General features: G+C 42.3%; 1 protein-coding gene across 1 annotated transcript; it reads right to left on the minus strand.

Annotated features, from left to right (window-relative positions):
- Positions 1-20,002: 20,002 nt before the first annotated feature.
- LOC119720857 (coiled-coil alpha-helical rod protein 1-like) lies at positions 20,003-44,314 on the minus strand. The gene is made up of 20 exons (XM_038190722.1): positions 44,205-44,314; positions 40,397-40,520; positions 39,651-39,705; positions 38,783-39,070; positions 36,717-36,904; positions 33,989-34,124; positions 32,181-32,288; positions 31,046-31,098; positions 30,575-30,662; positions 28,860-28,970; positions 28,262-28,368; positions 27,429-27,541; positions 26,625-26,736; positions 25,829-25,953; positions 23,833-23,903; positions 23,505-23,622; positions 22,650-22,751; positions 22,093-22,244; positions 20,589-20,754; positions 20,003-20,305 (listed from the first exon to the last, which is right to left on the minus strand). The coding sequence occupies exons 1-20, from the start codon at positions 44,266-44,268 to the stop codon at positions 20,202-20,204; spliced, it is 2,385 nt and encodes a 794-aa protein (XP_038046650.1). The 5' UTR covers positions 44,269-44,314; the 3' UTR covers positions 20,003-20,201.
- Between the last annotated feature and the right edge of the window lie 27,775 nt (positions 44,315-72,089).

Here is a 72,089-nt window from a genome sequence, read left to right on the forward strand (position 1 = left end):
TTAAGTCTCCAAAAACAAAGCAAACAAATAAGATGTTAAATGAACTTGGAAAAAACTTGTTGTTTTCCTACATACAAATCCAAGATCTGAATACATTACAAACACAAACAATTTAGGTACACAATAATTGAATAATATACATTGATGTTTCTGAAGTTATTAGCTTTGAAATCAACATCTAGTCCCACACCCAAAAAATTACAATGTGGAAAGTTGGGGTTAATAAAGAATTCGATTATCCAAGGTGAGTCAAAAAGGAAACCCAAATGGCAGGACCAGTTATTTAATGAAGTTCTGCATGTAGCACGTTCAAAATCAAGGATATAAAAGCCCAATTAATAAGCTTACTTTTAGCACAAGAATAATTCAAATTTAAACACGAACACCGTTTTAAAGTTCTTTCCACGGATCACAAAAAAGTAAATGTTCTTGCAGCAAAACGAAAAAAAATATCATAAGGATGATTGCGGAAGATACAAATGTCGGTAAACAAAAAAAATATGGAAAAGCAAGTAAACTGTCATAGCCCATGCCATGAACAAAGACTAGCAAACAATTGATTTTCTAGTCATGGCATTACAATGACTGAGTTTACTAACTTGCAGCACTTGGAATGTGGCACTAAATACAATCTGTAAGACGCCCTCCTGTCATGATTTCGAAATTTGTCAATGGTAAAATCCACTTTGTACCAAGACGTTTCATTAACAGTGGCATTGGCAAATGTTGTGCTCACATAAGTGAGCTGCTGTCAAAAGTTGTCTTTTACCAATGCACAAGTTTCTAGAACAATCATTATATTATACAATTTCTCCTTCAGTACCGGTATAAAAACACTCATCACATTTGTGGATTTTTTGCTTCACAGACACACTGCTACTTTGTATAATTGGCTGAAATGCACAATTCAAATTATATCCAACCTCATAATATCTTGTAAATGCAACCAATCCAACCTCGTATCTTGTACAAATTTTGGTTTCTTAAAGAATCATGTCTTCCTGATAATCTGTGTTTTTACATTACTGTTGATAATTTGTACAGCATATTAAAAATATCGATAAACCTTTTATTTACACAATTAAATGCCACTTGCATTTTTCATCTGCGTTGATGTATAGAAACACAATCGGGCACGCATATTAAACTATGTACACTATTTAATTAGGCTGCCTGTTTTAGATTTACGAGTCTCAACCTCACGAAATAGGTTTGAGAATATAACAAAATAGCGTCAGGAAATCGTGGACAAATATCTATGCACACACGTAAGTCATGGAAGTTCATGGCTGCTGCAATAATTTAGTCGTAATTTAACCGACGAAGCATCGGCCAGGAATACTGTGCTGGGTGTTTTGGATCCCAATTTCTAACAACGGTTGAAGGTGAAAATGCTTAAAAGAAGAGGCAGAGATTCACAAGCTTCCAAGAAAGCTTGATGTCATCAAACGTGTAAGTTTTATTCCACAATTCTTGCAAATACGGGTGTCCAAAAACTTGTGCTAGCATATCCCTTAATTTACACTGTTAGATATATCAGTGCATCCGACTGTCATGGGCATTTTCACTGCGATGTAAATTAAGTTAACCATTGTGTTAATTGTGTGAATCCCATCCCATTGCAATGGGTGAAAACTCCATAGCTTTTTACAATATGTTAGATCTCTGGTTTACCTGAGTGGATTTCCATGGAATTTTTACTGAATAAACACAAGTGTATAATTAATATGCTCCATCAAGATGAGATACTCATGATTAGTAGTTTTGAGAAATTAAAGGATATGAGCTTGCACAACTGTTTTGAGACACCCTGCATCAGCCGACGTGATAGCATATGTTGCAACGCTTAACATCTGAATTCGACATCAATTTATGAACTTTAACTTGCCACGTGGTTTCTTAACGTCGGATGCAGGGTCAACAACTCAGGTAAATCACCTATGGCTGAGTTGCTGGCAAGGATCAAGTCAGTCAGTGCGGTCATGTCATCAACAGCCGAGACAATGTGCTCAATATCTACAACTTGCAGTGAGCAATTGCTCAGGTTTAGGGTCCGTATAACACGCATTTGCGACAAGTGGCGGGACCAAACATAAGCTGAACCGCCCAATGCCGCGTTGTCCGCTAGAATCAAGGCAGTCAGATTGGGCATGTGACATACACACAAGGCAATATGTTTGACATCGGTATGCTGAAGTGAGCAATTGCTCAGGTTTAGCGTCCTCACGTGCTGCATTCGTGAGATGTCCGGGGCCCAAAGCTCAGCCGATCCGCCTAATGCTGAGTTCCCACCAAGGATCAAGTTAGTCAGTGCGGGAATGGCTCCCACCGTATGGCCAATGGATTTCACGTCTGTCCATAGCAATGAGCAATTGCTCAGGTTCAGAGTGTTAATGTGCATTGTTCGCCGCAACGGACGGGATCCCAGCTCAGCCGAACCCCCTAATACTGTGTTGTCAGCAAGAATCAAGTTAACTAGACTGGGCATTTCACCTACGGACGAGGTAATGTGAAAAACATCTTTACCTTTTAGTGAGCAATTTCCCAGGTTTAATATCTTTATATAAATCATTCTTGGCAATCTGGTGGACCACAAAAAAGCCCACCCGCCTAATGCTGTGTTGCCAGAAAAGTTTAAGTCAGTCAAGATCGGCATTTTCCCCAGAGACAATGCAATGTGATCTACATCTTTATACTGCATGGAACAATTGCTCAGGTCCAACGTTCGTAACTCAGCCATTAGCGGCAAGAAGTGGGACCACAGCTCGGCTGATCCTCCCAGTGCTGCGTTACCTGCAAGTATCAAATCAGTCAGTCTAGACATGTTACCAACAGCCGAGCAAATGTGTTCAACATCTTTGAATTGCAACGAACAGTTGCTCAAATCCAGCGTCTGGATGCCCGTCATTCGTGGCAGGTACCGGTACCACATCACAGCTGATCCGCCCAATGCTGCGTTACCGGCAAGTATCATATCAGTCAGTCTGGGCATGTTAGCTACGGATGGGACAATGTGTTCAACGTCTGTCCACTGCAATGAGCACTGGCTGAGGTTCAGCGTCAGGATATGTTGCATACGTGTTAAATGGGAAGCCCACAAGTCGGCCGATCTGCCCAATGCTGTGTTGCAAGCAAGGATCAGCTCTTTCACAGTTGGCATCTCACCAACAAATGAGGCAATGTGTTCAACATCTTTACATTGCAATGAGCAATTGGTCAGGTTAAGCGTGTGCTTGTGCTTCGCTTGTAGCATGTAGCACTTCCACTTCCAAGCAAAGTCGCCCAGTGACGAGTTGTCTGTAATGATCAAATTATTCAGTGCGGGCATGTCACATACACACTGGGCAATGTCTTCGAAATCTGTCAACTGCAATGAGCAATTGCTCAAGTTAAGCGTCCTTATGTGTCTCATGCGTAGTAATTGTTGGCACCACAACTCGGTCGAACCACCCAATGCTGTGTTTCCAGCAAATATCAAGTCAGTCAGTCTTGGCATGTTCCCAACAGAAGAGGCAATGTGTTCGACATCTGTGCATTGCAGTGAACAGCTTTTCAGGTTAAGCGTCTCTATGTGTTGCATTCTGGTCACGTTTTGTGACCACAAGTCAGCCGATCCGCCCAAAGCTGTGTTGTCAGCCACGATCAGTTCAGTCAGTCTATGCATGTTACCTATCGACGAAGCAATGTGTTCTACATCTGTGCATTGCAGTGAACAATTACTCAAGTTTAATGTCCGTACATAGTCCATTTGTGGCAAGTAGCGGGACCACAACACAGCCGACCCTCCCAATGTGGTGTTGTCAGCAAGGATCAAGTCGGTCAGTCTAGGCATGTCGCCAACAGAGGAGGCAATGTGTCTTACGTCCTTCTTCTGCAACGAACAGTTGGTCAGATCCAGCTTTCGGAGGAACGTCATTTGCCGCAAAAAGGGAGACCACCACTCCGCCGATCCGCCCAATTCAGAGTTGTCGGCAAGGATTAATGTAGTAAGTCTTGGCATTTCATGTACAGACGAGGCAATGTGTTCAATATCTTCCCACTCCAAGGAGCTATTTCTCAGGTTCAAAGTCTGTATTGCCACCATTTCAAGTAAACTGCTTGACCAAAACTCAGCCGATCCGCCCATTGATGCGTTGCCAGCAAGGATCAGTTCAGTTAGTCTGGGCATACAATATACAGCCGATGCAATGTGCTCCACGTCAGTCCAATGCGGTGAAAAACTGCTCAGATTTAGCATCCGTATGTGGTTCATTTGGGGCAGGAAGCGGGACCAGCACACAACCGATCCGCCCATACCCAATGCTGCGTTTCTAGAGAGATTCAAGCCAGTAAGTCTGGGCATGTCGTGAATGGAAGTAGCGAGAGATTTAACATCCATCCACTGCAACGAGCAATCGCTCAGGTTGAGCAACTGTATGTTCGTCAGCCATGGCAAGTACGGGGACCACACATCAGCCGATCCGCCTAAGTTTGTGTTACCAGAAAGGATCAACTGAGACACTTTGGGCATGTGAAATAGAACAATGGCGATTGCATCAAAGTCTTCACATTTCAAAGAGCAATTGCTCAGATCGAGCGTATGTGTGTGCTTAACTCGTAACAAGAAACGGGACCACTTCGAAACCCATCCACCTAATGCAATGTTGTCAGTAAGGGTCAAACCGGTGAGTATGGGCATGCCACTTACAGACAAGGCAATGTGTTCAACATCTGTCCATTTTAATGAACAATTGTTGAGGTTCAGCACCTGTAGGTTGTCCATACGAGGCAAAAACTTGGACCATGAGCTGGCCGACCCGCCAAGAGCCGTATTGTCGGCAAGGATCAACGAAGACAGTTTGGGCATGTCACCTACAAACGTGGTAATGTGTTCAACATCATCACATTGCAGTGAGCAATTGCTTAGGTTCAACGACTGTATGTTCGTCATATCTAGTATGCATTGGGACCATGCATCAGCTGATCCGCCCAATGCTCTGTTGCCGGTAAGTAGGAGGTCAGTCAGTCCGGGCATTTCATGCAAAAAACACAGCAATGGTATTGACATCTTGACATTTCAATTCAAAGTTGCTCAGGTTCAGCGTGTGATTATTTTTTACTCGTAATAAGTAGCTCGACCACTCCTGAGTCAATCCACCCAAAGCTGAGTTGCCCGTAAGGTTCAAGTCATTCAAAGCGGGCATGTCACTCATGCACGCCGCAATGTGTTGAACATCCGTCCACTGCAATGAACAATTGCTCAAGTTTAGTGCACGTAATTGCTTCATACGTTTCACATTTGGGGACCAACCCAATTTCCACAACGCCGTGTTCCCAGCAAGGCTTATGTCAGTCAGTCTGGGCATGTCACATACAGACAAGGCAATATGCTCATTATCTCTCCCTTGCAACGAACAATTGCTCAGGTTCAGCGCTTGTACAGTATGCATTCGCAGCAAGTAGCGGGACCACAACCCACCCAACCCGCCCAATGCCGCGTTGCCGGCGAGATTCAATTCAGTTAGTGTGGGCATGTCACCAACAGACGTGGCAAGATGTTTGATATCCTTCCATTGCAATGAGCAATCGCTCACGTTCAGCTTCTCTAGGTGTGTCAGTCTCGGCAAGTACAGGGACCATGTCTCAGCCGATCCGCCCAATGTTGTGTTACCAGATAGGATCAACTGAGTCAGTCTGGGCACATGAGATAGAAAAATTGTCATGACGTCGAAATCTAGCTCACATTTCAGGGAGCGATTGCTGAGGTTCAGCGTGTGTTTTTCATCTACTCGTAGCAGGTAGCAGGACCACTTCGCGACATGTTTGCCCAATGCCGGATTGTCAGTAAGGATCAAGTCGGCAAGATTTGGCATGTCACTCACACACGGGGTAATGTGTTGAATATCTGCCCATTGCAAAGAACAGTTGCTCAAGTCAAGTGTCTTCACGCGTTTCATGCGAGTTAAATGTTGAGACCACACCTCAGCCATTCCGCCCAACGCTGTGTTGCTAGCAAGGACTATGTCTGTAAGTCTGGGCATGTCGCATACAGACAAGGCAATTTGTTCAACATCTGTACACTGCAAAGAGCAATTGCTCAAGTTGAGCGTCTGTACATGCTTCAAGCATGCTACATGTTTACACCACAACTCACCCGATCCACCCAAATCTGAGTTGCCAGAGAGGGTCAGTTCAGTCAGTTTAGGCATGTCAACAACAGACGAGGCCACGTCTTCTATGTCTTTGTACCTCAGACAGCATTTCTTTAGTTCAAGCGTCTTAAGGTTTGTCAAGTGTTTGATGTGAGGGGCCCATTCTACTGCTCCGCTTCCTGATATATTGGTCCCATCTATGCATAGATTTCTCAATACTTCGTTGCACTTCAGTGACAACAGGATTTTCTCGAGATCACCGTCCATTAAAGGGCATTCAGTTAGCCGAAGATCCCTGAGGTTTTTCATGAAACCTAACGCGATAGCTAAACCACTGACCGAGGACACCTCGGAGACAGAAATTGTTTCAACGTGTGCCAGTTGCGCCGTGCGGCTTTCTGACCTGCAGATGATTTCAAGAAGGTACATGAGACTGCGGAAATCATTGTTGTTACTCACATCGATACTTTTTGGCAGTTGTGAGTCGCTTGTGAGACACAGTGGGACATTACTTGACTGGCTTTCAAGAAAGCAATTTCGAATGATAGCTTGAATAACACTTGACTGATACTTGGGTTGGTTTCGGTTCTTAGTGAAAGAAAGGTCAAGCTGTTTTACGATGTCAGTCATGCAGATCTCATTGTCACCACAGCAAAGACGAAGGAGAAATTCGTTCAGAACAACGCTCTCGATTGTTGAAGAGAGACAAGTCAAATAATCATGGAATTCTCCAAGTATATTAAATATATAAAGTACATAATACGAGACACGCTTCCGCACTCCCTGGTTCGACATGTGTAAACTCTGCCAGTATTTTGCAGCACAGTATTCCAGTATTGCCTTATGCGTGAACTGAATGGTTTTGTGGGATTTGAAGTTTTTGATAACCCTCTGTCTGCTCAGGATGCCTGCTTTGAGTGCCAAGTCCAGTGCATTTGTTTCGAACTCTTCTTCTTGAAATGAGAGTTTCAAGTCGGCATCCATAAGTCCACGCAGCGCAGGTTTTCCTATTTCAATCAATGTTTTTAATACATCTTCCCTAGACACATCTTCTTTTCTGATGAAAATGTAAACAATCGCCTCATTAAAGAGGCGTGACATTGTTTCTGGGAGTTTGGCATTCTCCCTCCACAATAGGCACATGAAGAGCAGAAACATAGGAATTGTTGCCAAATCCCGCAGCGTATTTGAATTTTCGATGGTTTGGATTAGTGCCTCACCGCTATCTGGCTCTTTTTGGTGAAATTTTCTGATGTAGTCACGGACATCTTCATCGGTAAACCCCAGAACCTCTATGTGTGTGCAAGGATTTTGAACCAATGATTTTGTCATCAGTCTCTCAAGATGGGAGAGGCGGGTTGTGACGCCAATGAAACACTCCCGGTATCGTGTTTTATTCAGTGATTTCAGGATGGAACCAAATTGGGCTTCATCGAGGACTCTGGTCCTCAATTCATCAAAACCATCCAAGAGAATCAAGATCTCATTTGAGTTTTCTTGAATGAATGCTTCAAGTGCGTCTTTTGAGACTCCCGAATCTTCACCAAGCAGTTGATCAAAAATCATCCACAAGATTAGAATGTTGGGACAGGGCACACATCTTCAAAGCAATGACAAGTTTGAATCTTTTGAGCACTTCATTTTTCCCTTCAGCCCAGTCGTATGCAATTTTATCAAAAATGGTTGACTTTCCGACACCGCCCGTGCCAAAGAAAAGGAGACGTTTTATGAGATCTCCACTCTTCGTCTCTGCTCCAAATATTTTGTCATACTGAGTTGAATTTATGATTTCCACCCCCTCCTGACCTCTGTTTGCTACAACGGTGAAACCCTCTTGTGTTCTCACTTGCAACTTTGTGTATATACCAGTTAAATGAACCTGATCATCATCAACCCCTGGTGTTAGTTGTACAAAACTGCCTGTCGTCTTGTACCATTTTACCAAAATTTTCCTGGTTTTGTTACCAGCTTTTTGGTAGGAATCCCGTAATCGTGGTTCTTGGTCTGGTCCCATGCCCGTTTGTTGCCGAGGTTCCAGTAGGTGTGCTCCTGATGGGTTAAACAAGTCCACAAGAAGTGCTTAGTTTAGTGATGCTGAGTTTGTTTTCCTTCACGAAGTCTAAGACTAAGTTGACGCCGTAACAGAATGGCCATTTGTGCGTTTTGTTTCCAATAAATTTGAAATAGGTATCTCGCTTTGTCTTGGGAATATTTGAGTGATGTGCTGGACGTTTAGAAACCAATTTCGTCTTGTCATGTGGCCTGCCAAATTTAGTGTTCCGTCGAACGCATTTTGTTCAACTCATCTTCTTAAGTTTTTCGTTGCATTCAACTACACAGCGTTTCTTATGGTATCACAGCGTGCCTTATGGGTGTTTTATTAACGTTTGGCGTCTTATTTTTTTATTGTTATTTAATCGGCTGCTTTGGTATAAAGGTGCGACACCACTTCTGAAATTGTTCAGTTTTCCGCCACAATAGAATAGACTTCGTACACACAACAGAGACCCTTGACAATCAATCGTCCATGAAAACAATCCAACAGTACTAAAGCATTTGCTACCTGTTGTCTAGTAAATGCTGAAAAGTAAAGGAAAAGTTGTATTCATACAAAATCAAGCATTTTCCTTTCCTTAATGCTGGTACTCCAAAATAAATGCTTTTGCTTTTTTGCTTAAACTTCCTAGTATTTGCTGTAGTATTTTATACATACGACCCATTCCTCATCACTGGGTACTTCGGTCGTCATTTGAAAATGTTTTTTAAAGTACACCGGTGGAAACGCTTTCTTATAGAATGGTAGTTGTAGGTGGCGGAACAGTCCGGATTCTTACGACACTTGGTCATTTGTTGTTTTTTTTTCTTAAGTACATTATAGGACCAGCACTGCACTACCGGTAAAAAAGGTAGTACTTAACCCCGCCCCTTTAACACGTTTTAACCACGAAGCACTTAAATCGAGGCTACTGTTTCGGGTAAAATGACTCGTTTACCCCCACTAATGACCATCACCACTACTGCTAATATTTACTACGGATGCCATAAACAATGGCTTTTAATCTACAAGCAAAAATGGACTAAAGAATTGATAAATACAAACGTGTTTATCTGTACAAAACAAAATTCAGGTTAAAAAAAAGGAAAAATGTAATAAGGAGATCTCATTTTAATATAGGAAGGATTTTAAATTACAGGGCCTACGTTTTTGAACAATCAATCGTTGGGATGTAATTAAATGCTGTGACAATTTGTTACTTTAAAGCATTTTCCTTTCCTTAATGCTGGTACTCCAAAATAAATGCTTTTGCTTTTTTGCTTAAACTTCCTAGTATTTGCTGTAGTATTATATACATACGACCCATTCCCTATCACTGGGTACTTCGGTCGTCATTTGAAAATATTTTTTAAAGTACACCGGTGGAAACGCTTTCCTATAGAATGGTAGTTGTAGGTGGCGGAACAGTCCGGATTCTTACGACACTTGGTCATTTTTTTTTTTTTTTCTTAAGTACATTTTAGGACCAGCACTGCACTACCGGTAAAAAAGGTAGTACTTAACCCCGCCCCTTTAACACGTTTTAACCACGAAGCACTTAAATCGAGGCTACTGTTTCGGGTAAAATGACTCGTTTACCCCCACTAATGACCATCACCACTACCGCTAATATTTACAACGGATGCCATAAACAATGGCTTTTAATCTACAAGCAAAAATGGACTAAAGAATTGATAAATACAAACGTGTTTATCTGTACAAATCAAAATTCAGCTTTAAAAAAAAGGAAAAATGTAAAAAGTAGATCTCATTTTAATATAGGACGGATTTTAAATTACAGGGCCTACGTTTTGAACAATCAATCGTTGGGATGTAATTAAATGCTGTGACAATTTGTTACTTAAAGAATACCTGAAGTGGGATTTCCAGACTGAGGATTTTGTGAAGCTGCATCTGCATCAAGAAAAAAGAACAAGTATAAACACTATAATGAATACCATCAGCTAATGTCTATCTTATATACCGCCCTCTATTAACTGGGCCAAGTTCACAACCATCTTAGAAACACTAGACTGTACATATTGCAAACCAGTAAATAAATTTCCGTACATTAGAGACACACTCTTGGAAAAACATGGTCCGGTTAACTTATTCTTTATGATGGGACTTGCGGTATTGCCTAAGTCAATTGAGCGTGATCGGCTGACTGCTAAGGTTTACGCACAAAACCCTCGGCCATGTGAGGAGTTGCATAGAAGTGTGTCCATAATGTAGACCCAAATGATAAATTTTCCCACTTCAGAATTTCAGGAAGAATACAACTCTCTTAGGTGTTCAAGGCGTACATTAAATTAAAGCTTAGTTTATCATCTTTCAATTTCTGTTCAATTTTCTGGAGGTAAGCCTAACCAATGACTTTTGGGACAAAATTCCATCCAAAGATGATAACCCCTAACATCAGTCGTAAAGCCCATCGCCATTTTGAAAATGGACGCCTACGCTACATTGCAAAATAGAGCCATTTTATGGTCTAATTTCATGCGCATTTCACAGAAATACGAGCTCACATGCCGTCTGCACGGATTCCAACCTTCTTGTTTACAAATCACGGTTTTCAAAATGCTCCAATACTGAAGAATTTAATGGTCTGCATCCATAGGATGCAACATTGCAGGTAAATTCCAATAGAGACCAGTGTCCAATCTCCATTCTTCCAATTTTTTTGAAAAATATTCAAAACTCTCACAGGTGTTTAGACTTCACAATAAATATGGTAATCAACATGTCGTCTTTTACACATTCCTTTCACTTTTTGGTGGGCTGACAGATGACTTTTTTTTTAGAAATTCTCAACCAAAAAAGATCACCCCTTAAACGAATGACATTTCACAAACTGGAAATGTATCAATTGAAAAAAGGATCCCTCCCCCACTACCAAATAGCGCAGCTTTCGGACCCAATTGCATCCAAAATTCTCGAGATTGAAAGCCCCAAGTCCAGGCCAAAGGTGTGTCCTATGTATTCAATCCTCAAATTCCATGTCTCTCAAACCTCTATAATATTAGTGGTAAAGCACAGGGACAGAATTGTGCAAATAAAACTTTGTAGTAAAGCCCAAAAAAAAAAAAAATCGGTCTCTGGTCAGACCGAAGTTCCGGAATTGATGCAGCGACGCGGTTTTTTTTTTTTTTTTTTTGGGGGGGGGTTGGTTGTTGGTTTTTTTTGGGTGGTTTTTTTTTTTTTTTTTCAAGCCTGAATTGTACAGACAAGGTGGGTACTATTTTGCTTTTTTGTGTCCTCATTATACATTGGTGTCCTCCATAATTTGCCTTGGTGCCCTTTATCATTTGCCTTGGTGCAATTTCCCCATTCCTTGGTGCTCCTTGGTACACAAATTTGAGGCGGTGCGGCAATAGAGGGCGCTGTTGTAGCTTCCGTGTTAATTTGAAGAAAAAAAGGTTGACGCGCATGATTTAAATCGACGCGCGCGCTGACCAGAGACCGAGTTTGTTTTTGTGTGGCCTTATACAATAAAACTCTGTCACAGACAATAGATAACGCTGATATTGCCCTAGTTACCAAACGAAGATTAGTATTTACCTGCCCTCTCTGGCGGCGCAGCGTTAGTGATACTAAAGGTAACTTGACTTGAACCAACAAAGGTAGGGTTGAAGCTACCGCCAACATTCCCCATGGATCCGATGTGTGCACCCCGTTGTTGGGAATCTAAAAACAACATATAATCAATATAACAATTAGCACGGCTTAATATCGCCTCAAATTAAAAGCACTAATTATAATGAGAAAATGGCCTCTAGGGCGATATAATGCTTAAGAAAATCTATAAAACTTATCCGACAGGAAAACACACAAATTTTGAAGTGCATCATGAACACAGTTAGGGCACCCAGTTGTGTTTTACATAACTCCCGAGGACAAGCCATTGTCATTTCCTTTGTCCCTGTAATATAACACTCTCCCATAGACTTAGCGCACAAACGCACAGTCGAGGACCGTTTTCAACAAAAGATGAACGATCGAGGTCCACAAAGAATATGTTGTTCTCCCTTTTGTCTGTCTGTCATCGGGGTGTATAATGAAGTGTACGCCCAAAGTTGCGGTAAGGATGTTGGATGAAAATGTGGATGATAATATAGGTTTATATATTTGCTTTTTAGTTGGGAAGTCCTAAAAGAGGTCGTTATTAGATTTCTTTTTTGAATCCTCGGCATTACTCACCTGCTGGTGCGGATGGTGCCTGGGTCTCTTGTTGCATCTTGGTCTTGGCATCGTCCGTTTGACCCTTTTCACAATGTCCACTCATGGTTCTTGTGATCTCTCCTTAAAAAGCCCTGTGCGTAAATGTGAATAAAAAAGTTTCACAAGTTCTTGGTATACATTGTGAACGACTTTACTTTGCCAAAGAACACTGAGAGGCAAAACTTCCTAAAATCTTAACTCAAAGTCACGGTCGTGGAAAATACCTTTATCACAAATAATGAGCTGCTGGATTCCCAAAACATTTTTGTCAAGTATACAGACGAGTCTTTTGAGTGCATTTAGAGTCAACTGCTTCCGAAGTGCCATCTGAGCACTCATGATCACTTACGGAACTACATGACATGACATGACATGACTTGACTTGATTTGATATGATTTGATTTGATTTGATTTGATTTGATTTGATTTGATTTGATTTGATTTGATTTGATCCCCATGCTAATGTGGTAAACAAGGTTTACAGAATATGAACTAACCCTAACCCTCACTTCGAATTAGTCTTTGAAAGTCGTTTATACCTTCTCGGCTCTTTTACTTTTACTTTTACGAAAATCTAACTGCAATCGGATCGACATTTTGTTTCTGAATAAAAGGGGATACGACTAAAAGTTACAGATTGTTTTCATAATTTACGAAACGCACTTCGCTTTGAAGTCAGTTGGTAATATTTGAAGGGTATATGAATTGTATGTGTAAATTATAATATTTTTTTGAATACGGGTGAGGGTGATAATATGAGGCTTGAAATTGTATAGAATCGATTGTAACCAGATAGAGTTTATTAGATATTGTACACAAAATTGAAGAAGCTCAAATTATGTTGATCCTTACGAGCCGCGCATCGATATAAAAAAAAACAGCAAACAATCAGTCCTGGTACACAAATACATTTGGAATTTTCCGACATGTCCAAAGTCACAACTAGAAATGTAAACAATGATCCACCTGACCCAGGTCAGATATTTATTAGTAACAATCTTTGAGGTTTGAATGGTTTGTGCTAATTAAGTGTCATGTTTGGTCGTGTACCTGATAATTTGCAAGCACGATTCACCTTTGGTGAGTTGGCCCAGTTTGGTATGATGTTCGATGATCTTTCGCCTTTTAATGTTTTATTACAAGCTAGGAATCACGAGGTGAAACGTACATTGGTGTACACACATGTTTAACAAACACTGCCGACTATACAAAACTGTGTAAGCACAGCAAAATGTACACACCCAACTCGGATATACATGTAAAAAGCTTGAACGTTAAAATCTCTATTTTAAATCAGCAAAAGAACAATGCCTGACAAAAGTCATTTCATGCTTCCATTTGTTTTTCCTCTTTCTGACAGGCGCTTAAAAACCACACTATTTTAAACGACAGTTGTATCACTATACGAATATACATGAATAAATCATCACAAATTAAACCACGACAGATATTGTGAAACTCTCGAATGCGCCTGATTTCATTAACTTTAGTATTAATGTTCTCATTGTACAGCAAATGGTTTCAAAAAGGCTGAAGACACGGAAGCATAAGCGTCCATTCAGAGGACAAGTTTTAAGTGAATGATTCCATGTGTATACTGTGTTCCTTGGTGACCCGTCAGCAGTGCCTCAAAGGTTGTTCTCACGCCTTCAGGTGCTTGAAATATTTTATTGGTAGAGTGAACTAATTACATTCCAATAAATGCCACACTTGAATTGAGTGATGGGGGCAGCGGCGGCGGAACGGGTTTGAAACGGGGGGGGGGGGGGGGGGGGGGAGGGGGCATCACCAAAAATTGGCACTTGCAAACCCGTGCTGAAATGTCGACGTTTTTTTCACCGGACACTTGGCCTCCGTAAAATCAAATAGTGTGGGGGGGGGGGGGGGGGCGTATACCATATTCCAACATAGGGGGCGCTATTCATTCAATTCCAATGATTATATGCTAAATATGCATTATGTCCCCATTATCAGGCCGTATTGTATGGGTTTTGGGACTTGGTTTTCATATTCCTCGTTTATATAAAAAAGATCTATACCATTATTGGGATATGGTTACTTCTAAGAAATAGTAAGATACTTTAAGGGCATTTTTGTTGTATCTTGAGGGGGCACTTTACTGTTCGAGGGGGGCACATTTATGGCCGCAAAAGGGGCACTTGGGGAAATCTAGGGGGGGGGGGCAAATGCCTGGATGGGGGAACCCCATCACCCTTCGTTTTGTTGTGGTTTTGTCGTGCTCGTGTTGGGGGGGGTCCAAATGGACAATAATTCTCCGCCGCTTTTCTTTCAAACGGAACATTAAACGCATGAATTTCAAAATTGGAATGAACATCAGTCCCAAAACAGAGCTGTGCATACAAGTGTGATGTCATCGTCACGTCATCAGGTATATATCGGCAGATCCATTAAAATTATAGAAACATATAAACAAGGCAGTGTCCTGAAAATTATTTCTTGCGAATCATGTCGAGCTAGTCAGGCTAATATAAATAATATGATAATAATAATGCTACAATGTTGGATGGCTTTTTCGGGGGATACTATACAAATAATGAATGTTGTGAGTGCAATGGCAAGAATAATTTCATGAGGTGACAGATGAAATGTTCCATTCCACGAGGCGAAGAATGGAACATTTCCTCTGTCACCGAATGAAATTATACTTTCCATTGCACGAACGTGAAACATTCATTATTTGTTTTATATAACACCTGAATAAATCCTCGTCACCTGATTGGTTGACTTTTAATAGCCAATTTATTCAGGTTAAAAACTGTTTAAAAGTTCGACAAGTTCATCATATTTAATTTATTGAAACTTTCAACAGGTTGAGAACCATCATATTCAATTTATCTCGATTTAAAACAGCGCCACCACCAGCAGCAGTGACAACGTGCAATGGAAGTTCTATTCAGCGTGCGCTGCGCGCCGCGCGCGCGCTGTGCGTTGGGACGAATAATTCAATGACATGTGATCAACGACCAACCAATCAGATGACGGGGATTTATTCAGGTGTTGTATAAAAGAATATATTGCACTCTCTATTACAATATTGCACTCGTCATCGACTAGTGCAATATATTCTTGTTTCCCCCTCATAACAAAGCCATCCGATATTATATAATTATTTACAACTGAGTTAGACACTGTCAAATATAACAGTTTAGCGCCCAGACAAACGCAAACCTCTAGTTTCGACTTGTTACATGCAGGAAGTTTTATTATAGGACTACGTGCGTTTATGCATGGTTTTTAATCCCGTACCAACGTATGTACTGAAAGCACTGCAGTGCGGCTTGCCATTGAACGATCCATAGAAACAGCCTACCAACCAAGCATCGCTTCAGTGAGTCCATTGATATTAGGCCTACCCACCTCGAACTTTTCAACCCTCGAATCCCAAAAATAGATGAACAATTGCAACTATATTGAAAAATTGGTGAAGAATGCATTAAAAAAAATCCACCTTTTCACATATTTATTAGATGTGACTGAGAAAAAAATTCGCAAAAAAATGCAAAACAACGCTCATATGAAGAACGTTTACTTAAGATTATTGTTAACCAAAATATGTACAGTGTAGTTAACTTGTTGGCTAAAATTTAAAGATAACCCGCAAACAACATTTGAAAGCTGCAAGAAGCATACAAGGCATACATATAAATTTTGGTCAGTAAGAATGATTTACACAAGTCAAGAGTGCCACAGAAATATGCAGAGCACGCACACAGGGAGTATTTCTGAGCTCATGAATTCCGAATTGAGCTCACATTTCAGTAATTTTATGCTACACTTCGAACCCGTCAAAAAAAAAATCGGATTTGATTCTGTTTTAATTTTGTTTCCATGCCATAAATTTGACTGTATTGAAATCGTGAAAACAAACTGTAAAGACGGGGGACATAATCACACACGTCTGTACATTAAGGAACCCTGGACTCACGCTTTCATGCGCTGGCTTAACTCAAGAAAAGTTGGAGTGTCTTGATTTATATATTTTCATCAACATAAAAAGTTAAACTTTAAAAGTTCATAAGTCAAGTATCTAGCTTAACAGCCCCCAGCGCTCTATGTTTCTGTAAGTAGGAATGTGGCCCACTATGTATAACTTGTTCAAGTCGGAAAAAAAGGAAATTCATTATTACCGTGTTCCTCAAATCGGCATAGGTATGTCCCTTCTTAATGGCAATTGATCCTTGGTCCCGATCCAAAATGTGCAGTGATTCGGATGGTGCATAGGCAACAAATACTGAGAACACCAAGGCGGAAGTAGCTGTGTGATTGTCAAAGTCAGATTGGACTCTTGCCATTAGGCCAAAAAAAAAGTCTCCGGTTTCTGGTATGCGCGCGCATCGCCGTAGCCATGCGCGTCGGCAAAATGAAAACGTGTTTTTTTTTCAATGAAAGATGATGTCTCAAAACCGCCAAACTCACTGGTTTGACAGGAATCCTGCTGCAGCACAATTTTAACGTGTTTTTAGATTGGGTTATGGTCGAGAATCAGCTTTATGTGGCCTCTCTGGACTCCCATCTATTTGCACTAAGTTTAGTCGGGCACCATTTGCAGTCATCAGCCGACATTTCAATGATTTGAAGCAAAAAAATCAGGTAAAAAAAAAAAAGCCGCGTCGCCGCACCACTTTTTGGGCAAGCTCCATACCAGAAACCGGAGACTTTTTTTTAGCCCATCAGACAACCTGCATGCTGCGATAAACTTAAAAGAGTTATGTGGGTTTTTTTCTGGTGAAATGTGTTTTTTAATCTGCTAGTACATTAATCCTTAAGAAGGATTCTCCTCTACAGGTTGGATTCCTTGGATGAAAATGGATTGATTGAAACTGGGGGACCTAATTATCAGAAGAGCAAACATCCTTTGAGTGCATTTTAATTTTTTTTGTGCAGTCATAAGCCGACATTTCAATGATTTGAAGCAAAAAAATCAGGTAAAAAAAAAAAAGCCGCGTCGCCGCACCACTTTTTGGGCAAGCTCCATACCAGAAACCGGAGACTTTTTTGTTTTGGCCTTAACTACAAAACATACCTTATTGGGGGCGCACTCGTGACTTTGGAATACAGAATCGACTACGAATTAAGTCATGGGGCGAATGGGCGGGGACTATAATGAGGCCAAGTGACTTATTGTCACAGGGACTTGCTAAATTCCGATTCATAATAAGGCCAAATGTTTCATTTTTATCGTGAATTATTTGTTATTAGCCTATCTGGAAATAAGTTGTTCGTTGGCCCGCTGGCCCCTGGGAGTGTAGGCCTACGCATGTGCGCTGAAAACCAAGAAAATGTGTGCTTTGTACAACTTTTGAAACTGCACACTTGACCATAATTTCTCTAGCTGAGATGGGCTTTAGACATTTAACTGTCTGATTTTCTGGGGAAATGTTTAGCAGTGGAGCAACTCTATCAAAATAAAAGAAACTTTTTTTTATGTGACGTCGCAATAAAGGCAGGCAATGAGTACACCACCATCTTTTCCTCAAAAAACATTGGTATTGGTCAGAAATTGCCTCAGATCGCACCACAGAGCATCTAAAATCCAAAAAATTTCGGGGCCCTTAAGTTCACCGGGCATTAAGGACTTTCTGCCGAGTTGTATAAAAAGCACTATAAAAAATGGAGCGTCTTTCGGGACTTTTAACGATGTTTAATAAATATTAACGTTTTCCCAAACTTGCAAATGTTCCCTCACCATGTCTGCCAAAAAGTACGGTCTATATTTTAACATAAATCTGTAATGGTGCTCTCTCCATGACAGTTCCGTTGTCTGTTCCCTTTCTACAGCTGCAAATACAAATGAAGTCGAAGAATTGCCGGGAACCCAAAATGGTTTAGATCCACAAAATGGTCCAAGGCAAACATGCTTTCAACTGCACAGAAAGCTTGGTTAGACCATCCCAGACATGTCTGCAGAGTCGTACTGACAGCATGCCTCGATCAGTAATTCGCAACAACATCCAGTGCATAAGATACTGTTCATGAATGACATAAAAGACGTGGCCCACAGGCAAACGGAATTGCAACGCTGAAACCCAGATTGCAAGTCTGCAGCAATGTCCATGGAAGGTCAAAAATGGAAAGACCACTCTATCTTCCCAACAATCACGCTCAAGCTTCGAACAGATAAACTCAATAGCCCATCAGACAACCTGCATGATGCGATAAACTTAAAAGAGTTATGTGGTGTTTTTTTTTGGTGAAATGTGTTTTTTAATCTGCTAGTACATTAATCCTTAAGAAGGATTCTCCTCTACAGGTTGGATTCCTTGGATGAAAATGGATTGATTGAAACTGGGGGACCTAATTATCAGAAGAGCAAACATCCTTTGAGTGCAAACATCTTAGATGTACAACAGTGACAGCTATCTCAACAGATACTGCATGCAAAATACTTACCATGACGCTCAAATGTTATACATGTACATGTACTATTAAAAAGCCAGCGGATTTGGGATTGTGGGCACTATGAGACCTATTATGAAGTGGTTTACTTTTGGCAAGTTCAAGACACAATTTTTAACACCACCAGCAGTACCCTTCAATGGACGTTTCATGCAATGAAGAATGCGACTGGATAAGGACTGGGCTGCAAAGTTGCCAGAGCAGTGGGGATGATCTAGCTTGATTTTAGCGGATGGCATAGCCCTGCTATCAGACAAGATCAGAGAGGCCCAGGAGCTGCTGAGCAGAGTGAAGACGGAGTGTCGAGCTTAACCTCAACACCAAGAAAACCGAGTACAACATGTACATGGTGTTCAACATCGGCGACCCTGATGCTCTGACGACCAACGGAGGTGTGTCTCTCAATTAAGCTCGTTAATGACTTCATGTACCTCGGCGCCAGGATGAAAGTACTGAGAAGGACATCAAGGTGCGGAAGACTTCGGCTTGGAAAGCTCTTCATGACATGAAGAAAATCTGGAGGTCAAGCCTGTCAAAGAAGCTCAACCGAGATACTTCCAAGCGGGAATTGAGGCGATTCTTCTGTGCGGTAGCGAGACATGGACTCCCACGGCAGCCCAGACCAAGTCACTCGATGGGTGCTACTTCCGGATACTCAGGATGGCACAGAACATTAGCTGGAAGGCCCATATGACAAACACCGAGCTCTACGGCAACCTGCCAAAGGTCTCGGAGAAGGTCAAGTCAAAACGTCTGTGCCTTGCTGGGCACTGCTAGAGACCCAGAGCTGTAGCAAGTCGGGTGATCCTGTGGGAAACTAAGCACAGGAAACCAAGCAGAGGGAGGCCAATCAGGACTATGGTGAGGACGATGAAGGGTGATGCAGGGAATTAGACGACGGATGAGTTCACTAGCTGTATGAACAGTTGAGATGTGTGGCAGGTGCATCATCGTCCCCGTCTCAAGCAGCCACTTGGGTCGCAGAGTGGGGATGGGTTCCAAGGGGTGGTGGCTCTGAATTTGAGTTAGGTGGCAATACCGAGGGTAAAGGGCTTTGTATTGAGTATGAAGTGTGGTGAATTTCTGACTGGTGGGAGACTAGTGCTAGGGATGCTGAGGGATGCGGGTAGGGAAGGCATTTTGAAGTTCATCATGTTGGCTGAATGTGTTCATCAGTGAAAGACACAAAATGACTCAAAAGACACAATCTGAATGTTTGATACACCAATTACTAATTTATTCATCACTTTTGGCAAATGGGAAAAAAAATATTTTTGAATGTACATTGTATGTGCATTTTTAAACCCAAATTGTCTCCATAGCAATGTACTTCTGGACCACCAAGACATTATTAATGTTGCGTGTAGAACAAAGTGTGCCTTCTTGAGGTGAATCGCCTATCCTTTGTCATTGTTCTCAACATCACTGTCATCGATATCTTCGTCTGCCAAGACTTGAGCTGTAAGTGACTGAAGATCAGTGAGGATTGCACTCAAGGGAGCTGTATTGGCAAAAGACAATATTGACAAAAAAGCCATTAGGTACCATATTCAAGAAATTATGAAAACAAAACTAAAGTCTAAACTAAATACACAGTGTATATGAAAAAAACAAACTAGGAGATATTGTCTTAACTCTGTCATTTTCCAATAAATATGGTCTTGTTTTAAAAGAATGATATTCGTTTACTTTTTACTCGTGCTCAATTTCTTTAGAAGAGCCAGCGTTTCACAAGGCAAACCAGAACAAGACTTCTGTTATCCCGTTACAAATGACATCATTACCTTTTGGTTTGGCATGGTGTGCTGGTTGACCCTTGACCTGCCCTTGTTTTGCTGCATCCTGATTGGCTGGTGTCTGGGTTGATTCATCCATCTCACTGTCGAGTCTCCGTGCTGCGGCCCGCTGTGCCTTGTACTGACCAACAAGGCCTTCTTGCTTCAGCGTTGCCTGGCATTAGAAGAAACAACACAAGGGTCATAAAGGTTAAAACAGCAAGGCTTTCAAGCAGACCCGTGTGAAAAGAAGGAGAACAGCAGGATCAAAAGTTTCCCCCAAAAAGGATGAAATTAGGACTTCAGAGGACAAAATCAGAATGAGAGTAGGACTTTTATGGGCCTTCATGTGTAGGTTTTTTTTTGTGATACCCACCCATTGCCACAGCATCATAGGACTTATTTGGTTGTACCTACAACATTTGTGCTACATCCTAAACTAAGCTCTTGTAAGTACAGTTGCAGTAGTCCTGCATGCACTCCAGCCCTTCATTGTGTGATTTACACATGACAGTGTGTATAACATGACAGTGTGTGTTGCATTTTTCAGAGTTGAGGGCAACAAAAACAGGAAAAAGTAGGAAAAGAAGGAATATTCAAAAGCCTGCACCCTATTTCATCAAACTCTTCGTAACTTACGATGCATCGCAGCAATGCAACGCGTCGTATCTCTACGATGCGACGCAGCTGCGACGCGTCCCGCGATCCATTTCACAAAACACGTCGTAACTGCGACGCGTCGTAAGGGTATTTATAGCACAACTCGGTGACTGTTTTATGTATCATGTCAGCATACAGTAAATAGTCGTCTGATATTCAACAAAGAGTCGTCGGATCTCTGCTCGAAATTTGTTAAAACGTGAAACAAAATGGCGGCCGTGCGATGCAATTTTGAAGGAAAACAAGCTCTCATTGGACTGTATAGCTACTTTGAAATTTCAACTCTAATATTCCGGTCTAACTCATAATTAGTCAATGAATTTTCTATTTACGACTTTACACACATAATCTCATATATGTAATGTTTAAGGCATAAAACTGGCTTAGAAAATGACTCTTCTTATTTTGCGATGACCACTAGACACGTCTTAACTTGCAATGTGTTTTAAGCCGTTGTCAAGGAACTTACGACACGTTCAACACATCGCAACTTTCGTGAAATGGATGATGCGACGCGTCGCGAGTTACAATGTGTTACACTTCAGAACTCGAGCTGGGACGCGTCACAGCGCTTCGTGAAATCGGGCGCTGTGCTGCTTGTAATGGACTAAATTCCCACAGCGAAGTGAAGGTGCATAAGCAGGGTTGGTGTCACCCTGGTGGAAAGGGGAGGGTCATTTTTACCATGAAGTGGACCTTTTCAAGTCTAAAATACAGAACACTCGGAAATACACAGATGGTGAACAGACCAGTGGGAAATCGGCTCTTGATCATGAATATGTATGAGGTATAGTAAACTTATCTTCCTCTCTGTTAAGGGTGATAAGTTTTCAAGGGGTCCATACAAACCTACCATGAGGAGGTTCCTGTCTTTGTCAGCCTCTCTCAACAGGGCTGTGATTCTATCAATTTCCAACTGCAGTTGTTCCTCCTGTGTCTGCAGCATCTGAGCGGATCTCTCTCGCTCACGTGTCATCTGCCGTTCAAGCTGCCTCAAAGAAACAACTGGAGAAGATACGAACACACTCAAAATGAGTCAAAATCCTGAATGTTTGAAAACTGGACATAAATACAGGCATTTGCTCACGACAAATTAGCTTACAGTCAGTCCCTTTAATGTTAAAATGGTGCTCAGAATAAAACTACATATCTGAAAAATGTGTCACACTGCTAAGCAGTGAAAAGGAAAAACTTTCTGAGAAACAAAAGGCTGTTTCTCAGGCTTGTAGCATTGCTATTGTTGCTAGCATCATGGTTTCGGGTGTGATCCCTTGCTACATGGCATATACAGAGTTATGGCACATGGTCTTTTATGAGAAAGCAGTGCATTACATAGCATAATTACATAGAGTAATTACATGTATGGCAAAATGCCAATGGAAGAATGAGCTGACGTATTCTTAATATTACCAGCTTTGGCCTGTTCACGTCTTGCATCATTCAGTCGTTTCTCCATCTCTGCAAGCTGATTGGTCAATTGAGTCTCCATAGCTACCATCTTATCCACAGAAGCTGCAGCAACAAACACACACCAAAAGATATCAATAAAAAATACAAACATTTCAAACAGCAGTGCGGGCATCAAACACCAAGTAATCACTTTCCCAATTCTTCAATGAAAATAGACTTTAGAGCCAAACTTAAGTAAGAGAATTTAGAAGGTATTCAAATGGAAGAAAATTTTTAAAAAATTAAAACCTGCTCCGCAAAATGAGAGCCAAGTAATTAAGCACATTTAAAACGTAAACTCTTGTAAAGAAGTGATTGTCTTAATTTAGTACACCCAAAATCTTCAAACCATTTTAATGGTCACGATTTTGTTATTAAAATAAATGGAATAACTTAAAACAAGCATCGTTTCATTATTTATCAATGCCAGTATGCCAGTCTTGTCAAAACTGAATTTAAACACATGATTGAAAGCGTCCATGAGGAATAACATTTCTAATTTGCTTCTTTAAAATTTGCTAAATATCAACCAATCTATCTCAAAAATATATCAACACATCGATGATGATTTTAATACCATTCTAATAAAATAAGCTCAGTGTCAATTTTGACAGGCGCAGAATAATCAAATACTAAATTATTTGAAAATGCACATCACTACTTGCAGAGCAGAACATGGTTAATAAAACAGATTGTTAAAAAGTGTGAAATAAAGATTCGACTGATAACAGAACTATGAAATTGAGTTCAGGTCAGTGAGGAGGGAGGTGACAATACAAGGACATATGAAACCATATTGACCTCGTTCAAACTGACCTCTCTCACTTGACAACTGCAGTTTGGCTAACGCCGTCTTCAGCCTACCGATGGTCCTGTGTGATTCCTGGCTTTCAGACTCGGCACGGTCCAGTTTGCTGGAAACACTCTGCAGATCCTGTCAGCAGAAAAAAAACACCAATATTAAAGACAAGTCAAACAAATGCAAACATATGCACTAGATTTAGAAAACTGCTATATGTAATCATGACAGGCAAAAATCTATCATTGCATGCAAGCAATTTAAGTGCAAGTACAATGTTCTGCTATTTTTCTGAAACTATTCATATTTTATTTTTTAATAAAGCACATCATTCAAAATACCCACCTTCGACCTTTCCCGAAGTTGGGATTCCAACTCCTGCAGTCTGGCTGCATCTTGCTCTTGTCTGGCTTCAACTAATCATAATAAATGCATGAAGCAATCAATACAAGTGTCTCCAATACAAGCGTCTGCGAGTCGGTCTAATTGGCCTATCGCAGTGGCATCACGTTAAAATTGCGTCACCACAGCTCGTGAAATATTGTTCAATTACAAGACATACAAATGGACGGAGAACGTGCAACATCTGAGACAAACAAAACTTAGTGAACAAAAATTACATTTGGTTCGTAAGTGTTATAGAATGCCTAACCCACCTCACTCCTCCAAAATCCTCCTGACGGTTTTGGAGGATTCTAGAGGATTGAGGATGAATGGTAATTGAATCAAATGAGGATTCTGGAGGATTGAGGATGAATGGTGATTGAATCAAATGAGGATTCTGGAGGATTGAGGATGAATGGTGATTGAAGCACCTGAGGATTTTGGATGATTGAGGATGAATGGTGATTGAAGCACAAGAGGATTTTGGAGGATTGAAGATGAATGCATTTTGAGGCAGGACTGTCTGATGATTTTGAAGGATTTGGCGTTGGTAATCCTTCATTTAAACACGAGTGCAAAATTCTTAGCAAAAAAGGGCCTGGGGGTTAGGGTTAAGCATGTTAAGTAGCACCATTGGAACTGGAAGCTAACACAACTTGAGTTTTCATCCAATAGAAGCTAGTAATCAGTCATGCGCACGTGTACAATAATTTTACTAACAAACTGGATAGGGTTGTCTAAGGGGCCTCGGTAACTCGCAAACGGCGATAGGTCAATTGTCCTAACTCAGAACTCAGCCATCTCGTTTACATCCTACCATTGTAACCATGTATGTAGCAACTTCATTTCTCAATAAATTAAAGTGGGTTTTTTCCTTTCAACCTGTACGAAAGACTTTCATTTGTTTCTGTTTAATAATTCATGTTGCTGGGTTTGCTGATAAGAAGAGAAAAAAAAGACTATAGGCTTCTCATGTTAGCAATTTGATAAAGCAACGTAACAAAAATGTAAATTATTGCCAAGTAGATGAAACTACATGTATCAATCATCATCCTGAAAACAGTAACAGCATTGAACATCGTCCAGCATACTGTCTCCTTATAAATGTTGGGTTAATACTACTTCATTTATATTGCATAACCAGCCATACCAGAGGAAATTAGATTTGATCTTTTGACCTTACATTGTAACTCTTAGAAACTCAAATAAACCTGTTTTAGACTGAGATTGAAGAGTGGGCCGCACCAAATCATTCTGAAGCTGTTAATCACATTTATGAGAAGTTGAATGTTTGAAACAATTATTGAAGGCCGGTTCAAAGTTCATGTAATGCGAAGTACATTTGACGTCATGAAACCTTCTCAGCAAACAAGAAAACCTGTACAAGCATTACATTTACTGTGTGGACTTCCAAACAAAGATGTCCACATAAACCAGTTTTCAGATACGTTGTGTGAACTTGCCCAAGTCCACACAATGTTTCCCCCTTACTGGAAACAGGTTTAGAGGCATTTTTGAGTTGGATTTATCGGTTGCAAAATGAAGAGAAACACTCAAGGAAATCATAGAAAAAAATTGGGTTGAAAGAGTTTTGACAGCGTGAGTAAAGTGAGTTTTTTTCACAACTACACAAAAACAAAGGAATGACCACACTAGATATAATGTAAACGTGTGTGAGTTGAAGTGTGTTTGACTTTTTGTGAATTTGCAATGCGAATACTTGCTCAAATTTTGCTGAGTATAAACTGGCCTTTTCAAGTGACTACGTTGAAAGATTAATGCTTGATTTCAGAGTCTAGTTAATAAAAAATACCGTTTGCCTGTCTGAAACCAGTCTGAAATGTGTATTTAGGTCGCTCCAAATATTTTTTTATTAAACACGACCCTCGAAGGCAAATCTATCAACAAGGCTTTGCTGGTAGTGACTGTGTTAAAGTGTCTAGTGAATTACCCTTACATTTTGCTCTGACTTCATTGAACTGTTCCTGCATGGTTTCAGAGTCCTGTTTGATCCTCGCTGCTAGGGCATCCCGTTCACGTGTCACCTGCTGTAACTCCATCTTCAACTGGTCAAATGATAGTCTAATGCATCAAATAACAGAAAACTCAAGCTCCTATGAAATCTTTACAGAACAATAAAACACACATACATGTAGTTATTTTTAGTATATCCCGCGAGTGCAAGTGGAACATGGAATATAGTATATATCGTACCCACCTCCCAAACAGGGCACTGGGAAGGGCTAATTTTCTTCAGGGTACAGGCACCAGAGAATTGTGAGGAGCTAACTGCCTCATCTAATGTGCGCATGCATTCTGTGGCATGTGTCATGCGCATGCATTCTTTGGCATGTGTCATGCGCATGCATTCTGTGCGCATGTGTCATGCGCATGCATTCTGTGTGCATGTGTCATGCGTATGCATTCTGTGCGCATATGTCATGCGTATGCAGAACACCTGACCCTTGTCATTGTTCAAACAAATTTCTACCCAAAGGGAGCTCAAAGAAATGATGTCATACCTCCAGAAGAAATTAGCCATTCGGTGGGTACGAGCGAAAGAATGTATGCCTCTGTGTGCCATATGCTACAAGGCCAAATATGAAACTACATTTTCTGTGTTCCACAAGTGCAAGTGGGATGACAAATTTATCTTCAAGCAAACACGAATAGAATATCATATACTAGATTGATCTTCAAGTAAACATGAATAGAATATCATTTACTAGATTGGTTTCCTGACTCTATCATACCTGTCACCATTATTCTGTGTGTTCTCATCATCATCTTTGGTCAGCGTCTGACTACTTGTCTGTATCTCTTGCTCTCTCAGTCTCCACAACGCATCCTTCCTGGCAATCAATCCTAACAACAACAACAACATATACAAAACCTATTAAAATAAAATACAATCTAATTACAAAAATATGGTGTAAAGACTGATTCATACTTGATGTAAATTTCAGTGCAAAGCGAATTTGCTATTAATGACAAAATATAAATATTTGAGTGAGGTCATGAAATTTGCTTTGCTTAATTGGCTGTCGTGCGAAGCATGAACCAGCCTTCATACAGAACCTTGATCTCTAATTCAAGAGTAGAGAATGACAGTGCATAAATTACAATTCAATTCAAACTCACATTTATTTCCAAATGAAAAATATAAGCAGAGAATACCCGAATAAGTAAATGAATAAGTAAATGGAACGTCGAAAATGGGTAAGAAACATTTGGTGAAAAAAATTAGATGAAAACTATGTCAGATATTGGGAGACGAGAGATCTTTTATAGGCACGTTTAAATTATGAGTCTGAGAAGTTTTAGGTTCAGAAATTGAGAGGTTTCAGAACAAGTCAAATTAGAGGAGTTTGGAGGAAGGATGGTGTATACCTTTGAGGATTTCAATGCGACCAACGTTGCAAAGCTGATGCGCTGATCAAAGGATCCCAGCCTGACAACCAGGCTGACAGAGAAGTTTTAGGTTCAGAAATTGACAGGTTTCAGAACAAGTACCGGTAAATCAAATTAGGGAAGTTTGGAGGACAGATGGAACATACCTTTGAGGATTTCAATGCGGCCAACTGCAAAGCTGATTCGCTGATCAAAGGAGCCCAGTCTGCACACCAGACTGACAAGATTTTCCTCCATTGCTGTGTGTTTCTGTTGAAAGCTGTGACACAAATTGACCAAACAAATGACATTAATGTGACTTGATCCAGCAAAATTGGGTGCAGACTAGTGCAGACTAATCAGGTATACTTTCACTAATAAGTTTTTCCATATATATTCTAAAATGCATAAACAGCTCTACATTTTGATATTCAAGCTTTAGTATGGTTTCATCAGTTTGACATCTCAATGAAAAAGGACAAATTCCCAGTTCCGTTTTAAATTGTAAAAAATTAGCTTAATAGTCTCCAACACAAAAGCAGATCTTGTAACTTCAAACTTATCTTGTTGGGTTCGGTTTGAAACTGACAAACAATCTATTTTCAACTTTAGTTACATAAAATTAGAGAATTAAAAACTACATTCTACATTCTTGTGTGGCCCCAAATTGCTCTGCTTATTACGCTCTCTACCGCATGAAACCGTCCGAGCACTCTGTGGTTTTATACAGAAAACTACATCATCCTTCAAGTCTGCCTTGAAAACCAAAAGGAATTTAAAGTCGACCACTCCCAACCATATGCACTTCCAGTTAAGTTAAACTCTATATGGAGTATTTAGGAGGAAATATATCCAAGATTCAAGATACATATTCATCAGGGAATAAAAACAATGGATTACAATGTAGCACAGATGCTAATAGGTTAAATACACATACTAACAATGACTAAGGCGACCCTATGCCAGAGATCTTTGACCCCTCCACGATCGTTACCATTACCTTTGTAGCAAGGATGTCAGTTGGGGCACGGTCTCTTCATGTGCACTCAGTTTTGCATCTAGGAGCTCTGCAACCTGTTGCACTGATGCCAACTCATCTTGAAGACTCTAACAAGAGAAAGTATTAAGATATTAGTACATAAGCTTGTTTGAGAACTTTGTCGTTGATAAGCAATGTCAGATAGTGTAAAAGTTAGCATCAAAGCTAGGACAATATTGAGAGGAGAACATCACCTGCTTCTCAAAGTTAACACAGTTTTTCTTTTCTAAATTAAAGCAGGTTTTGTGTGCTCTGAGCAACTGGTGAGAATTTGACGCAACTTTAACACAGAGGCCAGGAAAGGGCAAACATTAAACGGCAATGTCTTAAGCATTTCAAATGTGTATAATGAGACCAATTTCGGTCAGAGAGTGTGTAAAAAAAGGAGCTTCCATTGAAAAGCACTGAAGAGATACCATTTCAATTTGCCCAGGTGTTAGCAAACGACAAAATGTATTTACTCAGCCTATTCTTGAAAGAGTCTTCCCACACTTCAGGCCTACAAATTGAACTCAAGAAAATTTATTGAAAAAAGTCATATACATGTTTTGTGCCCCACCTGACTCTGTCCCCTCTCAAGTTGAAGCTGTGCATCCCTGTCAGCAATGGAATGCTCCAAGAGGTGGCATTTATTCTGCAAGCTGGTTGTCTTCTCTTCCAACTCAGTTACCTGGAGAAGACAAAAAAGGAATGTAATGAATTACACCATAACTTGTTTTCTTGTAACCTGAACTACAGGTCTCTGGATTTGCTCTTCAAAAGAAAGTGCCCAAAAAAGTGCTCAAAACTGAACAGGAAAAGTGGATTTTTGATTTCCATCACCTAACCATTACAGGGTGTCCAAAAAAACCACAGGTACCCATAACCACAAAGGAATAATGCGAACAAACTATGAACTTCATGACCATAATTATGGTTTTATCATAAACTATGGGTAGTAAGTATGAACTTCAGTCGAACTCCATCGGCGCAGCTGGTATAAGACTAGTATGTATTCGGCCAGGTTGCGACATATTAAATGACTTGACGAGTACGTTCTCGCACCGTTATTCATACATGCTTGCAGCGCATTACATATGCAGTGCAGTTTGCGGTGAGATCCAATGGCAAACCGCTATGCAAATGAGGACTAATTCATTCCATTACATGGGGAGTTTTCTCATCAAAACGTCGGGGACATGCTTGCAGATCTGGCGACGTTTTAACGACCAAATATACTCAGTTTGGTCAGTTGTGTATAGAAATAAAATGTATTATAATACTTAATGTACTCATAATATTTATTTGAGTCGTGTATGCCCTATAATAAATTTTGTGATGTTACACAACACAAAGCACAAACCCTCGAAGTAATGAGAGTGATCTCCCGTGGCGGCCTAGAATACACTCTGTTATCTGAACCAATTAGAGTGCTCGCATTGAATTCGCTAGCGATTCAAAATACTCCCATATGTTGTGTACAAAATTGAAAACATATTCGCCAAGTCGGTAATTGAACATCAATAGTCAGCATCATTTGGTCTGGGAACCAGACTACGTGCATTGCAGCGATATATTTTGTGTGTAGCCGTGGAGCCAGTAACCGGTACCGTATGCAAAACGATTACCGACTTGGTACCAAGTCTAGGAGTTCCATAGTTTTGAACATGGCATGTAAAACCCTCTTAGGACAGTTTGGTGTAAAACATTGTGAACACAACCAGACATAAGACAAAGAGCTTCCAGGGATAAAGAAAACATGAACAAAACAGGATTTGTGCCTCATGCATCGTGAGTTGCATTCGAACAGCAAGGAAACGGTACATGTGTCTTCCAACAACGTTGGCGTGCGGGCACAAGACGGTACCCCAGCTGACATACCAATGTTGTCAGGACCTGCTTTCAGAAATATTTAGGGATGTACAATGTAGTAATGACACTGAATCATGCTGTGGAATGACTTCCCAGGTCACCTGAATTTGACTCCTGGTGACTTTTTTTGAGGGGGTGGGGAGGCATTTAAAGAACAAGGTTTTAAGCAGTCCAGTTTCCAGCCTTCAGGATTTGCAGGCCTGCATTTGCCGTGAGATGGGCAATTCACGTGATCAACCTACAATGGTGGGATGGACCATGAAATGTATGTGTCAGAGCTGAGGACGGGATTTGTCGGAGTCAGTGTGAATATTATGCTGCTAAAAATTAGCCCGCCTAGTTAAAATACAGTTCAATAAAAAAAATAACAAATTTAAAAAAAAAATGTATAAAAGTAGAAACACTGCCTGACTCAAACAATACCTGCCAATTATGGTCCCTCCTGATATTTCCTTCAACAACCTCTTGTGATTTCAGCTGAACAAGGAGCTCAAACACTTTCTCCCGCCACCTGAAACGTAGGACAAATGGCCCGTTTCAAACTGAACATTCAACTGAATCTTGCTCTTCACAAAGAGGCTATCCGGGACAAAGATTTGTGTCTTATGACATACGACATTTATAACCAAGAGTATGAAATTTACAACTATTGCTTTAGGAACAGGGAAGGTCCCATATCAATCCTTTTTGCTTTCACACATTCCTCATGAGTGCATTACTTTCAACGTAAAAAGAAAATGATAAACAAAAATGGGCAAAAGTATTGTGATTTGTTGTTAAAAAATGTGACATCTGAACCTCTCATATTTGATCTTTATACAGTTGCATTTGCCAGCGTACACAACAGTTTAGTAAAATGGAATGTAATATGGAGTATGCAGGCTGACAGGTTACCTTGTCAGAAGCAGCTGCAGTTTCTTCCCACTATCTGCACTTTCACCTTTAACCTGAGGAACAAATTGGGAAAAAAAATAACACAAAGAAAAGTAAAGAATACATTATCTAACATTAATTCTAACAACTAAACAGTGCATGAATATCAATCTACATGTACATGAATATCATGACATCCTCCCCCAATGAAACCGTTTTGTTATAGGTCCGGTACGCTTTGCCTGATTGGCATGAAATTTGGTTACGTTTCCTAACCTTTAAGCCTACCGTAGGTCAATGTACTAAGCAAACTAATCCTGTGAAATGTTTATGGTTGTCGTGTTATGGTTGTCGTGGCAACCATAAACATTATCATACATTTGGGTCGTTTCAATACAAAAACATCAACATATGTATTTTTCTGAGTCAAAAACATGTTTTCTTTGCCCAAACCTATCAAGTATTCACGTTTGACCACACTTCCTGGTCACATGACCAACTACAATGTATGCAAAGAATATGGCAATGAATGGCCCGAAAAGCTGCTTTCAATTTTAACCTTTTTGTACTTGTGCTCATTGTTTTGAAGTATTTTTGAACAGTTCTTGCATGCAAAAATTAAAAGAAAAAAAAATGTATGGTGAAAGTCAAAACCTTAGGGGGAGACCAACTTTATGGATTAATATGTATGCTTCACCTGATGATCCTACATCCTGCATTGGGCACTCAGTGTGTGAGTGGAGGGTTTGCTACATAACATGAAAGGTGGGGAGCTAATCATCCTTACTCGCAGCGGAAAAGCTGAATTGCAAAACACACGGCTACAACGAGCCTTAAGGCATGTAAAGGCACCTTTGACAGCCACCATATGACCTATGTCTGACCACAGAGCACAGCCACAGATCAAAAGTGTTTGATTTTTGTGGAAGGAAAACCGGAGAGCCCAGAGAAAAACCCTCGTGGCACAGGAGAGAATCCACGCACAACTCTACTCCCATATGGTCCGAGCCAGGAATCGAACCCAGGCCACAGTGGTGAGAAGCAAGCACTTTACACACTAGCCACACATGCCACCCTGAAACATGTCTGGCGCAGTCACAAATTAAATTACTTTCCATTCCCCTGTTGAAGACACTCCTGTGCTCTACCCTCTTACCCTTGATAACTCTGCCTCCTGGATTCCAAGGATCTCATTGGTTGATGACAGACGAACATTCAGCAGCTGTACAGCGGATCGTTGATTGTCCAAATCCCTCTCCAAATCCTGACACAAGTGTCAAAAAGATCAATCATGAAAACACTGGGTTAGTTTCTTAATATTAATCAGCAGATCACCATAGGTCATTTCAAAATCAGGACCTCCACGTGTAAAACAGATTTTCAAAACCACAAAAACATTTGTGCGCTTTGGCTTATGTTTTTCTTGATTTTGTCGCTGGATTTTCAGCGACGACCCCGTATGCGAATATAGATGAGATTATTATTCAATACTTGGTAGTGGAGGCTCATATTTTTTAAATGGACAGACAGCTGGATAGTGTGGTTGCATTCTCCAAAGAGTTTGGAGTTCGCAGACATAATATAACCCGATATAAATCCAGCTGAAACTAGAGCTAATGTGCTTCCTGAATCACGGATATCAGCCCTAAATTGCCGTTTTAACGGTTTGTCTGAATACTGACTCGCACCGACCACAAGGTGATCATTGCTAAATGTGGCTGAGATCGGCAAAAGCATGCAAGAGAAGCAACTATGAGCATTTGATATTAAGCCCGCTGAAACATTACACAAAATAACCACCAAGACAATACATGAAACAGTATGCCTGTAGATTAATCCACATAAACCATCAAAAATTAATCATAGCAATAGTGTTGTTTATTGGCCTCCGTACTTTTTAATCCACGGCGGAGTGTCTGGACGAATAAGCGGCTACCTTTACGCAGGTGGCACTAGCTGCCGCTAAAACAAATCAAAAGAATGCAGTATTCAGACGCCACTTCAGCGGTTGCGTACAAAGTCTATGGAGAGTGCGGCACTGTGCATGCAATTGCCTGTCAACGTGGTCGGCCGCGCACGAATGAGTTCATTTTTGAATGCTACACAACATCCACAGTATCGTGCGTGGTGGTTTGAAACCTTCCCAGAATTCCTATGTTTTTATATTGTTTTTACGTACGTTAAGAAAATGATAAACTTCAAATAACTCGACAACCAAATAAGTCAGGAATATGAAATTTGAGAATTAGAGATGAAAAAATACACTGAACAGGGCTGCAAAGATTTGAAATGTAAAACAGCTTTTTATTTTTTATCATAAAATGACCCCTTCTGACCAATAGACCACTGGCCAAATTCTGTGAACACTTTTTGTGAGGCTTGGTCTAAAGATATAACTGACTAAGTTTTACATTAATTTGGTCAAGACTGTGGGAGAAAAAGCATTTTGTAAATATTCATTAGATGACCAGTTCTGACCACTGGATGACCACTGGCTGGATTTTACAAACATGGCTAGGTAGGACATGTGTCAAGGTTTAATTTGACCAAGTTTGTTTGAAATCGGCTGAATAGTTCAGGAGTTATAGCCATTTTTTCATTGGTCACGTGACCGTTTGCCGAAGAAAGAAAGAAAGAAAGAAAGAAAGAAAGAAAGAAAGAAAATGGACGATCACAATATATATGCGTGCTTCGCACGGCTGATAAAACAATTTATGCAAATTGCCCGTGTATTCCTTCAGCACAAACTGATTTGCGCATTGTAGCCAAGCAGCATGAGGTCGCTGTTCGTGCCTCGTGCAGTACGTGATTGTACAGCCTTGGCACGTGGGTAGTTTTATGTTAGCTGCCATCCATCCATCCTCGAAGGCTAGCTTTGCAGTGCTTGACGGCTTCGCCGCCTGGTGGATGAACATCGACTTAACAGGTAAACATGAGGTACAATGTAAAGCCTGCTTTGCTTACTTTGATTTTCTTGAGGTGTTTTTCTCTCTCTACTTGCCACAGTGCGGTGCTCCTACTGGCTGCCTGGGTGTCGCCGATGTACGCCTTGAGTTTGTTCACCCGACTCTGCAAGGACTCGACAGCTAGGCCTTTCTCTCTGTTTTAATCAAATAGAGAAAGTGTTAAAGAACACCTCCACAGCAAACACCACTACTTCAATAACCACCTGTGACCAAGTTTGGCTAGCAATATGTTAAATAATAATAATGGGGGGGGGGGCTAATCATCCTTACTCACAGCTGAGAAGCTGAATTGTGAACCGAACGTGGCCGAACCAAATGCATGAAAAAGGCGTCTAAGGCAACCGCCATACGACTCATGTCTGACCACGGAGCACAGCCAGAGATCGAAAGCGTTGATTTACGTGGCTTCCATTTGCCATTCATCACGATACTAAAAGAATCACTACTGTTAAATGAAAGGTTAATTTGCGGAAACACCATGTGGGAATAATTTCTCAGAGAATGGTTCTGAAAAGAACCAGAGGAGTTCCTCTGGTTCTTTTCAGAACCATTCTCTTAGTTTGAGAAATTATTCGCACATGGTGTTTCCGCAGACCTTTCATTTATTAGCATCTCCACCATGCAGAGCCTCAAATTTTACTGATCACTACTGTACAAATACTTTTGTTGATGTGTATCCAAACACGTTTGTTATAATAGCATTCTAGTGTACACAATGTATACTGAATTCAAAATATTGCATTTTGTGAAAAAAAATTTGCTTCTACTGCCCCAAACGAAGCCGCCAAATTCCTTTCTTTGATCAGTAATTAACGAAACATGACATTCCACATTCAGACATTACTTTTTGCGATACTTGTACTTCATAACAAAAATGAAAACTAACACCAATCTACCAAAGGAGTACATTTTCACAGATGTGGGATTTGTCGTTTGAGCAGAAAATTTGAGGTAAACATAAGGAAATACACACAACATGGTTGTTACCTGCGATTCATAGAAAAAGGAATCGTAAAACTACACACTGAAAAAAATGAACAACCGACTGCAATCCAATTCCAACATCAGTTTTGGCTAATGATGAATTTTTCCAAAATATATCAAATTATCAAACATACGGAAAATGAATGCATGAAAAAAAGTCAATTCACGGGATCCAGGCAAATGTTTATTTACACCATGGAGTTATATTATACAAATATTGAATGCTTCGAGTGGTGTAGTAAAACTAACCTCCCGAGGTGATCTGTGGACGTTCTATTTTCCCGAGGCGAAGCTGAGGGAAAATAGAATGCTCCATGGATCACCGAGGGAAGCTAGTTTGACTTTACCTCGAGATAAAGCATTCCATATTTGTTTTATAACACCCTAACCACAGATTCTGCTTGGTTTTAATATTTTAAAATATCTAAATCTGAATACAGTTGAAATAAACGTCAATTTCAATACACAATTGGTGGAAAATGTATTTCTCTCTTCCAAACTACCCCTTCACGAAATGTTTGAACCCAACTCTGCGGCGCGCTCTCTTTGGAACAAAACGCGCTACTCTCAACGCGCACACCAGCATGCATTTGCACACAAATACCGCGCCGTTGAAATAGTACTTTGGTTGCTAATGGTATAGTACTTTGGTTGCTACGGGTATAGTACTTTTGGCCGTGCACAGAAAGATACTCTCGGCCAATCAAGACACAGAATCTGTGGGTGAGGTATTATAATAAATTACTAGAGCACTAACTCCTCATTCTTGCGCGCAGAGACACTTTGAAGCCGCTCTGGGCGCAGACATTTTGAATTCATGTGCGTGTTTGTAGAACACAATCAAAATAGATGGATTGAATTTTGAAAGTGTACTCTAAATGCAACGCACAAGTAGAACGTACGCACGCTTCTTACGAGTGTAAAAAGGCTGCAGTGGATACGCACACAGGTTGCGCTGTGTGTGTAGAGCAAAAGACATGCTTCGATGACGCACCGGTATGGAATCAAACGCAGATATGCAAATAGATGTACAAAATACGTACAAAATTTCTAGGTCTCCATATGTTTGTGTACAAACATGGATGCGCCCAGCAGGCATCACTATGTACATGTACATAAGTTAGCGCTCTAGTAATTTAAAGCTATAGTCCATCATTTGCAGCCATCCGAAAAGTAACTAGCGTAACTATTGTTGAAAAACATACTTGGTTGAAAGATAATAAGGGGACTAAACTCCCTGTGAAATTATTCTTTCTGGCAAACTGTCATTTTGAAGTAATCAACGAAAGAAGGCCTTTCCAATGGTGCGTCTTAAGGCGCACCGTAGGAAAATTTAAATTAGTAGTTCGTTTTGTTATTCGGCGAAGCGCGCGCAAGCATTGGCACGACGCACACACGCTGGCGGTTGCTATAATTCGTCGGATCGGTGCGCGACATCGCGTAGCTGCAATCGGCTCAGTGAGAACGCGTCTCGGACGCTGAATTCAGGCCCAATTCAAAACATGATTCAGCAATTTTTGATTTGAAATTCAGATCCTAGAATGCTGTTTTTCTCGGAATATACAGCTGAAGCTGAGCTGAAACTTCATCAGGTTAGTTGTTCAGTATCCTTCATTAGATTTTGAACACTTTTGTTGCTTCAAACGAACAAAATGCACAAATTACAAATGATGGACTATATCTTTAATATACATGTAGCTCTATGATTTACACCAAATTTTCATAAACATTATGCTCCTTACCTGTTGCTGTTGGTGAGCTCATTCCTGATCTTCTCGCTCCCCTCCTCACTCGTGAGTAACTTCTCCCTCAGTTGACTCACTTCCTGCTGATACAGTGTCTGAGTTTTCTTTGAGTCTTCTTTCAGACTTGTGATCATGTCCTGTTTGGATGCCATCTCTGCTTCGTGTGTTCTCCTCAGAATGCTCATCTTCCGAAATCCACCAATAGAGAAAATCAATCAATTACAAACACACAAAAGGACACTTTTTCTTTAACTTTAGGCTAGGAGAAAGAGCTGTATTTGTGTAAATTTTTTGTTTTCCACTTGATACTTAAATTGTATTGAATGTCTTTTACGATAACCTAAATAAATGTGATGCGATCAAGCTAGATGAGTTGTTTGTCGGAAACTTTCATTTGGAGATACAGGTCAAAAAAGGACCACTTCATCACATCACTTCGTCATATATCATACATCATATAGGTGATCCGACTTCCATAATTTTTGAACTAAAGATGTTGCCAGCATGCAGTTTACACAGCAGTAATGCTGAGATTGTGCAGTTTTCAAATCTGTAAAGAACAGAAATGACCAGGGGCGACAAACGCATCATTTAGCTTGATGCATCACAAATATTGATGCTTATAAATACATGTACATTTGTACATGTAGCACTTTCCATCGTATCAATAATCCCAAAGCGTTTTACAATTGTTCTCCCCTGCATCAGGCCACGAGATCACACAGCAGCCAATATCAGTGCACATTCGGTCCTCTACCCTCACCTGGGTAGCATGGGTGGAGAGGCAATTGTAGTACACTGTACAACATCGTAGACTTGAGGACAAGTCGTTAGACAGTTGTGTTTTGCTCGACGAGGCCCCCAATATTTACTAGCATGGCGCTTGTAGGGCTGTGTATACGCGGCTTCAAAAGTGCAAAACTGTAACGTTAAACTATCTTGCTCATGGAGATGTGCCTATATAAAAATTACTCATCAGAAAACTAATTTAATATTTTTGCCAAAAAAAAAAATGTAAAAACTGATTTGATTGATCATGCAGCATCTCCTAGCTGCTCGCTAGGACCCCCTTGTTTCATCCTTCACTAGCTTCACTGCTTCCAGACAACTGTAACACCCCTTCACTGTTGGAATCCCTTCAGTCTCCTGACAACGGCCAGAGCATACTGCCCAAAAATGTTAAGTTCCTCCGGTTCTTTTCAGAACCTCACAAACTCACAAAAGAGATTTGTCACATGGTGCCACTGTAAATTGTTATCGTACAGGGTGAGTAAAAATAACGAAACCCAAATATCGGGACCATCGTTTTAGAGAAGTTCTGCATGTAGCACTTTCAAAATCTAGGATATGAAAGCCCAATTCATAGGCTTTCTTTTAGCACAAGAATGATTCAAATCACTCTTGTACTTTTCAAGTTACAGAATTTTAAATACAACCACCGTTTTAAAGTTCTTTCCATGGATCACAAGAAGGTATTCAGCAAAACAAAAACAAATCACATACAGATGTGTGTGAATTGTTTTCGTTTTGCTGAAAGAACGCACACTTTTTTTGTGATCTGAGGTCAGAACTCTAAAACACTGGTTGTGTTGAAAATTCCATAACTTGGACACAGGAGTGATTTGAATGATTCTTGTACTAAAAGAAAGCTTAAATGAATTGGGCTTTCATATCCTAGATATTGAAAGTGCTACATGCAGAACTTCACTTAAACAATAGTACCGACATTAGGGTTCCGCTTTTCTTGACACACCCTGTATTGATCCGATACACCGTGCCCTCTCGAGACGTGCACACAATAGGGAACAAAATATTGTATACATCTCCAAAGGGCAATTTCTATAGATGAATACATCTCCACTAGATTTTCACGAAATAGATATATGGATTTTACTCAAAAACTAGGAATTTCCAAGGTGGGTTGATCTGTCGCAAATGGAAGAGTTTTAGGAAAGGAATATTAAGTTTCACTTTCAAACTCAAAAACTTTACTGCACGAGAACAAAGAAATGTCTCCTCAACAATACAAATTTCAGTAAGTGTGGTTGAATTGATGTGGCTACCTGTGCCGTGTGTTCTTCCTCTTGGCATTTCCTTGCTGCTGTAAGAGTCGCTGTCTCTGTTCTATACCTGACCTCCGTTTCCCTTAGCTTCTCCTCCAGCTCCCCGACCTCTCTCTGCCGCTGTGACCTCAAGGTCATGACCTCCGACCTGACCTGGGCCAGCTCAGTGGCCTGCTTGCTCAGGATGTCGGCAGTGTGCTGGAGGTGCAGGAACTGGTGTGCAGGGAGGGGGGACGGTGGGGCAGGTGGAGGCGGCTCTACGGGGGCTCTTGAGATTGCTTTGCAGGGCTAGGAAATTATCAGGACAAATGTTGTGGATTTTCATGTAATTAAGCGATCCATCAAATGTCGTAAAAACAAATCTTGTTTTATACAACAATCCGATTTTGAAATGACAGTGACTGTTCTAGTAGCCATTACTGGAACACTTCCACACGTAAATGCTCATCACACGCGTTTCATGATTGTGTGTATCTCTGAACACATCAATGCCTGGGTGTCGCCTGAGCTTCAAACTTGGAGCATTCCAGTAACGGTGGAAAGCCACAAAGAGTAGGCAATTGGTATTGGTCTATAAATCATCGGGGGGGGGGGGGGGGGGGGGGGGAGGACTGCAAGTTACATGTCGGATGTCACCACAAGTTACATGTATGTATATTTTACCAACTTCAATAACAAATCTTATCAACTAGAATTGGTAAAAAAATGTTAGCTGGTGACATTTTTACAATGTTCATTTGGAAAAAGTTGTGTGACTGAGTTGAAGTTAATAACAACTTCTTCTTGATTTCAATACAAGCTAAAAAAATAAGCAGTCTATGTAAATAATACAGAGATTGCCTTGCTAAGTCATATGAAAAGAACTTACATGTTCACAGGTCTCTTGTCCGGTTGAAACTGCCTTTTCCTGTGGTTTTGAACTTCTGCAAATGAAATACAATTTCGCTTTTACAGTTAAGTCCCACCTTAAATGTGGTTGATAGAACCACACATTTTTAACCCTAACCATGCTAACCGCCCTGAATCCTTCAAAATCTTCTTCGCCAAAGTGGAGGAATTTGGAGGATTGAGGTTACATACATGGCAAGGTGCGTTACTGATTTCAAAGGGTGCACTTTGTCAAAGTCTTGGGCCGGACCTTGTGTTGTTGTTGCTCAGCCATGCATAAATACAGGCCTGGATTATGCTTGAAATCCTCCGCACTTCTTCAGGATGTCACTGGCCAAGTCTCAACATATTGACAGTCACTGCCGCATAATTTTGCAGGATTCAGGCAGTGTTCACCCCTCCGCGGACCTTATTCAAGAAATATGTTTGATGGAGGAATTTGCCGGATTGAGGAAATGCTATTTTTCCTTGAGGCCAATTGGAGGATTTTGCAGGATTGAGGCTACATCCTAGCAAAAAGGCCTAGGGAGTTGGTTAGGGTTAAGGTGCTTATTAAGGTCAACACTGCAAAGTACAATGTATGCATGTCCAACCTTGAAATATAAAACCCTTTTAATAATAACAGCAAGCATTCTGTAATCAATCACTTTACAGATCTGTTTTCAAGTTTGTGTTCAAAAAATTTCACATGACTGAACTTCTTCGAAGTTAAACAATTAGGCCTACCGAAGGAGTTCATTCTCTTGTTGAAGTTGATCAATTTTGCCCTTGGCTTTGGTCAAGGCCTGCCATGGATCAGCAGCATCCCGGCTCTGGAAGGAGGAGGGAGGCAGCAAGCGACTTCCTGGAGCTGAGGAGGGAAAGACAGACATGAAAAAGTGTAAAGGAAGACAATTGAGAAACTCTTTATACACTACTATTGTGTACTTTACGTACACATGAGGGCACAATATACACCAAGGATTACTGAAGTCAAGCAACAGCTGGTGTAGCTTGATTTTAGGTTTGATGAAATACGGACTCATTGGTGGTATTGCCCATGCTTATGCATACATAATTAATTTGGAGAGGGACCATGGTCACGTGAGATGGTGTATTTAACAGAAAAGGTGTCGATTTTTATAGCATTCAGATTTTCATTAACCCTAAAGGAAGGGGGGGGGGGTGGAATCTGCAATAGCCTTGGAAACAAAAATCGCGACCCGAGCTGTTCTGACTTTTTAGCCTCAAGTCTTGCGCATCTTTTGATACCAAAAACATAAAATTCGGACCATGGGTTGCCGCACAGCGAAAAGTTTTCTCGCGCAAAAAAATGAATTTCCCCCATCTACATTGTACATGTACGTAGTGTACACAAATCAGAATTACCATTCATGCATATGAATAAAATAATTAGCCATAATTGCAAAACCCTTTGACCTACAGCCATGAAATGTCTTGAGTATGTGATGCGATCAAGCTAAATAAGTCATTTATCGGGAATTTTTATTTGGATACAAGGCCAAAATTGAGCCACTTCATCACATCACTTAACAGCTTAATCACATCTCTTGGTGTTCCAACTTCCATATTTTTTTTAACTAAAGATGGTGCCAGCATGCGGTTTTCACATCAGTAGGCCTAATGCTGAGATTGTGCTCTGTTCAAATCTGTAATAAAATTTTTTTTGGCCAGGGTCGACAAACGAATTGTACATGTAGCTCGTTCTATGCATGTAGGCCTATGCATGTTTCATAATTTTTCGTCACTCGATTGCCGAAATCTTGGGGGGGGGGGGTGGGCGGAATTTGCCCTAGCTTTTATGCGCCTATCAATTGTTCCCCCCTCCCCCCCCCCCCACTGCCCCACCCAAGACGTGGGGATTGTCACTTTTGAAGTGACAAAATCCCCACCCCTCGGGCAAAATTTAGTGACAATCCCCGACCATGCCTGACAATGACCAGATGGGGCTCTGGAGTGCTTTGAAACGTGCAAAACTACATCAGGCCAACTTTACTCACTCTTTAGCCAGCAAATTTCTCCAAAAATTCCATTTGGCAAAAGAAAAGGTCCTCATTATTTCTTGTTTTGCATGTTTTTAATACCTTAAGTTTTTGGACTCTCATACACAGTATTGAAAGTCCCAAATTTTCGGACTAGACAATGACATACATGTACATACGTGGTGCGCACTAGTGAAAATCTTGTCTTTCCATGTACAATGTAGAACGCCAATGTTTACAATGTTATTTGAGTGACCGAAATCCCCACCCTGGGGCATGAAAAACGTGACCAAATCCCGACATCGGACCTGGGGCAGCGTGGGGGGGGGGGGGGGACATTTGGGAGATCGTGTATCTACAGGCCCTGTTCCTAATAAGAGAGCAAAATCCACTTTTAAATTATTTGGCCTACCAAACTACATGTAGTTCAAGTATACAGGTAGGCATATGTCATAGATATAAGGAAGGTTTTTGATTTTTTGAGGGAAATTGGGGGTAAAATGACGATGACAACGACAAAACGCAACAAGAAAATAAAGATGGCGGTCAACGCACGATGTACAATGTGTACCGTGAGCACGCAAGTCGCGCTACACGGCATGCACCAACCGGCCCGTAAACCGCATAGGAAAATCGAAATTTCTACCCCAAGAAACTGTTGAAAAATTACCAAAAACTTAGGTGCCATAACATTGAGAGAAGTCCGCTTTAGGTAAACAATGTCAATTTTTAGTAATAAAAACAAATCTTGATTCTAATTTGATCAAAACAAAACAGGGGCCCTACACTACACGATGGTCACGTCTCGATAGTCCGAAGTACCATTGGTCCAAAGTCCCATTGGTCCGAAGTCCCATTGGTCCGAAGTCTCATTGGTCCGAAACATAATAGGGGGCCTACTGTGTAGTTCCACTTGACTTGTTCAGGTTGACTGACCCTAACCCTTACCCTAATCCTATGGGGCGTCGGACCAATCACTGCCAATGGGACTTCGGACCAATGGGACTTCAGACCAATGGGACTTCGGACCAATGGGACGTTTATACCAATGGAATGTATAGAGCAATGGGCTGTCGGACCAATGGGCTGTCGGACCAATGGGACTTCGGACCAATGGGACTTCGGACCAATGGGACTTCGGACCAATGGGACTTCGGACCAATGGGACTTCGGACCAATAGTACTTCGGACCAATGGTACTTCGAACCAATGGTACTTCGGACTATAGAGACGTCCCCCTACTGCACGATCGCCATGTTTTGACTTAAAATATTATGCCGCAGATCAAAAAATGAAATTAACGTAGGCCTATGCCACTAGTTTTTCCCTGCAATGAATTGTCAGCCATCAGAAAGCATGGAAAGTGGTAGGCCTTAGCCTACATGTTCTAAAATAAAGTAAAAAGGGCACAATTGCAGAATACCCCGCCACTCACATGACTCAATCTATCCACCATTGTCCACCTCGTACTGGAGCCGTAGCCGGCTACGGAGTCACGGCTGATTGCCTACTCCTAGAACTATGAGGCTCCGCGTGAGCGGAGCCTCATAGATCAAGAAGCCCGCAAAATTGCCTGCAGCACAAAACACTAATAAAGTACAAAAACGTCCATCAAAATGCAGCCATTTCACACAGAACCGCTGCACAGTTTGCCCCTATACTCCGTACTTTATCTCTTGACATACTCACGTATCTTGTGCGGAACTAACATAGGTGGATTCTGTCGGTTTTTAGGCCAAAATGATGAAAAATATGCCCTTTCCGCACTGAGCCAACCTGACACCTGAAAAGTGCACGCATATGATCGAGCGATGATTTTCGGTTCGCTCGGAGCGCGCCGCGGGGGGTACGGTACAAGCGAAATGATGTGCATGCGTACAAGTGCATGTACCATACCCCCCGCGGCGCGCTCCGAGCGAACCAAAAATCATCGCTCGATCATAATGCGTGCACGTTTCAAGTGTCAGGTTGGCTCAATGCGGAAAGGGCATATTTTTCATCATTTTGGCCTAAAAACCGACAGAATCCACCTATGTTAGTTCCGCACAAGATACGTGAGTATGTCAAGAGATAAAGTACGGAGTATAGGGGCAAACTGTGCAGCGGTTCTGTGTGAAATGGCTGCATTTTGATGGACGTTTTTGTACTTTATTAGTGTTTTGTGCTGCAGGCAATTTTGCGGGCTTCTTGATCTATGAGGCTCCGCTCACGCGGAGCCTCATAGTTCTAGGAGTACTGATTGCCCTCACTAAACCTTCTCATCAGCACTACTTGCGTCATGCTCCACTGCACTCCCACTCCGTATCCGCGTAACCCTGGTGGTAGCCGCCAACAGGGTAGTTGGTTTGGACTTAAAAAATTTTCAGCAACTCCCAATCCCATTCCTTTTGTCATTGTTTGTCAATGTCATGTTTGTGTTGCTTCGTTCTCAAGCATATTCAAGGGGACTCCCACTCCGTATCCGCGTAGCCAGAGATTTTAGGGGTGTATTTCCGAGTGGCGGGGTATTCTGCAAATGTTGTTAGCATGGTTAGCAATATAGCATTACAAACCTTTCTTTTCTGGATCAACAAGTGGCTGGGAAAAATGAGAAGGGGGATTCAAGTTCGCCGCCATGTTGAATTACTAAACTGCGCCCTCTGTAGTCCAAATGCTGCAACTACCCGGCTCACCAAAATGCATGAATTATCTCGGAGGAAATGACGGCAACCGTAGTTGTCCATTTCTCTTTTCTTCTACAGAACCAAACAATTTACTCATTACATCGTGGCTATAATTACTTTTTATCTTTTGTTTTGCATAGGAAGAAGCTCTGGGTGGGCAGCAAAAGGAGCCTGCGCGCTGCTGCAATTCCAAACTGTCTTGTCTAAACTCAAAACCTACTGGGCCCATCTTGCTCAATCAGTACAGAAATTCCTTAGCAATCCAGCCATAAACCGCAGTGATAACGTGTACAAAATTATGCAACCGAAAAATGCTACCGAAAAAAGTTGCACTTTGTATTAACGTGCAAGGGTGTGTGATCAACAAACTGCAATGAAACAGGCATCAGGTGCGTTGGGGGGGGGGGGGGGGGGGGGGGGGGGTCAGTCCGGTAGTATATTTATAACCTATATAAATTCTGTGTGTATCAGAGCCGGGGTTGATGGGGGGTTCGACCCCCTCTGGATCCGCGCCTGACTGCTATTCTCTGTATTTGGAAATTGGACAGATACAGATTCTCAACTCCGTCACTACCCTTTTAACATGGCACGAACGTCTCTAAAAAAGGAAACGATAATTGTTTTTACTGATTTGTTTGTTAATACTGAAAATCAGGCCTATATTCCGAAGTTCGCTGTTCCCAACAGCCTTTCATCAGCCTGTTAATTATCAAACATTATTTACGTGAAAAAGAATCTGAATGTTCAGCAAGTTGAATCCTTCAATTAAAAAAACCCCGAATATTTCAATGTAGACGAAAACAACATTACACCAGGACACAAAATTACATTAGGGGCGCGGCGCTGTTCACGATACCGATGTACATCCTTTACGATAGCGCGTCGCTCGTATACCCCCGCCCTGCAAACCGGACCTATATATAGGGCGCTGAGCCGGGAAGGGTTATGATGAGCTTCACAGAATCTTGCGAAGGAAATGAGGATGGCATTCTGGGTAACTTATCGTGGCCTATATATAAAGACGTGTTGCTGCAGCTTTTTAAAGGGTGCGGGCTAGTCTGTTTCCCAGACCCCATTGTCCTCAGGTGGTCTTCAAAAATATCTTGAGATGGGGCCGGGAAACAGTCTAGGTGCAGGCCGGTAAATCGGTCCAAAATTGCCTACGCCGGCCAAATCACGATTTGCATGCCCTGAAATTCTTCGGTATTTGAGCATATTGTGGGCCATGAACTTGAGAGTTCGTACCAAAAAAAAGGTGGAAGCCGTGCACTGAAACGTGAGCTTGTATTTCTGTACAATTTGTATGAAATTGGAGCCTTAAAAGCGCTCTATTTAGCAATGGAGTGTAGGCAACGTTTTTCAAAATGGCGATGGGCTTCAGAACTATATTTTAAGGGGTGATCATATTTGGATGGAAATTTCTCCCAAAAGTCATTAGATTACCCCCCAAAATTGAAATGACGAAAATTTGAAGATGATAAAAATAAGGTTTAATTTTGATGTGTGTCTTGAACACCTTGGATGGTAAATTGTGCGTATTTTTCTGACTTTCTGAAGTGGGGGGGCATTTATCATTGGGATCTATTATATGGCAGTCTATTGCACCCATAAAAGGACACTGTTCAAAGCGGAGAGCAGGTGGCGCTCTTCATCGCTGCCGACTGACGTGATGACACGCTTTTTCCGTCAGCCGATGTTGCCGGCCCCATTTTGCTTCGCGCGTGCCCGCCTGTAGCCCGTTGCAATTTGCGACTGTCAGGCGCGGATTCGGAGGGGGTCCCCTCTGCGCTGTCCAAAAAAAAAAAATTACATAGAAATTATGATAAAACATGTGAAAGTCCCCCCCCCCCTGTTCTGACACCCCAATTTTTTTTACTGGGAATACATGTCCGCCTTTGCACAAAATACGGACAGAGCCAGCTCAGTACTGTGGCGCACCCAGGATTTCGGTTGGGGGGGTCTTCTTTTTTTTTTTTTTTTTTTTTTTTATTTGTTAAAAGTTGAATTTTGTTCAAATTTTTTTTTCCAGAATTTCTCTCGGCAGAAAATTATTGTTTTTTTTTTTTTTTTGGGGGGGGGGGGGCCACTTACACTTACTTTTACTTTTTCCGTCAGCCGATGTTGCCGGCCCCATTTTGCTTCGCGCGTGCCCGCCTGTAGCCCGTTGCAATTTGCGACTGTCAGGCGTGGATTCGGAGGGGGTCCCCTCTGCGCTGTCCAAAAAAAAAAATTACATAGAAATTATGATAAAACATGTGAAAGTCCCCCCCCCCCCCTGCTCTGACACCCCAAATTTGTTTACTGGGAATACATGTCCGCCTTTGCACAAAATACGGACAGAGCCAGCTCAGTACTGTGGCGCACCCAGGATTTCGGTTGGGGGGGGGTCTTCATTTTTTTTTTTTTTTTTTTTATTTGTTAAAAGTTGAATTTTGTTCAAATTTTTTTTTCCAAAATTTCTCTCGGCAGAAAATAATTGGGTTTTTTTTTTTTTTTTTGGGGGGGGGCCACTTACACTTACTTTTACTTTTTCCGTCAGCCGATGTTGCCGGCCCCATTTTGCTTCGCGCGTGCCCGCCTGTAGCCCGTTGCAATTTGCGACTGTCAGGCGCGGATTCGGAGGGGGTCCCCTCTGCGCTGTCCAAAAAAAAAAAAATTACATAGAAATTATGATAAAACATGTGAAAGTCCCCCCCCCCCCTGTTCTGACACCCCAAATTTGTTTACTGGGAATACATGTCCGCCTTTGCACAAAATACGGACAGAGCCAGCTCAGTACTGTGGCGCACCCAGGATTTCGGTTGGGGGGGTCTTCATTTTTTTTTTTTTTTTTTTTTATTTGTTAAAAGTTGAATTTTGTTCAAATTTTTTTTTCCAAAATTTCTCTCGGCAGAAAATAATTGGGTTTTTTTTTTTTTTTTGGGGGGGGGGCCACTTACACTTACTTTTACTTTTTCCGTCAGCCGATGTTGCCGGCCCCATTTTGCTTCGCGCGTGCCCGCCTGTAGCCCGTTGCAATTTGCGACTGTCAGGCGCGGATTCGGAGGGGGTCCCCTCTGCGCTGTCCAAAAAAAAAAATTACATCGAAATTATGATAAAACATGTGAAAGTCTCCTCCCCCCCCCTGCTCTGATACCCCAAATTTTTTTACTGGGAATACATGTCCGCCTTTGCACAAAATACGGACAGAGCCAGCTCAGTACTGTGGCGCACCCAGGATTTCGGTTTGGGGGGGGGCCTTCATTTTTTTTTAATTTTTTTATTTGTATTTTTTCCAAAATTTCTCTCGGCAGAAAATAATTGGGTTTTTTTTTTTTGGGGGGGGGGCCCACTTACACCCCGATTATACTACTCGAAAACAGGCCACATCTAGTGTTAATAATCGCAAGATTTGAGCAGCTCCCCCATTGAAAGTATAGTATGAGCCTCCACCCCCACCTATTGATTTTTGGAGTTGAAGACTAGTCCGGAGAAAAAATCCTGTCTACATTTCAGATTTTTTGGACGATGAACCCCCCCCCCCCTGTAAAAATTCCTGGATCCGCCCCTGACTCTGCAACCACCCCCCATTTTTTGACAGGACGTATAATATGGTCTGACGTCGCGCCGGCACACCAGCACTGTACACGTACAAGAGTAACCCAGGCGCGGATCCAGAAGGGGAGGGGGGGGGGGGGCAACCCCCAGCTCTCTCAAACACTTTTGTAGAATTTACCTAAAAATAATGCAACCACCCCCCCCCCCGTCCCTGCTCCGACAGTGGGGTATGTGTATATAATCTGTGTATTTAATTTGGATGTCGGGGGGGGGGGGGGGGAGGGGGGGGGGGCAACCGCACATCCGCGCCGAAATGTAGACATGTTTTTTTTCTCCGGACACGTGGCCCCCGCAAAATCAAAATGGGGGGGGGGGGGGGGGGGTTAAGGGCGGGGGCTGTTGGCTGGTTCCCATCTTCCAAATGGGGGCGCTCTTCAAAACTGACCATTATTATGCATACTACATATATATGGACATTATCACTGCGCATTGCACTGGTTTTGAGCGGGTTTTCTTTGGTGGGATTGCTGTCAGAAGAACTCTATAAACATTTATTTAAATCATTGCTGACACAAAAAAATTGTCAAAAACAATCCGCCAGGGGGAGGAAAGTGCTCCCCCCCCCCTTTCCCGCTGGATACGCCACTGGATTCTTTAATATTTTTTTCATATATGATTCCTGTCTATACAAACTGGAGTTTTGCTATTTTTATAGGGGTGTATTTTTATTTTTTCTTGTTTATTTTTCATGTTTTGTTGCGTTTATTGGCCTTTTGTTTAGTCGGCTTTTCTTGTTTGACTATTTTTATCTTTGACATTTTAATTCTTTGTATTGATATTTCACACCTTTCCACGTTATAATTACAATTATTTTTCTTAAATTTAATGTTATAATAATTGTTAATACTTTCAACTTGAACAGCGCCTTCAGCGTCTTTTTAGGCGGATTTTGGTGCTATATCAATGTTCGTAATTATTGTGATAACAATGTACATCTTATTTTTTTTCGTTATAATGTCGTAAACTGCGTTTCTTACGTCAACTTCATAAATTGCGCCATTATTAATGGTAACGTCATATTGATCGAACGAAACTTCGTTTTGATTATAGTCAATTATTAAATATTCGTTGATTGATGACGTAGACCTTTCTTTCAATTTTAATACTTCCCGTAGACCTGATGAGCAGCTGTAGATATCAAACTAAACCAAATATAAAAGATAGAGAATTAAAAAAAATCAAAAAGTTATGTGCTAGCCAAGCTTTCAGGGGTCGGTCTGAGCCATAACAATGCCCCAGCCAACCCCTTAGTTCTCTTCTGGGCTCTCGGGTGTCCCGGCCAATACACACTTCCTTCCCTGTCCATCCATGTAACCCCGGAGGGCCAGGCACCATGTAAAAGCAAAGAGCTAAGGGAGGAACAGGGCGGCCCCTAAGCCCTGATCCTCCGAGTGGACCACATGCCCTGAACCTGTACGAAGGCGCCAACCTGGAACTCACGGACAGTACCAGCCGCAGTGCTTACCGATTAAGCTAAGGTACAGTTGGTAAATTACGACGGGAAATTAAACATCTTATAATGACTGAATAGAACGCGTGCGTTGAAAAGCAAAAGAGACACCGACGGGTTTTGATCCTGGACTCCGCGATTCATGGACGACGGATCTAACCACTCGGCCATCAGGCTTCCTTAGAATTCTCCTCAAAAACAATTTGTTTTAACTATAGGCGAAGAAAAACATTGCTGTGTGCATCTGTTTGCTCCATGGACGAACAGACGTCGCTATATCGGTCAATAATGAGTCAACTGTTTTCATTTGTATGATAAATTGTATATTAAAGGCAGGCTTGTTAGTCGTAGGTCTGTACGTATGATAAACACGCTTATCGTTACGCAACAATAAACACTATTATTATGTAGGCTTTTTTTTAAACATGCATCAGGTGCGATCAGGGGCGGATACAGGAATTTTGGCGGGGGGGGGGGGGTGTCAGTCCCGTAAGATGTTTATATCCGATCTTATCATTATTATAATTGTTAGCCTATACAAATTCTGTGTGTATCAGAGCCGGGGTGGGTGGGGGGTTCGACCCCCTCTGGATCCGCGCCTGAGTACTATTCTCTGTATTTGGAAATTGGACAAATACAGATTCTCAACTCCGTCACTACCCTTTTAACATGGCACGAACGTCTCTAAAACAGGAAACGATAATTGTTTTTACTGATTTGTTTGTTAATACTGAAAATCAGGCCTATATTCCGAAGTTCGCTGTTCCCAACAGCCTTTCATCAGCCTGTTAATTATCAAACATTATTTACGTGAAAAAGAATCTGAATGTTCAGCAAGTTGAATCCTTCAATTAAAAAAACCCGAATATTTCAATGTAGACGAAAACAACATTACACCAGGACACAAAATTACATTAGGGGCGCGGCGCTGTTCACGATACCGATGTACATCCTTTACGATAGCGCGTCGTTCGTATACCCCCGCCCTGCAAACCGGACCTATATATAGGGCGCTGAGCCGGGAAGGGTTATGATGAGCTTCACAGAATCTTGCGAAGGAAATGAGGATGGCATTCTGGGTAACTTATCGTGGCCTATATATAAAGACGTGTTGCTGCAGCTTTTTAAAGGGTGCGGGCTAGTCTGTTTCCCAGACCCCATTGTCCTCAGGTGGTCTTCAAAAATATCTTGAGATGGGGCCGGGAAACAGTCTAGGTGCAGGCCGGTAAATCGGTCCAAAATTGCCTACGCCGGCCAAATCACGATTTGCATGCCCTGAAATTCTTCGATATTTGAGCATATTGTGGGCCATGAACTTGAGAGTTCGTACCAAAAAAAAGGTGGAAGCCGTGCACTGAAACGTGAGCTTGTATTTCTGTACAATTTGTATGAAATTGGAGCCTTAAAAGCGCTCTATTTAGCAATGGAGTGTAGGCAACGTTTTTCAAAATGGCGATGGGCTTCAGAACTATATTTTAAGGGGTGATCATATTTGGATGGAAATTTCTCCCAAAAGTCATTAGATTACCCCCCAAAATTGAAATGACGAAAATTTGAAGATGATAAAAATAAGGTTTAATTTTGATGTGTGTCTTGAACACCTTGGATGGTAAATTGTGCGTATTTTTCTGACTTTCTGAAGTGGGGGGGCATTTATCATTGGGATCTATTATATGGCAGTCTATTGCACCCATAAAAGGACACTGTTCAAAGCGGAGAGCAGGTGGCGCTCTTCATCGCTGCCGACTGACGTGATGACACGCTTTTTCCGTCAGCCGATGTTGCCGGCCCCATTTTGCTTCGCGCGTGCCCGCCTGTAGCCCGTTGCAATTTGCGACTGTCAGGCGCGGATTCGGAGGGGGTCCCCTCTGCGCTGTCCAAAAAAAAAATTACATAGAAATTATGATAAAACATGTGAAAGTCCCCCCCCCCCCCTGCTCTGACACCCCAAATTTGTTTACTGGGAATACATGTCCGCCTTTGCACAAAATACGGACAGAGCCAGCTCAGTACTGTGGCGCACCCAGGATTTCGGTTGGGGGGGGCCTTCATTTTTTTTTTTTTTTTTTTATTTGTTAAAAGTTGAATTTTGTTCAATTTTTTTTCTCCAAAATTTCTCTCGGCAGAAAATAATTGTTTTTTTTTTTTTTTTTTTTGGGGGGGGGCACTTACACTTACTTTTACTTTTTCCGTCAGCCGATGTTGCCTGCCCCATTTTGCTTCGCGCGTGCCTGCCTGTAGCCCGTTGCAATTTGCGACTGTCAGGCGCAGATTCGGAGGGGGTCCCCTCTGCGCTGTCCAAAAAAAAAATTACATAGAAATTATGATAAAACATGTGAAAGTCCCCCCCCCCCCCCTGCTCTGACACCCCAAATTTGTTTACTGGGAATACATGTCCGCCTTTGCACAAAATACGGACAGAGCCAGCTCAGTACTGTGGCGCACCCAGGATTTCGGTTGGGGGGGCCTTCATTTTTTTTCATTTTTTTTTATTTGTTAAAAGTTGAATTTTGTTCAAATTTTTTTTCCCAAAATTTCTCTCGGCAGAAAAAAATTGTTTTTTTTTTTTTTTGGGGGGGGCACTTACACTTACTTTTACTTTTTTCCGTCAGCCGATGTTGCCGGCCCCATTTTGCTTCGCGCGTGCCCGCCTGTAGCCCGTTGCAATTTGCGACTGTCAGGCGCGGATTCGGAGGGGGTCCCCTCTGCGCTGTCCAAAAAAAAAAATTACATCGAAATTATGATAAAACATGTGAAAGTCCCCCCCCCCCCCCCCCCTGCTCTGACACCCCAAATTTGTTTACTGGGAATACATGTCCGCCTTTGCACAAAATACGGACAGAGCCAGCTCAGTACTGTGGCGCACCCAGGATTTCGGTTGGGGGGGGCCTTCATTTTTTTTTTTTTTTTTTTTATTTGTATTTTTTCCAAAATTTCTCTCGGCAGAAAATAATTGGTTTTTTTTTTTTGGGGGGGGCCCACTTACACCCCGATTATACTACTCGAAAACAGGCCACATCTAGTGTTAATAATCGCAAGATTTGAGCAGCTCCCCCATTGAAAGTATAGTATGAGCCTCCACCCCCACCTATTGATTTTTGGAGTTGAAGACTAGTCCGGAGAAAAAATCCTGTCTACATTTCAGATTTTTTGGACGATGAACCCCCCCCCCCCCCCCCCTGTAAAATTTCGTGGATCCGCCCCTGACTCTGCAACCACCCCCCATTTTTTGACAGGACGTATAATATGGTCTGACGTCGCGCCGGCACACCAGCACTGTACACGTACAAGAGTAACCCAGGTGCGGATCCAGAAGGGGAGGGGGGGGGGGGGCAACCCCCAGCTCTCTCAAACACTTTTGTAGAATTTACCTAAAAATAATGCAACCACCCCCCCCCCCCGTCCCTGCTCCGACAGTGGGGTATGTGTATATAATCTGTGTATTTAATTTGGATGTCGGGGGGGGGGGGGGGGGGGGAGGGGGGGGGGGCAACCGCACATCCGCGCCGAAATGTAGACATGTTTTTTTCTCCGGACACGTGGCCCCCGCAAAATCAAAATGGGGGGGGGGGGGGGGGGGGTTAAGGGCGGGGGCTGTTGGCTGGTTCCCATCTTCCAAATGGGGGCGTTCTTCAAAACTGACCATTATTATGCATACTACATATATATGGACATTATCACTGCGCATTGCACTGGTTTTGAGCGGGTTTTCTTTGGTGGGATTGCTGTCAGAAGAACTCTATAAACATTTATTTAAATCATTGCTGACACAAAAAAATTGTCAAAAACAATCCGCCAGGGGGAGGAAAGTGCCCCCCCCCCCTTTCCCGCTGGATACGCCACTGGATTCTTTAATATTTTTTTCATATATGATTCCTGTCTAAACAAATTGGAGTTTTGCTATTTTTTATAGGGGTGTATTTTTATTTGTTCTTGTTTATTTTTCATGTTTTGTTGCGTTTATTGGCTTTTGTTTAGTCGGCTTTTCTTGTTTGACTATTTTTATCTTTGACATTTTAATTCTTTGTATTGATATTTTCACACCTTATAATTACAATTATTTTTCTTAAATTTAATGTTATAATAATTGTTAATACTTTCAACTTGTACAGCGCCTTCAGCGTCTTTTTAGGCGGATTTTGGTGCTATATCAATGTTCGTAATTATTGTGATAACAATGTACATCTTTTTTTTTTTCGTTATAATATCGTAAACTGCGTTTCTTACGTCAACTTCATAAATTGCGCCATTATTAATGGTAACGTCATATTGATCGAACGAAACTTCGTTTTGATTATAGTCAATTATTAAATATTCGTTGATTGATGACGTAGACCTTTCTTTCAATTTTAATACTTCCCGTAGACCTGATGAGCAGCTGTAGATATCAAACTAAACCAAATATAAAAGATAGAGGATTAAACAAAAATCAAAAAGTTATGTGCTAGCCAAGCTTTCAGGGGTCGGTCTGAGCCATAACAATGCCCCAGCCAACCCCTTAGTTCTCTTCTGGGCTCTCGGGTGTCCCGGCCAATACACACTTCCTTCCCTGTCCATCCATGTAACCCCGGAGGGCCAGGCACCATGTAAAAGCAAAGAGCTAAGGGAGGAACAGGGCGGCCCCTAAGCCCTGATCCTCCGAGTGGACCACATGCCCTGAACCTGTACGAAGGCGCCAACCTGGAACTCACGGACAGTACCAGCCGCAGTGCTTACCGATTAAGCTAAGGTACAGTTGGTAAATTACGACGGGACATTTAACATCTTATAATGACTGAATAGAATGCGTGCGTTGAAAAGCAAAAGAGACACCGACGGGTTTTGATCCCGGACTCCGCGATTCGTGGACGACGGATCTAACCACTCGGCCATCAGGCTTCCTTAGAATTCTCCTCAAAAACAATTTGGCGGAGAAACGTAAAACATTGCTTTGTGCATCTGTTTTAGCCGGCTCCATGGACGAACAGACGTCGGTATTTCGGGCAATAATGAGTCAACTGTTTTCATTTGTTTGGAAAATTGCATCAGGCAGGCTCGTTAGTCGTAGGTCTGTACGTATTATAAACACACTTATCGTTACGCAACGATAAATACTATTAGTAGCCCGGAAGTGTTTCGTTATAAAAAAAAGTTTGTTGTGTGTTTTTCGATGTTATTTCTCAAACGCCAAAGGTCGAACGCTGCATCAGCAGAAAGATCCGGAGGAAAATGGGTTTCGTACCACACGAGGGCGCCGTGCGAGGCTGGTATAGACTTGATCAAGTCATTCACTGGCTTAGCGTTAAAATCTAGCCCGGAAGTGTTTCGTTATAAAAAAGTTTGTTGTGTGTTTTTCTTTATTATGTACAGGCTGATTTCAATTTTGGAATGTTTTACGTGTCCTTTTTGCCAAATTTATCGTGCTTTAATTTGTATTATTAGTTACGTCTGAATTAAGTGCATAAATTATTATCAATATTTCATGCAAGTTATATGGAGGTATAGAAAGTTTCCGGCAAAGTAGTGCTTACCAAAATAATTCTCAAGCGTTCGGACCCGGTCCTTCTTCAGTGGCCTGGTTTATTGTTCCTGATTTTTTTTTTCATGTATTTCTATGGAGTTATAACGAATAAGTCGACCTGTGTTTGGCACTGGCCGCGGAATAAATCTGCATGAGTGCATCGACCTGTGGCGCCTTGAGATGGTTTTTGTACATGGTTTATAAATCGACCTGTGGCGTTTGAGATGGTTTTGTACATGTTTTATATGCATGTTCATGCTCATCGACCTGTGGCGTTTGAGATGGTTTTTGTGCATGTTTTAATGCATGTACAGGCAAAATCGACCTGTGGCGTTTGAGATGGTTTGTGTGCATGTTTTAATGCATGTACAGGCAAAATCGACCTGTGGCGTTTGAGATGGTTTTTGTGCATGTTTTATATGCATGTTCAGGCTCATCGACCTGTGGCGTTTGAGATGGTTTTTGTGCATGTTTTAATGCATGTACCGGCAAAATCGACCTGTGGCATTTGAGATGGTTTTGTACATGATTTATATGCATGTATAGGCAAAATCGATCTGTGCCGTTTGAGATGGTTTTTGTACATGGTTTAGGCATGTTCAGGCAAAATCGACCTGTGGCGTTTTAGATGGTTTTGTACATGGTTTATATGCATGTACAGGATAAATCTACATGTAGCGTTTGAGAGGGTTTTTGTACATGGTTTACATGCATGTACAGGCTAAATCGACCTGTGGCGTTTGAGATGGGTTTTGTACATGGTTTATATGCATGTGCAGCTAAATCGACCTGTGGCGTTTGAGATGGGTTTTGTACATGGTTTATATGCATGTGCAGGCTAAATCGACCTGTCGCGTTTGAGATGGTTTTTGTACATAGTTTATATGCATGTTCAGGCTAAATCAACCTGTGGCGTTTGAGACGCTCTTTGTACATGTTTTTTTATGCGCATATAGGCTAAATCGACCTGTGGCGTTTGAGATGCTTTTTGTACATGGTTTATATATGCACGTATAGGCTAAATCGACCTGTGGCGTTTGAGATGCTTTTTGTACATGGTTTATATATGCACGTATAGGCTAAATCGACCTGTGGCGTTTGAGATGCTTTTTGCACATGTTTTTTTTTATGCATGTATAGGCAAGATCTCATTTATTATTTTTTTTGCAGGGAGGGTGAGGGACAATTTAAACCTGCACAGTTGTCACCCACACAAGAAGAATGTCATTTAGATTGCTTAAGTTTGTACAATCTGTCCTGAATGAGCATATCTTGTTCATTTTCAACTGACAAAACGAGCTTTATGAGCACCTATACATCGCAGACCGATTATACATGTCAAAGTCTCATCAAATTGAAGGACCCACTTTCTGTTTGCAAACTTTTTTTTCAGAGAAACTAAATTCATGTTCCCCTATTTGGAAGCTTTGAGAGGCAGCATTAAAACTGCAATTATTTGGTTTCAGCTGAAACTGCCTTACCAGTTTTTTTTTATTTTGAATATAGTTTTAAGGATTTTTGTTTTTTTTGTTGCTCCATCCGTTACCTGAAAACCACCAACGGCCCATCCGCTCTTTTTTTTTTAGGCTGCATCAAATTTGTATTCCCTTTTTTTTTTTTGTTAATATCAAGCTTAACTTTTTAAAAAGATGTTTCAGAAGTACAGATGGTCACCAAATGCCACGCACTTCTATTATTGTTGAAAACATGTTACCCTGAGGTCAGAATTCACAAAATTGTTATGATCCGGCTGGGGTCTACCAATCGATGTTCATGTAGTAAATACATAACATTAGATCTTAAATTTAAAACTTGATCATTTCATGTTGGACAAAACTGTAATAACGATATTTTGGCATCCCCATGAGAAATAACAAAGTACTAATCATCTAGCAAGCACCTTCAGCCCAGTCGATGCGGGTCTTGTTTTTGACACGGATCATTCTTGCAAAACCCGACCATGCCCCGACGGATAAGTGGTGTGAGATCCTTTAGAGTGCTTGCTGTGTTCGATCGTGGGTCGTGTTCCCGCCGTTTTATACTCGTGGGCTATGCATCTCTAATCGTCTGCGCAATGGTTACACTAACCACAAATAAACAACATGGTAATTGTACTTCGTTTATACTTCTGAACTTTTATTGACAAAGAAATCGATAAAAATGTCTTGAAGGAATAAAAACTCTTTTCATGTAAAAAAAAATAATAAAATTGCTACGGTAATGCAATTTAATGCGATTGTCGAAATTTACCTAAATACCAAAGTAATATGTATACCTATTTGAAGTAGTCTGTGGCAGTTCACAAACGAACAGCCTCATACAACTGCATACATACTAAATATTCAGTCTTTTCTTTATAATTTGTCCGGGGGAGCTCCCCCCCCCCCCCCGCCCCCGAGAAGTTGTCATTTTTTTTTTTTATTTGTGGTGTTTTTTTTCCTCGATTTGACCTTGGTGATATGTATCTGTCCTTTTTTCGAGTTCTAGTACATCTCAAACGCCACAGGTCGATTTAGCTTGTACACTGTACATGCATGTAAACCATGTACAAAAACCATCTCAAACGTCACAGGTCGATTGAACCTACATATGTATACATGCATATAAACCATGTACAAAACCATCTCAAACGCCACAAGTCGATTTAACCTGCACATACATATTAGCCATGTACAAAAACCATCTCAAACGGCACAGGTCGATTTAGCCTGTACATGCATAAAGACCATGTACAAAACCATCTCAAACGGCACAGGTCGATTTATCCTGCACATACATATAAACCATGTACAAATACCATCTCAAACGCCACAGGTCGATGAGCCTGAACATGCATATAAAACATTTACAAAAACCATCTCAAACGCCACAAGTCGATTTAACCTGCACATACATATAAGCCATGTACAAAAACCATCTCAAACGGCACAGGTCGATTTGGCCTGTACATGCATATAGACCATGTACAAAACCATCTCAAACGCCACAGGTCGATTTAACCTGCACATACATATTAACCATGTACAAAAACCATCTCAAACGCCACAGGTCGATGAGCCTGTACATGCATATAAACCATGTACAAAACCCATTTCAAACGCCACAGGTCGATTTAGCCTGTACATGCATATTCACTATGTACAAAATCCATTTCAAACGCCCAGGTCGATTTTACCTATACATGCATATAAACCAATCATGTACAAAAACCATCTCAAACGGCACAGGTCGAATTAGCCTGTACATGCATATAAACCATGTACAAAACCATCTCAAACGCCACTGGTCGATTTAGCATGTACATGCATATAAACCATGTTCAAAAACCATCTCAAACGGCACAGTACACAATTTGTGTACATGGTGAAGAGCGCTCCCTAGACTCAGCTGGTGTCGAGCGCGTGAATTTTAATCCTTGTCAGTTGACAACATTTTTTTTTTTTTTAACGAAAGTCATAACGCCCTCAATACACGGTAAACTGAAGGCACGTGAGCTTTGTTGACAATGTTGTATTTCTAACAATCAAATAATAATTTGGTCATCTGTTATAACTCTTCTTCATTTTTGCAGCGTTGGACCTTCCAAAGTTTTGCAACCCGTGGTTGGCAAAATGTGCCGACGGTTTGCCGACCAAGCGTGGAAATATCTACGTGTGGATTGCACTTCTCAAAGCACTTTTGCAAGTTTAATAGTACGCTCGAAAAGAATATATCTTTGTTTGGATCGTTCTGTTCGACCTGTGGCGTTTAAGAAATAACATCGACCCGCCTGACCGCGCAGCCCCACCGGCCATTGCCGCACAGCCCCACCAGCCATCCCCATGGTGCATGGCCGGTGACAGTGCTGCGTCTGACGGCACAGCCCCATCAGCCATCGCCACGGGCCGGCGACAGCGCCCCCCCCCCCCCCCCCCCGCAAAAAAAAATTAAAATACATAAATAGGCTTAAGTCTGTAATCGTAAGGTTTAGGAAGTCACTGACAGTAGGGGTTTGGGTTGTGCTTAATGGCAAAGCAGCATTTCAATATTAATTACCGTTAATTTTCGGAATATAACTATACAATGTATTTGCCCATGAAGTGATTACTGCGGCTTATACAATTGTACAAAGGGCGGCTTATACACCGAGCCCCCCGGATATACATGTAGATGTGTATTTTTGATTGTCCATGCGACCTCAGCGAAGGGGTTGGCCTAGCTGGTTACGAACCCAGTTGGTTACCGACCGAGTTGGTAACGGCCCGAGTTGGTCACGGACCGATTTGATTACGGACCGAGTTGGTCACAGACCAAGTTGACTCGAAACGCCGATCGTTTAGTGTTGGGCCCCTGCTTTGATTCGATGAAATTAGAATCAATTTTTTTTTTTATTACTAAAAAAATGATTTTGTCAGTGACTTCTCTTAATGTAATGACATCTTTTTGGTAATTTTTGAACAATTTCTTGCGGTAGAAATTACATGGGTTTGCGGGCCGGATGGTGCCGTGCAGAGCGACTTGCGTGCTAACGATACATCGCTCGGTGATCGCCATCTATATTTTTGTGTTGCGTTTTGTCGTTGTCATCGTCATGTTACCCCCACTTTCCCTCAAAAATTCAAAACCCTTCCCTTTATCTACAGCATACCTGTATGTTCTTCATGTCGCCAACAAGTTTGGTAGGTCAAATAATGTAAAAGTGGAATTTGTGCCCTTAAATAGGAACCGGGCCCGTAGATACACATGTATACGATCGCACCTGAGCCGCACACAGTGTCATTGTTACGCCCTAACTGTGGTATCGGTCCCAACTATAGTTGGGATTGTCCCAACTACTGTTAGGACGGTCCCAACTGTAGTTCCACAGTTGGACTGGCCCATCTATAGTTGGGCCACTCCAATCTTTTTATTTTGCAGTGTCCCAACTATGGTTTACATTCATGTACAACTATAAAACATTCCCAGCTCTGATACACATCTGACTTTACTTGGGACCATTGAAATAGCTATTGATGGGGCCAATCTATAGTTGGGCCACTCCCATCTTTTTATTTTTCGGTCCCGCAACTATAGTTTACATTGATGTACGACTATAAAACATTCCCTACAGCTCTGATGTCTGACTTTTAATACTTGGGACCAATGTAATTAGCTATGGGTGGGGCCTATCTATAGTTTGGCCACTGCAGTATTTTTATTTTGCGGTCCCAACTATAGTTTACATTGATGTACGACTGTAAAACATTCCCTACACAGCTCATGGCAAGACTACCATAAGCGAAGTTCACTAATTTTCCTCTGTATTGCCTAACAAGCCCCCAGATAGCAATTTCATGTCATCAAAGTCAATTTGAGCACTGAAAAAATACAAGCATTTCTTAAAAACACAGTCCACTCTCATAGGGTTTGTACACAGAGTGTTGAGTGAACTTCGTATATGGAAATCTTTCCCAGCTCATATATGTTCGAGTTTACTTGGGACCATTGGCATAAGCTATGGGTGGGGCCCATCTATAGTTGGGCCACGCCAATCTTTGAATTTTGCAAAAAAATGTTGCTGGACTATAAACCCAGCTGGACAACTCATCCAACAAGGCAGTGCCACGTGACCAGCCAGCCCTGCGGCATGCACGCACGCCGAATGAATGGTGCCAGCGCTGCGGAACATTAACACCCTGTATTGGGCGTCCAGTTCAACTCTAGTCCTAACCATAGTTGGGCCGACCCCAACTGCCGCACTATAGTTGGGACAGTCCCAACAATAGTTGGGACCGATAGTTGGGGCGTAACATCATCACATTCACTAGCCCCAAATGTGGCCTATCTGCTGGACCAAATTCTGCTAAATGCACATCAAAAATCTGTCAGATTTATCAAAAATCTGCCAAATTCCCATTACTCGAAATACGCTATAAACACTTAAAATCACATGCAGATTTATAGTCGCATAAAGATAGTTATGAAATTATTAACATAGGTAAATTTCGGGCAAAACGTACGTGGATCCGGCCACGCTTGAAAGGATTGAAGCTTTTTTAAACAAATGAACGATTTTTGGTTCAAATTAGCTGTTTTTCTGTCAGAACCATTTTTGCAGAATTCTACCTGAAACAATTGTACCTCCATATGCTGAAACCTTCCAAAACAAAATCCATTCTGTCAAATTTTCTGTGAAACGCATTTTTTTTTAACAAAAATTCTGTCAGAGTTAGCCGAGAATCGGCTAAAACGGTCGCCCTAGCGCGGACCTTGGTTCACAGACAGGTTCCAACGGATCCTGGGGATGTGTAGCGCGCGCCGGCCGTGCACATGCTGTAGGCGCACCGTACGCGTACCACCCGGTTCTTGTGGGTCGTATCATAAGTCCGACGCCGCCATAGAGTAAGGTTGCAGACCAGTAAATCGGTCCGAAATTGCCTACGCCGGCCAAATCACGATTTGCATGCCCTCAAAATCTTCAGTATTTGAGCATTCTGTGGGCCATGAACTTCTGGTGGAAGCCGTGCACAGGACTGTGAGCTTGTAGTTCCGTTCAATTTTAATGAAATTGGGGCCCTTTAAAGCGCTCTATTTTACCATAACGTGTAGGCATCGTTTTTCAAAATGGCGATGGGCTTCAGGACAATTTTCAGGGGTGATCATCTTCGGATGGAAATTTCTCCTAAAAGTTATCAGTTGCCGCCACCCCCCCCCCCCAAAAAAAAAATGAATAGAAAATAAAGATGACGAAATAAGCTTTAATTTGATGTGTGTCTCGAACACCTTGGAGAGTTGTGAGCATTTTTCCCAAATTTCCAAAGTGGGAGCATTTACCATTGTGGTCAAGGGAAGGTTATTTACTGGTCTGCAACCATATAAGTCCGACACCTCATCAGTCAGATGTCGGAAAATTTCTTTTAAAAACGGAGACCGTTTGGCTTTAAAAACGGCGAAATTGTGTAAAAATAGCCAAACACCAACTCCCTGATTTTTGGGCTTCCATCTGAGCGCAGGCTTGATAAAATTACGGTTGAAAAATTGGTCCTATTTGCCTGAGAAAATGGATGGATGAAACTTGTAAAATGGCTACATGCAGGCTTGGGTACGATGAACCTACGTCTGGGGCTCACTCCAACTGTTTGAAGTCTGAAGCCTTGCCGATTTGTCAGCTTGTTAGCCTATTCATCCGCTATCCAACAAGCTATAGTTTGTCAAAATCCATCCATGTTAAGGTACCTTTAGACAGCGACAAATGAGAGCCATGTCGGATGCCGCTGACAGCCCTTGCTACGGGACTTACTGCACAAAAACAAAACTGGGGGCATCATGTACCTACGTCTGAGGCTCACTCCAACAGTTTCAAGTCTGAAGCCTTGCCGATTCGTCAGCTTGTTGGCCTATTAGTTTGCTATCCAACAAGCTATAGCTTGTCAACATCCATCTATGTTAAGGTACCTTTAGACCGCGACACATGAGAGCCATGTCAGCTGGCGCTGACAGCCCTTGCTATGGGACTTACTGCACAAAAACGAAAATAGGGGGATCATATACCTACGTCAAGAACTGACTCCAAAAGTTTCAAGTCTGAAGCCTTGCCGATTTGTCAGCTTATTGGCCTATTCATTTGCTATCCAACAAGCTATTGTTTGTCAAAATCCATCTATGTTAAGGTACCTTTAGACCGCGACACATGACAACCATGTCGGCTGGCGCTGACAGCCCTTGCTATTGGACTTACTGCACAAAAACGAAACTGGGGGCATCATTTACATACATCTGAAGCTCACTCCAAAAGTTTCAAGTCTGAAACCTTGCCGATATATCACCTTGTTGGCCAATTCATTTGCTATCCAACAAGCTATTGTTTGTCAAAATCCATCTATGTTAAGGTACCTTTAGACCGCGACACATGACAACCATGTCGGCTGGCGCTGACAGCCCTTGCTATGGGAAATACTGCACAAAAACGAAATTGGGGGCATCATGTAACTACGTCTGGGGCTCACTCCAAAAGTTTCAAGTCTGAAGCCTTGCCGATTTGTCAGCTTGTTGGCCTATTCATCCGCTATCCAACAAGCTATAGTTTGTCATAATCCATCTATGTTAAGGTACCTTTAGACCGCGACACATGAGAGCCATGTTGGCTGGCTTTGACAGCACTTGCTATTGGACTTACTGCACAAAAACGAAACTGGGGGCATCATTTACATACATCTGAAGCTCACTCCAAAAGTTTCAAGTCTGAAGCCTTGCCGATATATCAGCTTGTTGGCTTATTATCTGCTATCCAACAAGCTTTAGCTTGTCAAAATCCATCCATGTTAAGGTACCTTTAGAACGCCACACATGAGAGCCATGTGGGCTGGCGCTGACAGCCCTGCTATGGGAATTACTGCACAAAAACGAAATTGGGGGCATCATTTACCTACGTCTGGAGTTCAGTCCAAAAGTTTCAAGTCTGAAGCCTTGCCGATTCGTCCGCTTGTTGGCCTATTAGTCCGCCATCCATCAAGCTATAGTTTGTCAAAATCCATCTATGTTAAGGTAACTTTAGTCCGCGACTCATGAGAGCCTTGTCGGCTGGCGCTGACAGCCCTTGCTATGGGACTTACTGCACAAAAGCGAAACTGGGGGCATCATATACCTCCGTCTGGGGCTCACTCCAAAAGTTTCAAGTCTGAAGCCTTGCCGATTCGTCCGCTTGTTGGCCTATTAGTCCGCGATCCATCAAGCTATAGTTTGTCAAAATCCATCTATGTTAAGGTAACTTTAGTCCGCGACTCATGAGAGCCTTGTCGGATGGCGCTGACAGCCCTTGCTATGGGACTTACTGCACAAAAGCGAAACTGGGGGCATCATATACCTACGTCTGGGGCTCACTCCAAAAGTTTCAAGTCTGAAGCCTTGCCGATTCGTCAGCTTGTTGGCCTATTCATCCGCTATCCACCAAGGTATAGTTTGTCAAAATCCATCTATGTGAAGGTACCTTTAGACCGCGACACATGAGAGCTGTGTCGGCTGACGCTGACAGCCCATGCTATGGGACTTACTGCACAAAAACGAAACTGGGGGATCTTCATGTACCTACGTCTGTGGCTAACTTTAAAAGTGTCAAGTCTGAAGCCTTGCCGATTTGTCAGCTTGTTACCCTATTTATCCGCTTTCCAACAAGCGACAGTTTTTCAAAATCCATCCATGTTAAGGTACTTTAGACCGCGACACATGAGAGCTGCGTCGGCTGGCGCTGACAGCCCTTGCTATTGGACTTACTGCACAAAACAAAACTGGGGGTTACTCTATGTACCTACGTCTGGGGTCACTCCAAAAGTTTCAAGTCTGAAGCCTTGCCGATTTGTCAGCTTGTTGGCGTATTCTTTTGCTATCCAACAAGCAATAGTTATTCAAAATCTATCCATGTTAAGGTACCTTTAGACCGCAACACATGAGAGCTGTGTCGGCTGGCGCTGAGAGCCTTGCTATGGGACTTATTGCGCAAAAACGAAACTGGGGGAGATCTTCATGTACCTACGTCTGGGGCTAACTCTAAAATATCAAAGTCTGAAGCCTTGCCGATTCGTCAGCTTGTTGGCCTATTTATCCGCTTTCCAAGAAGCGACAGTTTTTCAAAATCCATTCATGTTGAGGTACCTTAAGACCGCGACACATGAGAGCTGTGTCGGCTGGCGGTGACAGCCCTTGCTATGGGACTTACTGCACAAAAACGAAAAGGGGGGCATTATAAACATACGTCTGGGGCTCACTCCAAAAGTTTCAAGTCTGAAGCCTTGCCGATTTGTCAGCTTGTTTACCTATTCATCCGCTATCCACAAAGGTATAGTTTGTCAAAATCCAAACATGTTAAGGTACCTTTAGACCGCGACTCATGAGAGCCATGTCGGCTGGCGCTGACAGCCCTTGCTATGGGACTTACTGCACAAAAACGAAACTAGGGGCATCATGTACCTACGTCTGAGGCTCACTCCAAAAGTTTCAAGTCTGAAGCCTTGCAAATTGATCAGCTTGTAGGCCTATTCATCCGCTATCCACCAAGGTATAGTTTGTCAAAATCCAAACATGTTAAGGTACCTTTAGACCGCGACTCATCAGAGCAATGTCGGCTTGCGTTGACAGCCCTTGCTATGGGACTTACTTCACAAAAACGAAATTGGGGGAATCATGCACCTACGTCTGGGGCTCACTCCAAAAGTTTCAAGTATCAAGCCTTGCAAATTTGTCAGCTTGTAGGCCTATTCATCCGCTATCCACCAAGGTATAGTTTGTCAAAATCCAAACATGTTAAGGTACCTTTAGACCGCGACTCATGAGAGCCATGTCGGCTGGCGCTGACAGCCCTTGCTACGGGACTTACTGCACCAAAACGAAACTGGGCGCATCATGCACCTACGTCTGGGGCTCACTCCAAGAGTTTCAAGTCTGAAGCCTTGCAAATTTGTCAGCTTGTAGGCCTATTCATGCGCTATCCAACAAGCTATAGTTTGTCAAAATCCATCCATGTTAAGGTACCTTTAGACCGCGACTCATGAGAGCCCTGTCGGCTGACAGCCCTTGCTATGGGACTTACTGCACAAAAACGAAACTGGGGGCATCATGCACCTACGTCTGGGGCTCACTTTAAAAGATCCAAATCTGAAGCCTTGCAAATTCGTCAGCTTGTAGGCCTATTCATACGCTATCCAACAAGCTATAGTTTGTCAAAATCCATCCATGTTAAGGTACCTTTAGACCGCAACTTATGAGAGCCATGTCGGCTGGCGCTGACAGCCCTTGCTATGGGACTTACTGCACAAAAACGAAACTGGGGGCATCATGCACCTACGTCTGGGGCTCACTCCAAAAGTTTCAAGTCTGAAGCCTTGCAAATTTGTCAGCTTGTATGCCTATTCATCCGCTATCCACCAAGGTATAGTTTGTCAAAATCCATTTATGTTAAGGTACCTTAAGACCGCGACTCATGAGAGCCATGTCGGCTGACGCTGACAGCCCTTCTATGGAACTTACTGCACAAAAACGAAACAAGGGCATCATGCACCTACGTCTGGGGCTCACTCCAAAAGTTTCAACACTGAAGCTTTGCAAATTTGTCATCTTGTAGGCCTATTCATGCGCTATCCACCAAGTTATAGTTTGTCAAAATCCATCCATGTTAAGTTTGTCAAAATCCATCCATGTTAAGGTACCTTTAGACCGCGACTCATGAGAGCCATGTCGGCTGGCGCTGACAGCCCTTGCTATGGGACTTACTGCCAAAAAAAAGGAAACAAGGGCATCATGCACCTACGTCTTGGGCTCACTCCAAAAGTTTCAAGTCTGAAGCCTTGCAAATTTGTCAGCTTGTAGGCCTGTTCATCCGCTATCCACCAGGTATAGTTTGTCAAAATCCATCCATGTTAAGGTACCTTTAGACGGCGACTCACGAGAGCCATGTCAGCTGGCGCTGACAGCCCTTGCTATGGGACTTACTGCACTAAAACGAAACTGGAGGCATCATGCACCTACGTCTGGGGCTCACTCTAAAAGTTTCAAGTCTGAAGCCTTGCAAATTTGTCAGCTTGTAGGCCTATTCATCCGCTATCCACCAAGGTATAGTTTGTCAAAATCCATTCATGTTAAGGTACTTTAAGACCGCGACTCATGAGACCCATGTCGGCTGGCGCTGACAGCCCTTGCTATGGGACTTACTGCACAAAAACGAAACAAGGGCATCATGCACCTACGTCTGGGGCTCACTCCAAAAGTTTCAAGTCTGAAGCCTTGCAAATTCGTCAGCTTGTAGGCCTATTCATCCGCTATCCACCAAGGTATAGTTTGTCAAAATCTATCTATGTTAAGGTACCTTTAGACCGCGACTCATGAGAGCCATGTCGGCTGGCGCTGACAGCCCTTGCTATGGGACTTACTGCACAAAAAACGAACCTGGGCGCATCATGCACCTACGTCTGGTGCTCACTCCAAAAGTTTCAAGTATCAAGCCTTGCAAATTTGTCAGCTTGTAGGCCTATTCATCCGCTATCCACCAAGGTATAGTTTGTCGAAATCCATCTATGTTAGGGTACCTTTAGATTGCGACTCATGAGAGTCATGTCGGCTGGTGCTGACATCCCTTGCTATGGGACTTACTGCACAAAAACGAAACTGGGCTCATCATGCACCTACGTCTGGGGCTCAATCTGAAAGTTTCTAGTCTGAAGCCTTGCAAATTTGTCAGCTTGTAGGCCTGTTCATCCACTATCCAACAAGCTATAGTTTGTCAAAATCCATCCATGTTAAGGTACCTTTAGACCGCGACTCATGAGAGCCATGTCGGCTGGCGCTACAGCACTTGCTATGGGACTTACTGCAAAAAAACGAAACTGGGCGGATCATGCACCTACGTCTGGGGCTCACTCTAAAAGTTTCAAGTCTGAAGCCTTGCAAATTTGTCAGCTTGTAGGCCTATTCATCCGCTATCCACCAAGGTATAGTTTGTCCAAATCCATTTATGTTAAGGTACCTTAAGACCGCGACTCATGAGAGCCATGTCGGCTGACGCTGACAGCCCTTCCTATGGAACTTACTGCACAAAAACGAAACAAGGGCATCATGCACCTACGTCTGGGGCTCACTCAAAAGTTTCAACACTGAAGCTTTGCAAATTTGTCAACTTGTAGGCTATTCATGCGCTATCCACCAAGTTATAGTTTGTCAAAATCCATCCATGTTAAGTTTGTCAAAATCCATCCATGTTAAGGTACCTTTAGACCGCGACTCATGAGAGCCATGTCGGCTGGCGCTGACAGCCCTTGCTATGGGACTTACTGCAAAAAAAGGAAACAAGGGCATCATGCACCTACGTCTTGGGCTCACTCCAAAAGTTTCAAGTCTGAAGCCTTGCAAATTTGTCAGCTTGTAGGCCTATTCATCCGCTATCCACCAAGGTATAGTTTGTCAAAATCCATTCATGTTAAGGTACTTTAAGACCGCGACTCATGAGACCCATGTCGGCTGGCGCTGACAGCCCTTGCTATGGGACTTACTGCACAAAAACGAAACAAGGGCATCATGCACCTACGTCTGGGGCTCACTCCAAAAGTTTCAAGTCTGAAGCCTTGCCAAATTTGTCAGCTTGTAGGCCTATTCATCACTATCCACCAAGGTATAGTTTGTCAAAATCCATCTATGTTAAGGTACCTTTAGACCGCGACTCATGAGAGCCATGTCGGCTGGCGCTGACAGCCCTTGTTAGGGGACTTACTGCACAAAAAAACGAACTGGGCGCATCATGCACCTACGTCTGGTGCTCACTCCAAAGTTTCAAGTATCAAGCCTTGCAAATTTGTCAGCTTGTAGGCCTATTCATCCGCTATCCACCAAGGTATAGTTTGTCGAAAATCCATCTATGTTAAGGTACCTTTAGATTGCGACTCATGAGAGTCATGTCGGCTGGTGCTGACAGCCCTTGCTATGGGACTTACTGCACAAAAACGAAACTGGGCGCATCATGCACCTACGTCTGGGGCTAATCTGAAAGTTTCTAGTCTGAGCCTTGCAAATTTGTCAGCTTGTGGCCTGTTCATCCACTATCCAACAAGCTATAGTTTGTCAAAATCCATCCATGTTAAGGTACCTTTAGACCGCGACTCATGACAGCCATGTCGGCCTGCGCTTACAGCACTTGCTATGGGACTTACTGCACAACAACGAAACTGGGCGGATCATGCACCTACGTCTGGGGCTAACTCTAAAAGTTTCAAGTCTGAAGCCTTGCAAATTTGTCAGCTTGTAGGCCTATTCATCCGCTATCCACCAAGGTATAGTTTGTCCAAATCCATCATGTGAAGGTACCTTAAGACCGCGACTTATGAGAGCCATGTCGGCTGGCGCTGACAGCCCTTGCTATGGGACTTACTGCAAAAAAAACGAAACTGGGGGCATCATGCACTACGTCTGGGGCTCACTCTTAAAGTTTCGAGTCTGAAGCCTTGCAAATTTGTCAGCTTGTAGGCCTATTCATCCGCTATCCACCAAGGTATAGTTTGTCAAAATCCATCCATGTTAAGGTACCTTAAGACCGCGACTCCGTGAGAGCCTTGTCGGCTGGCGCTGACAGCCCTTCCTATGGAACTTACTGCACCAAAAACGAAACAAGGGCATCATGCCACCTACGTCTGAGGCTCACTCCAAAGTTTCAAGACTGAAGCCTTGCAAATTTGTCAGCTTGTAGGCCTATTCATGCGCTATCCACCAAGGTATAATTTGTCAAAATCCATCCATGTTAAGGTACCTTTAGAACGCGACTCATGAGAGCCATGTCGGCTGGCGCTGACATCCCTTGCTACGCGGACTTACTGCACAAAAAACGAAACTGGGGCATAATGCACGTACGTCTGAGGCTCACCAAGAGTTTCAAGTCTGAAGCCTTGCAAATTTGTCAGCTTGTAGGCTATCCACGAAGGTATAGTTTGTCCAAATCCATCCATGTTAAGGTACCTTAAGACCGCGACTCTTGAGAGCCTTGTCGGCTGGCGCTGACAGCCCTTCCTATGGAACTTACTGCACAAAAACGAAACAAGGGACATCATGCACCTACGTCTGAGGCTCACTCCAAAAGTTTCAAGACTGAAGCCTTGCAAATTTGTCAGCTTGTAGGCCTATTCATGCGCTACATCACCAAGGTATAATTTGTCAAAATCCATCCATGTTAAGGTACCTTAAGACCGCGACTCGTGAGAGCCTTGTCGGCTGGCGCTGACAGCCCTTCCTATGGAACTTACTGCACAAAAAACGAAACAAGGGCATCATGCACCTACGTCTGAGGCTCACTCCAAAAGTTTCAAGACTGAAGCCTTGCAAATTGTCAGCTTGTAGGCCTATTCATGCGCTATCCACCAAGGTATAATTTGTCAAAATCCATCCATGTTAAGGTACCTTTAGAACGCGACTCATGAGAGCCATGTCGGCTGGCGCTGACATCCTTGCTACGGGACTTACTGCACAAAAACGAAACTGGGCGCATAATGCACGTACGTCTGAGGCTCACTCCAAGAGTTTCAAGTCTGAAGCCTTGCAAATTTGTCAGCTTGTAGGCTATCCACGAAGGTATAGTTTGTCCAAATCCATCCATGTTAAGGTACCTTAAGACCGCGACTCGTGAGAGCCTTGTCGGCTGGCGCTGACAGCCCTTCCTATGGAACTTACTGCACAAAAACGAAACAAGGGCATCATGCACCTACGTCTGAGGCTCACTCCAAAAGTTTCAAGACTGAAGCCTTGCAAATTTGTCAGCTTGTAGGCCTATTCATGCGCTATCCACCAAGGTATAATTTGTCAAAATCCATCCATGTTAAGGTACCTTTAGACCGCGACTCATGAGAGCCATGTCGGCTGGCGCTTACAGCACTTGCTATGGGACTTACTGCACAAAAACGAAACTGGGCGGATCATGCACCTACGTCTGGGGCTCACTCTAAAAGTTTCAAGTCTGAAGCCTTGCAAATTTGTCAGCTTGTAGGCCTATTCATCCGCTATCACGAAGGTATAGTTTGTCCAAATCCATCTATGTGAAGGTACATTAAGACCCGACTCATGAGAGCCATGTCGGCTGGCGCTGACAGCCTTGCTATGGGACTTACTGCAAAAAAAAACGAAACTGGGGGCATCATGCACCTACGTCTGGGGCTCACTCTGAAAGTTTCGAGTCTGAAGCCTTGCAAATTTGTCAGCTTGTAGGCCTATTCATCCACTATCCACCAAGGTATACGTTTGTCAAAAATCCATCAATGTGAAGGTACCTTAGACCGCGACTCTTTATGAGAGCCATGTCGGCTGGCGCTGACAGCCCTTGCTATGGGACTTACTGCAAAAAAATCGAAACTGGGGGCATCATGCACCTACGTCTGGGGCTCACTCTAAAAGTTTCGAGTCTGAAGCCTTGCAAATTTGTCAGCTTGTAGGCCTATTCATGTGCTATCCAACAAGCTAAAGTTTGTCAAAATCCATCCATGTAAGGTACCTTTAGACCGCGACTCATGAGAGCCATGTCGGCTGGCGCTGACAGCCCTTGCGATGGGACTTACTGCACAAAAACGAAACTGGGCGGATCATGCACCTTCGTCTGGGGCTCAATCTAAAAGTTTCAAGTCTGAAGCCTTGCAAATTTGTCAGCTTGTAGGCCTATCATCCGCTATCCACGAAAGGTATAGTTTGTCAAAATCCATCTATGTGAAGGTACCTTAAGACCGCGACTCATGAGAGCCATGTCGGCTGGCGCTGACAGCCCCTGCTATGGGACTATATTATGAACAAAAACGAAACAAGGGCATCATGCACCTACGTCTGGGGATCACTCCAAAAATTTCAAGACTGAAGCCTTGCAAATTTGTCAGCTTGTAGGCCTATTCATCCGCAATCCACCAAGGTATAGTTTGTCAAAATCCATCCATGTTAAAGGTACTTTAGACCGCGACTCATGAGAGCCCTGTCGGCTGGCGCTGACAGCCTTGCTACGGGACTTACTGCACAAAAACGAAAACTGGGCGCATCATGCACCTACGTGGGGGGCTCACTCCAGAGTTTCAAGTCTGAAGCCTTGCTAACTTGTCAGCTTGTAGGCCAATTCATGTGCTATCCACCAAGGTATAGTTTGTCAAAATCCATCCATGTTAAGGTACCTTAAGACCGCGACTCATGAGAGCCATGTCGGCTGGCGCTTTCAGCCCTTGCTATGGGACTTACTGCACAAAAACGAAACAAGGGCATCATGCACCTACGTCTGGGGCTCACTCCAAAAGTTTCAAGACTGAAGCCTTGCAAATTTGTCAGCTTGTAGACCTATTCATGCGCTATCCACCAAGTTATAGTTTGTCAAAATCCATCCATGTTAAGGTACCTTTAGACCGCGACTCATGAGAGCCATGTCGGCTGGCGCTGACAGCCCTTGCTATGGGACCTACTGCACAAAAACGAAACAAGGGCATCATGCACGCTACGTCTGGGGCTCACTCCAAAAGTTTCAAGACTGAAGCCTTGCAAATTTCTCAGCTTGTAGATCTATTCATGCGCTATCCACCAAGGTATAATTTGTCAAAATCCATCCATGTTAAGGTACCTTTAGACCGCGACTCATGAGAGCCATGTCGGCTGGCGCTTACAGCACTTGCTATGGGACTTACTGCACAAAAACGAAACTGGGCGGATCATGCACCTACGTCTGGGGCTCACTCTAAAAGTTTCAAGTCTGAAGCCTTGCAAATTTGTCAGCTTGTAGGCCTAT

The sequence above is a fragment of the Patiria miniata genome, unplaced genomic scaffold, assembly GCF_015706575.1.
Source record: "Patiria miniata isolate m_02_andy unplaced genomic scaffold, ASM1570657v1 HiC_scaffold_9, whole genome shotgun sequence".
NCBI classification, from domain to species: Eukaryota; Metazoa; Echinodermata; class Asteroidea; order Valvatida; family Asterinidae; genus Patiria; species Patiria miniata.

Coding starts and splice junctions, on each gene's coding strand:
- LOC119720857 (XM_038190722.1), bottom strand. CDS start 44,268: ATGGCGGCGAACTTGAATCCCCCTTCTCATTTTTCCCAGCCACTTGTT. Junction 40,521..44,204: donor TGTTGATCCAGAAAAGAAAG/GTTTGTAATGCT, acceptor TTCCCTCCTCAG/CTCCAGGAAGTCGCTTGCTG. Junction 32,289..33,988: donor AACACCTCAAGAAAATCAAA/GTAAGCAAAGCA, acceptor CACTTGTGTCAG/GATTTGGAGAGGGATTTGGA.